Source organism: Myxocyprinus asiaticus, chromosome 16 (genome assembly GCF_019703515.2).
Source record: "Myxocyprinus asiaticus isolate MX2 ecotype Aquarium Trade chromosome 16, UBuf_Myxa_2, whole genome shotgun sequence".
Lineage (NCBI taxonomy): Eukaryota > Metazoa > Chordata > Actinopteri > Cypriniformes > Catostomidae > Myxocyprinus > Myxocyprinus asiaticus.
The window spans coordinates 29,401,796-29,462,743 of NC_059359.1; the positions used below are offsets into that span (position 1 = coordinate 29,401,796).

The 60,948-nt window shown below is 42.2% G+C and overlaps 1 protein-coding gene across 1 annotated transcript; it reads right to left on the bottom strand.

The window, feature by feature from the left end:
* Positions 1-8,518: 8,518 nt before the first annotated feature.
* LOC127453733 (myocardin-like) lies at positions 8,519-58,023 on the bottom strand. The gene is made up of 15 exons (XM_051720370.1): positions 57,748-58,023; positions 57,000-57,218; positions 23,300-23,356; positions 22,831-22,886; positions 21,091-21,157; positions 20,515-20,640; positions 19,721-19,899; positions 19,407-19,547; positions 19,013-19,323; positions 17,300-17,438; positions 16,742-17,176; positions 13,079-13,192; positions 12,720-12,857; positions 12,522-12,576; positions 8,519-12,385 (listed from the first exon to the last, which is right to left on the bottom strand). Exons 2-15 carry the CDS (start codon positions 57,052-57,054, stop codon positions 11,958-11,960), a joined length of 2,301 nt encoding a protein of 766 aa, XP_051576330.1. The 5' UTR covers positions 57,055-57,218; positions 57,748-58,023; the 3' UTR covers positions 8,519-11,957.
* Positions 58,024-60,948: the final 2,925 nt, after the last annotated feature.

Below are 60,948 nucleotides of genomic sequence, written 5' to 3' on the forward strand. Positions count from 1 at the left end.
TGCCACTCCCCCAGACATACGGGTATAAAAGGAGCTGGTGTGCAACCACACATTCAGATTTTTTTTTTCAGAGCCGAGCGGTGTTGATGTATTCCACTGCCAATCCATTCGCCTCTGTAGAAAGCAAGCAACCTCCGCGGCTGTTGGATTTCATGGCGCATCACAGCGGTTTCTCTCCCTCTTGCACAGATAAGTGCGGAGAATGCCCCTGGGTGCTTCGACAGCGTGCGTTGAGCACTAAAAGAGTATATTTCTCCCTAAAAGAGTATATATTCCCTAAAAGAGTGGGCACTGACGGAAAGCATTTTTTCAAAGATGCCTTTCCGGTTATGTGCAGTTCCTGGTTGCGGTCGTTATCTCTCTGCTTCTGACGGTCACGATCGCTGCCTTACGTGTCTGGGCTCCAGACACGCTGAGACAGCATTCGTGGATGGTTCATGCCCGCACTGCGAGAGCATGACCATGGCCAAATTGCGATCGCAGCTTTCCTTCCTCAGAGGGAAAGCCACTCCAGCCGCTCCCCGCCCCGGTTCTTCTGCTCGCGGGCACAAGACCGTGACGGTTATCGCTGGGGGAGACTGGGGGACTTCAATGGAAGTAACTCCGCTGGGTGAATCCCCAGGGAACTCCCATTCCCCAGCACTCCCGTGCACCCCGGTTGAGTTCTGGGATGAGTCAGGCAGCCCGCCTCAGAGTGGGTTTGACCTCTCATTCAGCGCTAAGGAGGAGGATGAGCTCTCGAGAGTAGCATCGGAGAGCAAGCAGCTTCAGTCCGATGTGGAGGACTTGGCTGGCCTTCCGCCTTCGGGTGTGGTCGCCCCAATCTGAGGCTGATGCCCAGCTGACGGCGCGAGTGTCGGGCTATAGTGGAACCCTTCACCCTGCCCTGAACACTCATGGCTTGATGATTGGTTCCTGGGTTCAGAGTGCTGCTCACATCCTGTCGTTGTTACGACAGCTGTGCACCGAGCATTTGCAGCCAGGGCATTGCAGGTGTGGGTTTCCCGCCTCCACGCACATAGCAGCGACACACACACACCCACGCACAGGTGGTTGTGGCTGGCTATGAGGAAGCTCAGACTCCCTCCCGTCGCTGACCAATCCTACGTTGGGTACGCAGAGCAAGGTAAGTGCCTTAACGTCTCTCCCTATACAACGAGATCGGGAGAGTATATTTTCTGAAAGAGCTTTTTCCCCTCTAAAAGAGTATATATTTCTCTAAAAGAGTGGCACACATGGAAGGTCTTTTTAAAGACGCGTCTTTTTAAAGATGCCTTTCCGATTGTGTGTTATTCCTGGTTGCGGTCGTTATCTCTCAACTTCGGATGGTCATGATCGCTGTCTTTCGTGTCTGGGTGCGACCCACACGGAGGCAGAGTTTGTGGATGGTTCATGTTCTCACTGCGAGAACATGACCATGGCAACGTTGCGGTCGCGGCTTGCTTTCATAAGAAAGCAAGCCACCCCAGCGGCTCCCTGCCTCGGTCCTTCTACCTACGGGTATGAGGCCAGTGCGGCTAGCACTGGGGTCGATTTGGGGACCCCAATGGGATCGTCTCCGCCGGGTATCCCCCCGCGGACCTCCCATTCCCCAGCACGCTCGTCTGCCCCAATCGGGTTTCCGGATGAGTTTGCCGGCTCATCTCACGGCGAGTCTGGCTTCTTGTTCGGAGCCCGCGAAGATGATGAGCTCTTGAGCGCAGCATCGGAAAGCGGGCTTGTCCAGTCGGACGCAGAAGCCTCAGCTGGGCTTCCCCCTTCGGGGACGATTGCCCAGTCACAGGCCGATGCCGAAATGATGGACATGCTTTCCCGGGCGGCCGCGAGCATCGGGTTAGAGTGAAACCCTCCGCTCTCCCCTGAAACCTTGTGGCTTGATGATTGGTTTCTGGGCTCGCGGCGCCGCTCAAAGCAGCCACGCCCTGCTCCAGTGCCATTCTTCATGGAAGTGCACGAGGAGCTGATGAAGTTATGGGAAGCACCTTTTACTGCCCAGCCCCGATTCCGCAGTTCCCCCGCTCTCACTACCCTCGATGGCGGGACGGCCAGGGGCTATACGGCGATTCCCCCGGTGGATAAGGCGCTTGCAGTGCACCTATGTCCGCAGAGTGCCGCCACCTGGCGCGGACGCCCTAAGCTCCCGTCCAAGCCCTGTAGGCTCACGTCATCCCTGATGGCTAAAGCCTACAGCGCTGCTGGACAAGCCGCCTCTGCCCTGCATGCCATGGCTCTCCTGCAGGTCCACCAAGCCAAGGTGCTGAAAGAACTGCACGAGGGTAGTTCCACCCCAGATTTGATGCAGGAAATGCGCTCGGCAACCGACCTCGCTCTCCGAGCAACGAAGGTCACGGCGTGGTCTCTCGGGCGGACAATGGACACACTAGTGGTCCAGGAGCACCACCTTTGGCTCAACCTGGTCGAGATGGGCAAAGCCGACAAGACACGGTTCCTTGCTGCCCCCATTTCCCAGGCGGGCTTATTCAGCGACACCATCGAGGACTTTGCCCAGCAGTTCTTGGCGGTGAAGCAGCAGACGAAGGCAATCTGGCACATCCTGCCCCGGCGCAGCTCAAGATCCCACACCCCATCTGCTCGCCACCAAGGGTGTCCCCCTGTGGTGACTTCACCGGCTCTGCCGCAGCCTGCCCCTTCGGCCCGGCCCCGGCGTGGAGCCCACCGCAGGAAGCAGACACCACCCGTCTCACAGCCGGTGCTGAAGAACCCACGGAGGTACTCAAAATGGGCGACCCAGGGACGAGGGAACCCACTCACGTGGAGCTGGTAAGAAGACCACTCCATCCCCCGGTGGAGGGCCGGTTGGAAAATCTTTTGTTGCCATTTTGTTTGATTTCACCGCATGCCCAAGTGGCTTTGGTACCCAACAGTTCAGCAAAAGAGTGGCTTCCTTCCTCCCTGGGTCACATACCCGGTGTGTACGGTCGTCACCGCGACTACTGTCCATAGGTTTTTTCTTGCAGGATTGGCGCTCCAGCGGTGGCCATCACGCCGGTCTGTCACCGTCTTTTCAGCCCTTGAACCGACCTCTCGTTTCTACGAGAAGGTGTTCCTTTAGAACTGGTTTCCAGGTGCGTCGTGGTCACGACAGATGCCTCCAAAACGGGCTGGGGCGCTGTTTGCAATGGGCACGCAACTGCATTGGCACATCAACTGCCTCAAGTTGTTGAAAATTCTGCTTGCCCTGCGGAGGTTCCGGCCGTTGATCCAGGGCAAGCACGTGTTAGTTCAGACAGACAGCACGGCAACGGTAGCATATGTCAACCGCCAAGGTGGTCTGCGCTCTCGTTGTTTGTCACAACTCGCCCGCCGTCTCCTCCTCTGGAGTCAGCAGCACATCCCGGGCAACCTCAACACTACAGCGGAAGCGCTGTCACGGCAGGTTACCCTCAGGGGAGAGTGGAGACTCCACCCTCAGGTGGTCCAGCTGATTTGGAGTCGATTCAGATGGGCACAGGTGGACCTGTTCGCCTCCCAAGAATCCTCCCACTGCCCGCTCTGGTACGCCCTCACCGAGGCTCCCCTCAGCATAGACGCGCTGGCACACAGCTGGCCCCCTGGCCTATGCAAATATGCATTTACCCCAGTGAGCCTGCTTGCACAGACCCTGTGCAAGGTCAGGGAGGATGAGGAGCAGGTCGTCCTGGTAGCACCCTACTGGCCCACCCAGATGTGGTTCTCGGACCTCATGCTCCTCGTGAGAGCTCCCCCCTGGCGAATTCCCCTGAGGAAGGACCTTCTCTCTCAGGGACGGGGCACCCTCTTGCACCCGTGCCCAGACCTCTGGAATCTCCATGTCTGGCCCCTGGACGGGACGCGGAAGACCTAAGCGGTCTATCACCCGCAGTGGTAAACACGATCACTCAGGTTAGGGCCCCCTCTACGAGGCGCCTGTATGCCTTTAAGTGGCATCTGTTCGCTTAGTGGTGTTCTTCCCGACGCGAAGACCCCCAGAGATGCGCAGTCAGATCAGTGCTTTCCTTCCTGCAGGAGAGGTTGGAAGCGAGGCTGTCCCCTTCCACCTTGAAGGTGTACGTTGCCTCCATAGCAGCACACCACGACGCAGTCGACGCTAAGTCCTTAGGGAAGCATGACCTGATCATCAGGTTCCTAAGAGGCGCCAGGAGGCTGAATCCTTCCAGACCATGCCTCGTTCCATCATGGGACCTCTCTGTAGTTCTTCAGGGTCTACAGAGAGCCCCCTTTGAGCCTTTGCAATCAGCCAAGCTTAAGGCACTCTCCTTGAAGACTGCCCTCCTGACTGCGCTCACTTCCATCAAGAGGGTAGGTGACCTGCAAGTGTTCTCTGTCAGCGAAACGAGTTCGGTCCGGGTTACTCTCACGTGATCCTGAGACCCCAACCGGGCTATGTGCCCTAGGTTCCCACCACCCCTTTTTGGGACCAGGTGGTGAACCTGCAAGAGCTGCCCCAGGAGGAGGCAGACCCAGCCCTGTCGTTGCTGTGTCCAGTGCGCGCTTTACGCATCTATTTGGATCGCACGCAGAGCTTTAGAATCTCTGAGCAGCTCTTTGTCTGCTTTGGTGCACAGCGGAAAGGAAGCGCTGTCTCCAAGCATAGGATCGCCCACTGGCTCATTGATGCCATAACTATGGCATATCTCGCCCAGGACATGCCACCCCCGGTAGGGCTACAAGCCCATTCTACCAGAGGTGTAGCGGCTTCCTGGGCCCTGGCCAGAGGTGCCTCTCTAACAGACATTTGCAGAGCAGCGGGCTGGGCAACACCCAACACCTTTGCAAGGTTCTACAACCTCCAGGTGGAACCGGTTTCATCCCAGGTAGTGGCACGCAACACAAGTGGATAATCCCGGGATAGCTGGCCGGGTGTATCACTTGCACATAGTGCCTTCCACCTCTTTGGAGCTGAAGATGTGTGCCATTAATTCTCAGTAGTGTTCACAAACTTTGTTCCCTTGTTGACTTCCTCCGAGCCCTGTGGCAGTCGAGTTTTCGGAGAGACTCACTGCCGGCCCAGTACATGTGCTAACTAAGAGTCCTGTTCTGGGGTAGGTGCTCTGCATGTGGTGGTTCCCTGTAAGGCTAACCCCATGCGATATATATCTTCTGCTAGTTCGTTTCCCTGTTGGCAAACTGCATCTTCCTATGGCAGAGCCCCTCTGCCCCAGTCTTCATGTTTGTAGTAACTCCTCCCCCGTTGGGTAGGATCTACCTTGAAGACTTTCCACATGGTCGGAAAGACCATGTGACATATTCTTCCACTTAAATACCCCCCCCTCTTTGGGCGAGGTGTGGTCTCCGTGGTGTCTTCCCCTTGGGAGGGACACCCCCCGACTAGACCTGGCGGCCCAGTCGGATAATCCCCCATCTTTTTCAGGGAGTGGAAAAAGAGAAGGGGAAAAGAGGCCACGGCTGGGTTAAGCCTGTCTCTATCATTTGGGTAGTCGACTTGTCCCCAAAGGGCCGTTCGACACTCATAACTATGTTGGGGGAGGTTACGTGTCGACCTGGTGTGCTGGCTATGAGGCACACAGTAGTCTGCCCGCCACACACCGCCAGTTCACGTAACACAGTTCAGCCAATTGTGGCGTTTCGTATAGGGACCCCTAGTGTCACTACATCGACACAACGTTGAATGAGTGACATATATGGAACATCATGGTTACTTGTGTAACCTCCATTCCCTGATGGAGGTAATGAGACGTTGTGTCCCTCCTGCCACAACGCTGAACTACCCGCTGAAATGGCCGGACTTTATATCGGCTCCTTAGCATAAAACCTGAATGAGTGGTTGCATACCAGCTCCAATTTTCATTGGCCTTTTATCAAAGACCAGAGGTGTCTCGGGCTCCCAAGAGTGACCCCTAGTGTCACTACATCGACACAACCTCTCGTTCCCTCCATCAGGGAATGGAGGTTTCACAAGTATCCATAACATTTCCTTAAGTACATGTAAACGGGGTCATTGTCGGCTCCAGAGAGCATGGTAGGAGAAACCAAATGTCAAATGAATAACAAGCCAACAACTTTTGGAGATAAGGTAGAAGTTCAGCATTAGTTTCACATCTTTGGACCTGCAAGCTCCAGTTCTACTTAATGTGGATTATACAATACGTGCTGGTGTCAATGTAAGTTTAAGTTAAGTTACTTTTATAGCACAATTTCCCATTTTATTATCACAAAACCCAATCTGGATCTGATTTTCTGCCTTATTGAATGTACCTGAGCCCAAATCATTAGATATCGCTCTTACTTGGCAAGCATTCATTATAAATTTTTTATTTTTTTTATGTGTATCTGTTGGGTTTTAATTTCCAGAACAACATACAGTACACACTTATAATGAAGTATTTTTTCCCCATTGTCTTTAATATTTTGCTCTGTACAATGCAGAAACAAGACAAATGTAGTGCAACAAGTTTGGCAAAACAAACAATGAAGCGAACTCGGTATGCACAAAAGTGTCCAGACTGTTTAATTCTGACATTTTTTTAAATGTTGCCTCGAGCATATGGCTGAACTCCAAACTATGCATCAAGTCCCCTTTTTGCTGGTCAGAGTGGATTGGGAGGGGGTTACTACACTCGGTGACCTATATGAGAATGGAGTGTTGAGATCCTTTCAAAATTTGGTTCAACTTTTTGGGATTCCTAGATCTCAGTTCTATAAGTATTTACAGCTGCGCCACCTGCTCTGTACTGTTTTTGGGAGTGGTTTACACCCTCCTAAAGCGGCAGATACTCTCGGAGTGGTGATTTACTGCTTTTGGAAAAGGTCATGAGGCATCGGTGTATTACTCCCTACTAATTCAGAGTCTGGGAGACGGAACTTCAACTTCTCTTAAGAGATTATGGGAGAAAGATCTAAATTTGGTATTGGAGAAGGGAGAGTGGGCTGAGATTCTAAAAAATGTCAAATTTGCATCCAGAGACGCAAGGGTTTGCCTCATGCAATTTAAGATTTTACATAGAGTCTATTCGACCCCCTCTAGACTGCATAGGCTTGGTCTTAAAGACACACCCACCTGCTGGCGATGTCAATCAGAAGATGGAGACACAACCCATGTCTTTTGGGGATGTGTTAAGATGCAAGAATTTTGGATGAGGATTCAGAGTTTTATGTGCAAGTTTGCGAGGTTGTTTTATTTTATTTTTTATTTTTTTTATTAATTAATTAATTTATTTATTTTTGTTGTGTGTCTATGGTTGTGTGACCACTGGGGTGTTGTTGGGGGTCAGGTGGGGGATGTATATTGATTCTGTATATGTGTGTTCTGCTATTTATATTTAATGGTTGAATCAATAAAAAATGTTAATCGGAAAAAAACAAAAAAAAACAATGAAGGGACTGAATGAAACAATGAAAAAGCAGACAGAAACAGATGTATAGAAGCAGGTATGAAGAAACAGCAGCTAGCTTTATACAGGGCCACGCCGCACCTGCAATTGCAAATGTATTATGAATACACCTAAAAACATAAAATTGGAACCCTTTATAAACACCCCACTAAAGCCCAGATAAAATGCCTTACCTTCAGTGAGAAAGGCTTTTATGCACTAAGCTCACCACATCAATGCACTTCAATCTAATAATATATACAGATTAATATTGGTACTGTTTGGTACAGGTCCAAGAATAAAAAGAAAACACACACCTCACCGGGAGAGAGAGAACAAATCTTCAGAGTTGATCCTGCTGCTTCTCTTGCAAACAAAATGCAAGAGAAGCACTAAATAGTTTACAGGGAAGATAACAAACACAACGTCCTCTTTATGAACACCATTTATCAATCAAATACTTTACGTGCGGTGCACCAATCAGAAGAGAGAGGCAACTGTGTGTTCAATAATGAGAATTTATTAATATTAGCAACAGCATTCACTAATAAGAGGAACACACCAAGTGCGTTCAATGCACGTAGACACAGACAGACATAATAATGATTAAAAAAAACATTTTATTGGTCATTTATAATAACGATGCATGCAACTTTTTTAAACTAATAGTAATTGAGATAGATACATGCATTTAAACATTCACTTGTTACACTGGACCATTTAAAATGAACTTGTGGATTTAAAAATGTGCTTAAAAATTCTTAAAAGATTCTTAAAGGAAATAGTGACCATTTACAGGTCCTGTACATAATGATTATAGCCTACTGATTAAATTCTAACCTAAATTCTTGATGTAGCCAACCATTACCCAAGAATTTTACTGCATTTGTCACTCTAAAGAACAGCATGGCAACATGGCTTAAAGTTTGTGGGTAAAACCAGAATGTTATTGACTAATTGAAACATTTGTCATGAGCCTGTTTGTGTATATATTTTAAAAGTTAATTTTCATTCAAATTTGGTGAATCTTTGCTTGTCTTTAAAAAACTGCATGTCCGCAAATATTAAAAAAGCAAATTGTTTTATATGTGTACAGGGGACATTTAAGGTATAATAGAGTTGTCCCCCTACAAGCACACCCAGCCCCACCCTGGCCCCCCCAGTCAAAATGGTCTAGAACCGCCCCTGTCCAAAATACCAGTTTGGTGTTAGTTTACTGAACCCTGAGTTTGAAACTCAGAGTTTATGCGCGTTCATGGTGAACTCAGAAAGGCATTTTCAGCAGAGCACCAAATCAGGGAGTCAGCCATTTCTAGAGCTGTCTCAATCACAAAATCTTTTCAGAGCACTGAAACGTTTACCCCCTAAAAAATCCCAGAATGCACCATAAAAACCAGGGAGCATCGTTGCTTACTATGTTCCCTTTCCAGAAATGTTGTGTCTTCTGAGGTATATAAAATCATTAGAAGATGTGCACAAGTGTAAATCTATTCAATCAAGGCCTTGTTTTCTCTTTAAAAGAGTTGTTGTTTGTAATGTCTTTCATCTACAGTGACCATGAAAAGGAAACAATCTTTCAAATATTAGAGTTATAAAAAGGCAAAAAATATACTCCTTCATATTTTTATTTCTTGATGTTATTTATCTTTCATAATAACACTGTATGTTTAAATATCTACAACGAATGTAGGACAGTGTCACTAATATAAGGATATTGCTGATTTATACCAGCTGTTTTTAAAGGGATAGTTCACCCAAAAATGTAAACTCTCTCATTTACTCACCCTCATGCCATCCCAGATGTGTATGGCTTTCTTCTGCTGAATACAAAGGTTTTTAGAAGAATATCTTAGCTCTGTTGGTCCATACATTGCAAGTAAATGGTGATCAGACCTTTCAAGCTCCAAAAATCAAATAAAGGCAGCATAAAAGTCTCCAGTGGTTTAATTTATGTTTCTGGAGTGATCCAGTCGGTTTTGGGTGAGAACAGACAAAAATGTAACTCCTTTTTCACTATAAATTAGCAGTCTCCTTAGTGATCATGATTTCAAACTCGATTACATGTCCTAGCACCATCTAGTGCTCTGCACATACATATGAAAACATTACTCTGCTTTAAACTTCAGTTGATTACAAAGATTATATAAAACTATAAAATAAAAAAATATATTTGCAGTAATGCAGAGTAATGCAAACTAAAACGCTATCAGTAACACATAAACAACAATATTCATGAATCTTATCAAAACAGGATGCATGTTATCATAATATTATTTCAGAGTCCTTTATAAGCTGCCACCAATGTGACATATTCTTTGATCTCGATGTATACTGACTTTGTCATGTTGTGTAAGTGAGCTCACACCCTGTGTCAAACATTTTGAGCTATCCAATTAACACATTCAAGTAATTAAACCACAAAGAAACTGAAACTGCTTTGCAAAAGGTAACATTTATGAATAATGCATGGTTTTGTAACTGAATAGTTAGTTTGTGTGAATTAGTATCATTGTGTGGAGTGTTTCAATTCTGAAAGCAGATCTTTTCACAAGTGGTCACTTGCCTGATCCATATTTTTCACATCACATCCACCTTTTATTTTGAGCAGGTGCCTGAGTCTTCAAAGGCCTCCCATGTTCATATGATGTACAATTCAATTTAACACTCATGTAGATAGAGCAGCAATCAAGCTCCCACTAAATTCTAACCATCTACAAATGTAGACTTTCTTGGAAATTAAATTAACTTAACAGAAAGGTAAACAATCGCTCAGCTCGTTTACAGCAGGAGCAAGTTACTACTGTAGATACTGAAAATGGGTAAGAAAGAGAAGACTGACAAAACAAAATAGGAACCGTTTACATTTACATTTCCTGTAAGAAGAAAGCTCAGTGATCACCATGACCACCTTGACATATTACTCTCTACTCAAGATATACTTACTTTACTCTCAACATTCCCATTCTGATACATCTTTCTTATAAATTGTGGCAAATGTTTAATTGATAATTGATGACTTCATCAGAGGATGAAGTTCAACGTATCTACTATTGAAAATCAATTAAGACTTTAATTTTACAGTTTTACATTTACAATATCATTTTAACTAGGATAGTTTAAATAAATTATTCAATAAATATATCAATTAATATATTTGATCAAACACTTAAAAAGGTTTGCTTTTTGGTTGGTAGGTTGGTCATTGATTTATTCTGACACAACATTTGGCTTAAAAGCAACCTTAGTTGTAGGTGTCATGGGATTACAGAAAAAAAGTCCAACTCATTTGAGAACCATCAAGGTCCAGCTGCACAAATGCTGTGATTCTCCAGCAACTTTGTGCACACAGAACTTTGGACAATATCTTTGATTATCAAACACATTGTCCTATTCACACATTAACTTTCACATATAAGACTGGGAAAGAATAAAAGAGTTCATGTTTTCACAACTTTCTTCGGATATTTAAATGGATTGTATCCCTGTACCCTTTCTTGGAAGCATATTGCACGAATAATGCTATTTCCTAAGCATTGCATAACAGCAACGGGCAATGCGAAAGGTCAGATTTATGTAAACAGCCATGGTAGATGATGTTGTATGGGTCCCATTAAGAAACTTTAAACAGTAAAGGTTAAAAGATCACTCATTAATTTGTACACATTGTTTGGCTGATAAATGGAGGGTCAAGACCTTAAGATTTTCCAAGTAAATTACATCTGGCTTCTTTAAAAGCCCGGTTTCCCCCGAAGTCCATACCTAATTTGAGGTTGCAGTCCAGCTAAAGGAACATACTGGCCTTTAAACCAGCATTGTTTTGCACTATATTGCTGCCAAAAAGTAGCAAAAGTTATTCTACCCTTAAATATTTAGAAGGTGCCTTTTTGAGCTGATGCTTTTGAGTTAACACTAGCCCCATGATATTACTATTCCAGAAAAAGCAGAACATAACTTGAAATGAACAGTGTGTAACACTACAAGAAATGGAAAAAAATGTACACCAGATATATGTCTGTATAAACAGAAAAAAAGTGCAAATGTGTGCTTATGCACCTCATTTACGGTGTAGATACAGAACATGCTGGCAAGTGGGTATGAGCTAACACAAACACACACACAGTTAAAGCAGCCAAGGGAAGCATACTAATGCATACAGGGAGCGCATACACTTCCCTGCAAAAACACACAGATTGTTTGATGCTCCCGCTGGTCCACACGGTTGCCACATGCCGACAGTTAGTCTGGCACTGAAGCAAGAGGCGAATCAACGAGGAAACCCGCTTTCTTGTATAATATATTCATTTTTCACTCAATGAAAGTGTAGTGTATGTGCACATGCTCAAAGATTTGTGGATTGTTCCATACAAGTTACCAAAGCATATCTCTTTTTTTCCCCCCTTTCTGTCTCTTTCTCTCGACATTGCGTGGAGTAGAGCTTAGCAGTCAACGACAGTTAGATTTGTTTGGTCACATCAGTTGACAGAGATGGATGGATACAAAAATGGAAGAATGAATAAGAGGATAAGGGGGTCACCTCTCTAGGGACCACAATTTGACAGGTGGTTAATTTCCAATCATGCATTCAATTAGACATACGCACATACAGATGCACACTTTGCCCTTTTCTCACCATTGCTCCACCATCAGTTCGAGGACTCTGTTGACATTCAGGTCTGAGTCAAGGCCAAAGTCACTTTCTAGAAATGGGGCAGCACAAGGTGTGAGTGGATGTACACCAGAGGTCAAGGACTCCAGCCAGTCAGCAGGGTCAAAAGCAGGAACCTCTGACCTTCTTTTTCTGGACAGCGAGCTGGATGGTGGAGTGGTGCAGATAGGAGGAGGGGTAAGTGGAGCTGGGGTAGAACCAAGGGGCGGAGCATTGTTAGGAGATGGAGGAAGCTCCAAAAGAAGCGAAGAGCACAGAGGAGAGGACAGGAAGTTGTCATCTTTTTGGCGCTTGGAGGACTGTGATTGTTCAGGCTGTGAGGCAGGGGAGGAGCCTGACAGGACAGTAGTGGCTGATTGTTGGAGATCTGTGATGGGAGAAGTGTTATCTGAAAGATAAGTAAATTATTTCATAATGAAAATCCTGGTCTTTGAAATGTTAGTTAAATGTTGAGTGACCTATTTACCAACAATGACCAGCATGTCAGATGTTGTTCATGAGCCATCAGTACAAGTTGCACTCACCTGAACAACCAATAGTCTCCTTTAAAATGTCATCTATGGATTGAGTCGGGTCCATCTAACATGGTGAAAGAAAAAGACAGGAAGTCGAACACAGTTCGAAGTCACTTCTAGTTGATGTACAGCAATCAATACATCAATAGTTGCGTACTTTAGTAAATTGTCAGACAGCAGACAGCACATGAACACAAATACACTTACCTGCACTCTTTGAATAGCCTCCTGTATCTCCTCCTCTAAACTGCGGACAGCTGGTGAGGCTTGTGTTGGACTGGCTGTAATTTGCATAGGCAAATCAAAATCTTGACCAATCACATCACAAAGCTGACAACAGTTCACCTGATATTAGGAATAAATAAGAAAAATACTATTAATTTCAATGGTGAAGTATGCATCTGTGCATGTTTTTTTTTAATGTTTTTATTTAGGCTAATATTGCCCAAAACCTCTTGTGCTAAGGAGTATGCAAATGAATAATGTGGTATTAAGATGCAATGTTATGCTGTAATAGTATGTCCCATTACTGTTGTACTCTCTCACTAAATACTTAAACTACATACTTTCCCATCACCAGTGCAGCATGTAAAGAGTGCTTCCTGTCCAGCTGTGTCCGGTTTCCCTCTGGAGCATCCTGAGTCCTGTTGCAGGAACGAATGAAGGGAACCTCCACAAAGCTGCAGAAAACAAAAGGAATCTATATAAAATATTTAAAGTACATATCATAAGACTTTTTCACATTTTTTGCACAGATTTTGAGGAGAAAACTGCTGAATTTGTTGAAGTGATTTAAACAGAGTAAAATGTGTTAAATGGAGCTGAGAGTGCTACACCAGTATTGGTAGCTGAAAGTATACGTACATTTGCCAGAATATGCAGGGGATGGGGGATATGTAGATCTTTGTAAATCACAGATGACCATGTAGATTCATCATAAATAAAGAGTCTAACAGAGTGCCAATATCACATACAAGGAAAATGCAACAAATGAAAGGAAAATTTCGGGTTTGATACAAGTTAAGATCAATCGACAGCATTTGGGGTATAATATTGATTACCACAAACATTTATTTTGACCTGCCCCTTCTTTTCTTTTAAAAAAGCAAAAATCGGGCCTGGGTAGCTCAGCGAGTATTGACACTGACTACCACCTCTGGAGTCGTGAGTTCGAATCCAGGTCATGCTGAGTGACTCCAGCCAGGTCTCCTAAGCAACCAAATTGGCCCAGTTGCTAGGGAGGGTAGAGTCACATGGGGTAACCTCCTTGTGGTCGTGATTAGTGGTTCTCCCTCTCAATGTGGTGGGTGGTGAGTTGTGCGTGGTTAGCGGAGAACAGCATGAGCCTCCACATGCGGAGTCTCCGCGGTGTCATGCACAACGAGCCACGTGAAAAGATGCGTGGATTGACTGTCTCAGAAGCGGAGGGAACTGAGACTTGTCCTCCGCCACCTGGATTGAGGTGAGTAACCGTGCCACCACGAGGACCTACTAAGTAGTGGGAATTGAGCATTCCAAATTGGGAGAAAAAGGGGATAAAAAAAAAAAAGCAAAAATCGAGGTTACAGTGAGGAACTTACTACAGGGTTGCTGCAGAGTTTCTAAAATCTAATTTAAGACTTCTTAAGACCTGAACAAAAAAGATTTATACCGTACAAAACAAACCAACACAATCTCAAAATAAATAATGTATCACAGACTCTTACTTAAACAGGCAGGGGCACATATTCAACATGGCCTTAACATTGCTTATCAGTAAAACAGGGTAGGATATATGCAAGCTCAAAATACTTAAGAAATGTTTTCCACATATATATCACATTAAAATTGGTTTATGTACCAGTATTTAAATTAATACAAATAAGAGGTCGACCAATTTCACTGATATGATAATGTGTTGAAAGAAAGGCAATTAATCTGCCAATAGTTTTTAAAATGGGTTATTAAATGTTCTTAGTCTTTCCTTCCTGTGATGGGGAGGGCCAGACAGAGGCTACAAGAGTCCAAACTGAATTAAATTCCAGATGCAGTTTGTATATATATATATATATATATATATATATATATATATATATATATATATATATATATATATATATATATACCAAATCATAACCAATAATAACCAAGAAAAAAATGTATAATAAAATAAATTAAAAAGATTTGATTCATAGCGAGGAACTTTTCACTTTAAAGGCTTAAATACACCGGGGACTCTTATTTTGAAATGTATGTGCTTCACTGCTTCCTGCTGCTCACTCAAACAAATAAGGGAAATAAAATGTATATTCCTACAATAATCTACAACATATTACAATGTAAACAATTAAAAGTAAACATTGTCATATTGCATCAACACTATATCATCATCAACAGCTGATAATTAGCAATCGTTTGTCATACATTTCCAACATGGCCTTATGATTGCGAACTGCTCTGCAACAGCTGGAAAAACTCACAAGCCCCCTAGTGCTTGGAGAAAATACAACAGTGTCACATTTTCACTGAAGGACAGCACATTCATTTATTTAATTAAATCGTATTCTTCTGAAGTTTGATAATACTGTGTAACAAAGTTTTTTATTTTTTTTGTTTTATTTATTTTTTTTTCTGGGTAGAAAGTGTTATTTCCTAATTGCTTATGCCTCAAAAGTATAGAAAATGGCAATTATTCCCCACAAACTTTGCTTTTGTGACCAGGACAGTGATATTTAGAAATGTACCTATTTGCAATGAGAAAACGGGCGAATTTGTGTCTTTTCATTCACATAAAGTCAGAAAAAACAACATATGAATCCAAATTAACATGTATTTATACTAAAGTAATATTCAAAGCCGTGCTGGTCCATAATGGTAATAAGTACCGTGTCTTCCCCTGGCTCACTCGGTGCACCTCAAAGAGGATTACAACAAGACCTTGCTGGACGCCTTGAAGTATGATGAGTACGGCTGGGAGGTCATAGGAGACTTCAAAATGGTGGCATTCCTGATGGGTCTCCAAGGCTGTTTTACCAAGTTTCCCTGCTATCTTTGCCTTTGGGACAGCAGGGACACCAAGGCGCACTACCACATGCGGGATGGCCACAGCGGACCGAGTTCTCTGTGGGGAGGAACAACGTCAAGTGGGAGCCACTGGTGGACCCCAGGAAGGTGCTGATGCCACCACGGCACAACAAATTGGGCCTTATGAAACAATTTGTCAGAGCTCTAGATAAAGATTCGGCAGCCTTCAAGTACCTTCAAGACTTCTTCCCTAAGCTGTCTGAGGCAAAGGTCAAAGCCGGTGTCTTCGCTGGACCACAGATAAAGAAGGACTTTGGATTCATATGTTGATGTTTTTTTTACTTTATGTGAACGAAAAGACACAAATTCGCCCATTTTCTCACTGGAAATAGGTAAATTTCAAAATATCACTGTCCTGGTCACAAAAGCAAAGTTTGTGGGGAATAATTGCCATTTTCAATACTTTTGAGGCATAAGCAATTAGGAAATAACACACTACCCAGGAACAAAAATTGTGTTACATTGTGTAATCACATTAGGTCATATCAGGATTGCTGTCTTTCCACATACAAATTTAAGACATCTTTAAATGATAATTTAGACTTTTGTTGTATCATTTAAGATATTTAAGATATTTTTATGACCTTAAATTTTGGAAAACTGAATTGAAGACATTTTAAGACTTTTTAAGGATCCGCAGGAACCCTGTACTATGGAAGTGAATGGGGCCAATCCGTAAACATTAAAATACTCACTTTTTCAAAAGTATAGACTCAAGACATAAACAATTTGCATGTAAACATGATTTTAGTGTGATAAAATTGCTAAGTAACATTTTCTGTGTAAAGTTATAGCCAATTTTACAACTTTGTGAATCATTGCTATGTTGACGTCGAAATGTCAACAAACCCTAAAACCCTAAAATGACTTTAAAAAATAACATTTAAACAACTTTACAGCTCAAACAATACATGATTTTTAACAGAGGAATTAATTTAAGTACTTTTATAAACTTCACAATTCTGCCTTTAAACCCTCAATTAATTGTCACTTGCTTTAATGCAATTGTTTATGCAGTGTTTTATACATATTGCATTAAGATTGGCAATTACAATTAACAGGCGAAAACAATTCAATTGCTAAATAATTCAGATCACATTATTAATCAAAGACAAGTTTAACCAGGTTATTGATCCCCCACACAACAGTCAAGTATTTATCCTCACCTGAGTGTCTTTTGCTTCTTCTCTTGGTCTGCTCCTCAACCACTCTCTCATTTCAAGCTCCATGCTAAGCTCATCTACTGCCTGGCTTGGCCTCCACATGGCACCAGAGGGCATTGAAGGTGAGTGAGTATGTATGCTGGGGCTGGAGCCAGCAGAAGAAGAAGTGAAATAACTATCACCAGCCAAGCTTTGCTCTGCTAAACCCGGGGTATGGATGTAAATCTGAGCTGGATTGGTAGAGGTGTCAATGCTGGTGGTGATTTGGTTGAGGCCAGCAGGATGAGTGGGTTCTATTGTGGACCTTAGCTGGCAAAGTGGAGCAGGGGTTACCGGGGGGCGAGGCACCTGGAAAGGGCGAAGTCTCTCCAGCAGTGCAGGCTTGGTGCCCGAAACAGGGAGTCCACGTTTCCGTAACTGCTGACGAAGCACTGACACCTGAGAAAGAGGAAAAACTGAATATATTCAAAATTCTCTTCAAAGATTGTTAATACAAATATTTTATAAAGATTTATTTTATAAACTATTTGGGAATGCCATCTTAACTAATACGGATCTTACTGTTAGGTCATCTAGGTTTGAAGGAAGTAACTCTGCCTGCTGCATGGGACTCGTATCATCAGTGAAGGGGCTTGCTGATGGTGTTCCAGACTGAGGGGAGCTTTGAGGTGTGGTTCCAGAAATCTTCAGTTGGTGTTCACTGTTGTTTGGAGGTGTAATATAGACATTCATTATTAGTCTTTACTGATAACACTATATTTAAGAAAAGTTTTACCATTTAGAACATAGCATATGTTCGAAGCCTCAAGGATACAGTATGCAGACAGTCAGTACATTGACAAGTTCAGTTTTAGTTGGACTATCGACTGAAATTGTTCCTCACAATGCAAGTGAATGTGTACCAAAATTTTGAAGCTCCAAAATGCACATAAAGGCAGAATAAAAGTAATCCTCAAGACTCCAGTGGTTAAATCTATATCTTCAGAAGAAAATATGATAGTTGTGGGTGAGAAACATGCTATAAATTCTCCTTCTTGCCCAGTAGGTGGCAATATGCACAAAGAATGCAAATTGCCCAAAACAAAAGGAGAAGAATATGAAAGTGAAAGTGGAGATTGGTAGTAAAAAAGATATAAATATTTATCTGTTTTTCACCCACACCTATCATATCGCTTCTGAAGACATGGATTTAACCACTGGAGTCATATGGATTACTTTTATGCTGACTTTATGTCCTTTTGGCATTTTAATATTTTGGTACCCATTCACATGCATTGCATGGACCTACAGAGTTTATATATTCTTCTAAAAATCTTTGTTTTTATTCTGCTGAATAAAGAAAGGCATACATGGGGTAAGTGGCATGAGGGTAAGTGATGATAGAATTTTCATTTTTGGGTGAACTATCCCTTAAATAGTTTTAAACAAGTTACCGTTACACAGTAAACCAAATTAAACATTACTTGAAATGCCACGTTTTGGAATTGAGTTATAAATATATTTAATAACTCAAAATGATTACGTACAAAATTGAGGCTGTTGGGATTTCCCATAGGCCCTTGTGCTTGAATAAATTATGTGTATTTGGTCAAGACAAGGGAACTTATATTGAAATATAATAATAATTGTAATTAAAAATGTATATAGTTTTAGCTCTTTTGACTATTGTTATTTTGTTGTAGCTGGTTAGTAGTTGCGTTTGTGTGAAGTCACCATTAGGGTGATTAGCCTTTCTTCTGGTGAACTTAGACCTTATACAAAACATTCTACTCTACACATATGTTAGTATTTTTCAAAACTGCAGTTAATTGTGCATTGAGAAATATTAGGGGACAAACAATGTGCTCTTTGACGAATGCAGTGCCCAGTCATAATTTTTCTTCCTTACACCACGTGTCGTAACTATATAATGAAAAGGTAAAACTATGCTGCTTTAATCACAGAAATGAGTCAAGTCTAGTTAACTTTACTTAAATCGTTAAGTAGTACTCTTAAAGAAGACAACATTAGGTGAACTTGAAGACAAAATTACTTTTCTGGAGAACCACATGCAATTTCTAGTTCACTTTACTTGAGCCAAATAAGTATGTTTACTTCAGATAGCATGCTTTTTTTAAGTCAACTAATTTGATTTTACAGAATATACTTGGACAGAGAGATGAAGGCTGTAGCTCGACTATGCAAAAACTCACTGTAGCTGATGGGCATCTCTTTTTCTTGTGGTTAATAACCCACATTTTCATAGTTTTTCTTATGGATACTTTGGTGTTTTACCTGTTTGTCACAGTGAGCTGTTGTTGCTGGTTAACAATCTGTAGTTGTAAGAACACCTGCTGTTGCTCCAAGAAATGCGAGTAGGAGGAATCAGTGGGCGGAGTCTGGATGTTGTTATTCTTTTGTGAAGTGTTCCCAGCTCCATTCCCAGTCCCAGCCCTTTGATCTGGGGGAATGTACTGATGGTATTTCAGCTTCCTCATTTTGGGTTTAGAATCGCGAGGCTTCCGTGGCCGTGGAGGGCGGGATGAAGTTAAGGACCCACCCAGAATGGAATGAGAAGGTGGAGCTGAAGGCTTGGAAGGCTTATGCTTGGAGGCATACAAAGATGACAGAAATTAGTGAGTGGATGAGAGATGAAATGGGGCGAGGAAATCTCTGTGTGAATGTGTACCTTTGGCAGCAGCGGAAGTGTCTGGGAGGGCATGTACATCCCTTTGGGTCTCCCAGTCGTTGAAATAGAGTTTGACCCTGTTACTGTCATGGTCATTGGCTGGCTGATGCACTCGGTTGCCGGGAGCAACGCCAATCTGCACTGTTTATAAAAGATGGATTGACAATGGTGAAAATGTGGAACGACCATCATTTTTTTTCCAGCTATTGTAACCTGAACTTAAATTAAACTGAAGAAGGCAGGAAAAAGGTACTATGTCAACAAAAATAGTGGCATACTGTGTCTTTGTTTTCTGCCCCTTAAAACATCTTTACCTGTACACTGTTTGGGCTGATGGGCATAGCAACAGGTGACGCATCACTCAGCGACTGGTCACTGCCTAGCACAGGTGATGATGAGAAGCCAGGAGATTGGTGCATCCCGAGTTGCTCAGGAGATGCAGAGAGGGAAGAAGAATTGTCATCTTCAAAGGCATCTGATGGCAATGAAGGAGCTGAAGCAAAGGGGATGAGAAGGAAAACAGATGTGAGCTTTTCTGCAGCAATTCTGGAAATAAGTTTAATATAATGAGAAATATGTGCTACGCAAGTGTTTTATTAAAAAGATGTATGGATTTTGTTACACACTTAGTAATTTTATCCCAATAAAATCACATAAATAAATGAACAGTACATATATGCTTTAAATAATGTACACTCATGTGTGATAAAGATTCATGTGCTACACTCACATCAGTAGCCTAATAAAAGCTGCTTTATTTAACATGGAGTGGGTCGCCTCATGGGGGCCGACATTTTAAGATCCAACACAACTTGATTGTGAATAGCACATTTTTCCAATGATATTGGTAACTGATCAGTTTAGCTTTTTTTGAAAAATTGGGCACATTTAATGATAAAAAGCTCTATCACTTTGCTGAGGTGGTGTAATAAGATAAAAGTATAATTACAATTTGAAAGTATTATATGTACAATATTATATGCAATAAAATGTATTATTACAATGTGTAGTGTGCATTTTATAGTGAGTTTATGTACAGTATATTAAGGAGCTTAATGTTTGAGTTTATATTAAGTTTATTAGGCTTCATTTCAGTTAAATGACTCACTGTTCTCTAGAGGCAGAATATTCCTCTGCAGGAGATCAAGTGGTCCAGGCTGTCTCTGGATTTTCTCACTCAGATCCTCCGCCAGACGAGCCTTCTTCTGCCTGTGAGCACCACCATATCCCCTCTCTGTGTGAAAGAGACATAAATAGAGAGTGAGAGAATCAGTGAAAGAACAAAATGAATAGTGAGAGAAAATGGGGAATGTGAATAGCGGATCAATTGCTCTGTTTTATAATAAGAGAAGATAAAAAGGGAAAACATTTTCATGACCGATATTAAAGCCACTATGAACGATTTTTTTACAAAATTTGTTGTTGGGTAATCCAATTCAGTCATTCAGAAAACTGCTAATAATAAGTGCAATACTGAAGGACTTTCAGCTGAATGACTTGCAAACACAAAGAGCTGTTTGATGAATGGAGACTCAATGAATGGATGTATGAATAACTAATGGACAAACCGCTCATTCCGGCTTTAAGGTTAGGGCTTTGTTCAATACAGGTATTGGGATATTCTTCTATGACTGAAGGTGAGGAAATATTGTAAAACTCTCAATGGCCACGGCTGATGCATCACCTGGTGCAGTTTGAGCAGTCAGACCACTAGGGGGAGACTTCTGAATGGTGCCATCCTCTGTCTGATGCTGCATTGAGAAATAGCCCAGTCATCATCAGTGAATGTCAACACAAACTGTAAACATGTATTACCAATAGTATTTCTGAAAGAAAGTACAAAGGTGAAGTGACCCCAGCAGAATTGTTCACTTTGGTTTGTGACTAGGGTTGCCACCTTGGCCCTGTAAAATGTCTGGACACCTGATCAATGAACAAAAAACATGTTGCTTGCCATCATACAAGAAATAAAACTTATTATTCATGATTGTTTACTCCTTGTTTGATATGGTTGTTCAATCAATAAAAAATTTAAAAATTAGCTTATTTTTAGCATTTCAATTTCAAAAATATTTAGTTATTTTATTTTGTTAAAGATTACTCAATTTAATTTTATGAAATTTTGTTACGAAATTGAAATGTGTTTTGTGTGTGTGTGTGTGTGTGTGTGTGTGTGTGTGTGTATGTGTGTGTGTGTGTGTGTGTGTGTGTGTGTGTGTACAGATTTAACATATTATTTACTTATTCTGGCCCTAAGCCGTTTTCTTGGGTTTATGGTTCACACTGAACATTTAAATGTTTTAAAATGCATAAATATGTATGTATAAAGTATAAAGCTGTGTATAAAATTTAAAAAACAAAAACAAACAAAAAAAAAAAATATTTGTACATTTAAACCAAAGGAAATCAAACAAATGTACATAAACATTTGCTCATATATATATATATATATATATATATATATATATATATATATATATATATATATATAAAATGTGTGGGGGGGAGGGGCATCATGAACATTAGAGATCTTACAGTAAAAGGAAGGACACATGTTTTTTCAGAACATTTAATCATAAGTAGACTAAGAGTAAAGGATTGTTCACACAAAAGTGAAAAATCTCAGTCTCAGTCATCCGAACAACAAGTTAACTAAAATGAATCAGACATTTTAACGATTCATATGAGAATGTGTTTGACTCTTCTCCTTGCATAGTGTGCTTATAAACAAGGGTTCATATGTGTGAATGCATCGGGAGATATTGAAATTCCGGGACATTTTTCATCCTGGAATGGAATAGAATTTTTCAGGACAGATGGCCAAAAACCGGGACGATCTGAAAAATTCTGGTCGGGTGGCAACCCTATTGGTCACATCCCCCTATAAGCTTCTGAGATTTCTCAAGTTTTTTTCTCCTGACAGTAATTATGCTGAAACATCTGCTGTTTACTGTCTTACTACAACATAATTAGCTGTGTTAACAGTGTTTCACAATTAAAACTAATAGTTTGTGACAGTAACTAGACATGAAATTACAAACATTAAATTATGCTAAAGAGGTTGAAGACCAACTCAGTTCTCAGATAATTCTGGCGTCTGTGAGTATTTTGCTTATTATCTACATTGGCTCCCCGTTTTAGCAGTTTCAAAATAAACAATGGCATTCAAAACTGCTGGTGTCATAACAACAACTCAAATGAGGAAGCCATTTGATCCAACCATTGAATGTTTTAGTATGGAATGTCTCCCTCAAATGAAGTTAAAGTTCTTTAAGTTGATAACATTTTAGTCAGGCAGTGTAAGTGATTTTGCTAATCACCTATCTGGGATGATAGAGAAAAGGTGCAGTATCTCTGTAGGACAGCTACTGTACAATGTAATTATAGCTTTCCCTACTTTACACAGAGATAATAAATGGCTCACCAAGCCATTGCTGACTTCTTTCTCTCCAGTTTTATCAGGGACATATGTCTTTGTACCTACAGAGGGGAAAGAGAGAATGAACAAAATAAGGTGGAGACAAGAAGCTGCTAATTGTTTAAAAAGTTTGAATCAAAGATATTCTAATTTCCCTGCCCTATAGGAGGGAAATTTAATGATGACTTATTATTGCCAAACCAGTGCAGTTTCAAAAATGGGAAACATTTTCATCCCACTCCACCAAACTTTCATCGCACTTCACCAAAACGTCACTCTTATGACATTTTCATAAACCCATTCCATCAAAGCCTCAATTCTGACTCAATTCAGAATCACCAGAGTGATTTTTAAATGTCCTTTAAATAAGGTACAAAAGTGGCATTTTGGTGGTGCAGGATAAGTTGGTAAAAGTTATGAGAGTGTCTTGGTCAAGCAAACTGATCAGAATTCAAAAATAAACACACAAACTCACCAGACTCTGCATTGAGTTCATTTTGCTGTCTGCGGTTCTGTATTCTTAACTGCAGAACTGAAAAAATATATATTTGCAATAAAAACAATATATATATATATATATATATATATATATATATATATATATATATATATATATATATATATATATATATATATACATTCAAATTGACATGATTTGAAATACACAGGGCCCTATTTTTATCGTGCAGGCGCGTAATCGCAGCGCAATGCTTTAACCCGTACGTACAAAGTCAGTGGGCATGGTCATGAAGTATTGGTATTTTCATGCAAGCGTGCGCTAAGTCTAGGCACAAGTGGGTTTGACAAAATCACGCACACAAGGCGCTAATCGGATCAATGGAGGTTCTTCCCCGGCACTGTCTCTGTCCTTTTATACAGTCCATTCCTTGTCAAGCACCAGTGATATAAACAAAAGAAGGTAGTACAAATGGACTGTACGCAATTAAGTGGAATTATCGGTCGACACTGATTTTGAAAAATGTTATTCCTTTATGGAAACACGAACAAATTAAACCAGATATATTTTTAAATTCAAAGTACACTTCAAACGTAACAAAAATATAATAAAAATAACAAAGTGGTAAAAAAAAAATCGTACCAAATCCTAACATTTTACTCTCTCCTTCTTCCACTGGCCCCTTTTGCAGTGACTTAAACAACAATAAAAATAATAATAGTAAATGAAAAAATATAGCTGCAAGCAGCGATGATGGGCCCAAGCACCATGGGTCCATTTCCACCCGGTGGCTTTCAGAAAACAATGCAAGGTGGACACATGCATTTGGCATTTGACATTATTCTAAACAATTTTGGTAAATATTAGGGGACTATTTTAAAGTTTGTTGTAAGAGTCACACTTTATGCTACCAGGTGGTGGCACTATGACCATGACCCAAAATAGTTACATCCATGTGATTAGCCACCAAGACTAAACATACATCTCAATTTTGATCTAAATCACACATTGCACACAGAGGATATGAGACACTTTCTGTTTCCAATTTTTCGCCATTAATTTAATGCCTCGCCATGGCAAAACCATTTGATATATTTTCACAATTTAGCATCTTCAATGTCTTGGCATAATATTGTCTAAATGTGGTCACAGTCTCATGAACCCCTAGGAGGAGTATTTAAAAGTTCAGAGACTGCAATAATAAAAAAAATCCCTGTTGGGCAGAGCTAATAACTATAATTATGAAAGTTGTCCACTTGATGTGAACTATATATGTACCAATTTTGGTTATTGTAGGTAGAAATGGAGGTGCTACAGAGCCTTAAAAACGTCATGGTTTCTTGTGTAACCTCCGTTCCCTGATGGAGGGAACGAGACATTGTGTTGATGTAGTGACATTGGGGTCACTCTTGGGAGCCCGAGACACCTCTGGTCTTTGATAAAAGGCCAATGAAAATTGGCGAGTGGTATTTGCATGCCACTCCCCCGGACATACAGGTATAAAAGGAGCTGGTATGCAACCACTCATTCAGGTTTTATGCTGAGGAGCCGAGACAAGGTCCGGCCATTTCAGCGAGTTGTTCAGCATTGTGGCAGGAGGGACACAAGTTCTCGTTCCCTCCATCAGGGAACGGAGGTTACACAAGTAACCATGATGTTCCCTATCTGTCAATCACTCGATGTTGTGTCGATGTAGTGACACTAGGGGTCCCTATATGAAACTCCACAACTGGCTGAACTGTGTTACGTGAACTGGCAGTGTGTGGTAGGCAGACTACTGTGTGCCTCATAGCCAGCACACCAGGTCGACATGTAACCTACCCCAACATAGTTATGAGTGTCGAATGCCCCTTTGGGGACAAGTCAACTACCCAAAAGATAGAGACAGGCTAATCCAGTCATGGCCTCTTTTCCCCTTCTCTTTTTCCACTCCCAAAAAAGAAGGGGGATTATCTGACTGGGCTGCCAGGTCTAGTCGGGGGGCGTCCCTCCCAAGGGGAAGACACCATAGAGACCGCACCTCGCCCAAAGAGAGGGGGGGACATTTAAGTGGAAGAATATGTCACATGGTCTTTCCGACCATGTGGAGAGTCTTCAAGGTAGATCCTACCCAACGGGGAGGAGTTATTACAAACATGGAGACTGGGGCAGAGGCGCTCTGCCCAAGGAAAACGCAGTTTGCCAACAGGGAAACAAATTACCAGAAGACATATATCGCATGGGGTTAGCCTTACAGGGAACCACCACATGCGGAGCACCTACCCCAGAACAGGACTCTTAGTTAGCACGTGTACTGGGCCGGCAGCGAGTCTCTCCGAAAACTCGACTGCCACAGAACTCGGAGAAAGTCAGCCAGGGAACAAAGCTTGTGAACACTACTGGGAATTAATGGCGCACGTCTTCATCTCAAAAGGAGGTGGAAGGCGCTATATGCAAGCGATACACCCGGTCGGCTATCCCGGGCTTATCTGCTTGTATTGCGTGCCACTACCTGGGACGAAACCGGTTCCACCCGGAGGTTGTAGAACCTTGCAAAGGTGTTGGATGTTGCCCAGCCTGCTGCTCTGCAAATGTCTGTTAGAGAGGCACCCCTGGCCAGGGCCCAGGAAGCCGCTACACCACTGGTAGAATGGGCTTGTAGCCCTACCAGGGGCGGCATGTCCTGGGCGTGATATGCCATAGTTATGGCATAAATGAGCCAGTGGGCGATCCTCTGCTTGGAGACAGCGCTTCCTTTCCGCTGTGCACCAAAGCAGACAAAGAGCTGCTCAGAGATCCTAAAGCTCTGCGTGCGATCCAAATAGATGCATAAAGCGCACACCGGACACAGCAACGACAGGGCTGGGTCTGCCTCCTCCTGGGGCAGCACTTGCAGGTTCACCACCTGGTCTCTAAAAGGGGTTGTGGGAACCTTGGGCACATAGCCCGGTCGGGGTCTCAAGATCACGTGAGAGTAGCCCGGACCGAACTCCAGGCATGTTTTGCTGACTGAGAACACTTGCAGGTCTCCTACCCTCTTGATGGAAGTGAGTGCGGTCAGGAGGGCAGTTTTCAAGGAGAGTGCCTTAAGCTCAGCTGACTGCTAAGGCTCAAAGTGGGCTCTCTGCAGACCCTGAAGAACTACAGAGAGGTCCCATGAGGGAACGAGGCGCGGTCTGGAGGGATTCAGCCTCCTGGTGCCTCTTAGGAACCTGATGATCAGGTCGTGCTTCCCTAAGGACTTACCGTCGACTGCATCGTGGTGTGCTGCTATGGCAGCAACGTACACCTTCAAGTTGGAAGGGGACAGCCTCCCTTCCAACCTCTCCTGCAGGAAGGAAAGCACTGATCCGACTGCGCATCTCTGGGGGTCTTCCCGTCAGGAGAAACACCACTTAGCGAACAGACGCCACTTAAAGGTATACAGGCGCCTCGTAGAGGGGGCCCTAGCCTGAGTGATCATGTCTACCACTGCAGGTGGTAGACTGCTTAGGTCTTCCGCGTCTCGTCCAGGGGCCAGACATGGAGATTCCAGAGGTCTGGTCGTGGGTGCCAGATGGTGCCCCTTCCCTGAGAAAGAAGGTCCCTCCTCAGGGGAATTCGCCGGGGGGGCTGTCACGAGGAGCGTGAGGTCTGAGAACCACGTCTGGGTGGGCCAGTAGGGTGCTACCAGGACGACCTGCTCCTTGTCTCCTTACAAAAGCAAGCCGCAACCACAACATTGCCATGGTCATGTTCTCGCAATGAGAACATGAACCATCCACAAACGCTGCCTCTGTGTGGGTCGCACCCAGACACGAAAGACAGCGATCATGACCATCCGAAGTTGAGAGATAACGACCGCAACCAGGAATAACACACAATCAGAAAGGCATCTTTGAAAAGACGCATCTTTAAAAAGACGTTCCGTGTGTGCCACTCTTTTAGAGAAATGTACACTTTTGGAGGAAAAGGCACTATCAGAAAATATGCTAAAAAATAAAAAAAAATTCTGCTGAAGCGCCCAGGGGCGTTCTCTGCAGTGCATCAGAAAGCCGCTGAAATGCACCGTCAGATCCAGCAGAGGTGAATGAACAGTAGAATTCAGCTCAGTGAGCATGACCGTTCGGCTCCGAAGAGAAAATCTGAATGAATGGTTGCATACCAGCTCCTTTTAGACCCGAATGTCCGGGGGAGTGGCATGCAAATAACACTCGCCAATTTTCACTGGCCTTTTATCAAAGACCAGAGGTGTCTCGGGCTCCCAAGAGTGACCCCTAGAGTCACTACATCAACACAACGTCGAGTGAGTGACAGATAGGGAACTTAAATCAAATACATTTCTAAATTCAAATTGCACTCCCAACGAAATGAAAAAGTAATTAAAATAATGAAGAGATCAAAAAAATATATATATATATATATATATATAAATAACCACCTTTTCATTTACTGTCAGGCAAGTATCTGTCTAAACATGCAGGTGGAACATTATTTTCACAAATGGAGACATAAAAACAATTATAAATGTAAAAATAATAATTATAATGATGATAATCACTGAAATATAAATCATGGTTCGAGGTGAACGTGTTTTTGTATTATTTTATGTTTTAATCACAGATGTATAGGCTGCAGACTTGTGGTCACAATGAACTGCTCTGTGAAAATAAAGCGAACTGAACTCAAAGCACCTCCTGAGCTGAGATGTTGCAACAAAAAAAAAATTCAGAAGACAGAAACAAAGAAAGAGTGAGAACCTTATACATGCGCATGTTCCACGAGATTGCATGCCTCCGTACAAACAGCGCGTCATACTTGCGCATAGACGGCTTTTCTGTCATCTGTTCTTAATAATATAATAAAGTGTGTTTCTTCAAGCACATGTCTGTGTGTCTACGGGCAAATTATTTGTGATTATAAAATTTTTATTGATTCACACATCAACAAATAAAAGCAAAACATATATATACACAGAATCAACATTTAACCATAACTACCACCCCTCCCAATCCCCAACCTCACCCCGATCCTCTTATACACCCCTGTGGTCACACATGAGCACATACACACACACACAAAAAATAAAAAATGTATATATATATATATATATATATATATATATATATATATATATATATATATATATATACACACTACCTGTCAAAAGTTTTGAAACACTTACTCATTCTTTATTATATATTTTTTTTTTTCACATTTTAGAATAATACTAAAATCATCAAAATTATGAAATAACATAAATGGAACTATGGGAATTATGTTGTGACTAAACAAAATCCAAAATAAATCAAAACTGTATTATATTTTAGCATCTTCAAAGTAGTCACCCTTTGCCTAGAATTTGCAGACATGTACTCTTGACATTTTCTCAACCAACTTCTTGAGGTATCACACTGGGATGCTTTTTAAACAGTATTGAAGGAGTTCCCATCTATGTTGGGCACTTACTGGCTGCTTTTCTTTATTATTTGGTCCAAGTCATCCATTTCAAAAACTTTTTTTTTTTTATTAAAGTTTGTTTTATAATGAAATACATTAATATGTTGGCACAATTATATTTTTGCCTACAAAACTAATTTCAAACTAAGATCAAAAGATTTTTAAGATCATGAGAAACATTTCAGTCAAGTGTTTCAAAACTTTTGACTGGTAGTATATATATATATATATATATATATAATATAATCCATCAAAAGATTAAAGTCTCCTCCCAATATTATATCATGAGGGGTGCCAGCAGCTTGCAACATTCCTTCAAGATCTATAAAAAAGCCCTGATCATCAACGTTAGGTGCGTAAATATTAGACAAAATAAGTCTTTGCCCCTGAATTTCTGCTAAAACAATAATGACTCTTCTTAATTTATCTTTAATCTGTTTGAGACATTTTAATTGTAGACACTTATCAGTGTAATGACTCCCCTGCTCTTACTTGAGCCAGCAATAAAGAAAACATGTCCACTCCATATCTTCCCAAGTTTTTCAGCTTCCTGTGTGGAAAGATGTGTTTCTTGAAGAAACACTATATCATTTTTCTTACGCTTAAGAAGAGAAATAACCTTCCTTCTTTTTATGGGGTGCCCCAACCCCTTCACATTCCACGTGGAGAGAGACAATCCACTCATATTAACATTTGACATTTTGACAAAATAGAAAAAATATATTGTGTGTCAAAAACAAAATTATAAAGACCACATTCCAACATTAGTGCAAAAATCAAACCCCAAACTTCCCCCAAACCAAACAAACAGAAAAAATAAAAATGTGTGCATTAACCCCACGCATGACAGCGCCAACTGGCGTCCATCCCTCTAAACTCAAACAGTCCAAATATGCCTACGAGAGCTCCCGTGACAACTTTGCCATCGGATTGCTCAAGTCCAGTGTTTCTATACAGATTTTGTGAGACAGAATTACACAACAAAAGATAATCTCTAAAATAAACTCCAGCCAATAGGTGGAATAAACACAAAGAACATGCAGATTCATCAACATAACTGTCCCGAAGGTGTGTTCCTCCACAAAACAAACTCCAGCCACTAGGCGGAACCAGCAAAAAAACAAAAACAAAATTGCACTCAGTTTCCTCGGACAGTCAAACGAATTTTCAGTGAGCCGGCCCATTCAGCTGCTACATGAGTGCAACAAATGACCTATTCACTCCAATGACTTGCAAGAAATACTCCACAAAACAAACTCCAGCCAATAGGAGGCAAAAGCACAAAGAATGTGCAGATTCACCCACAAAACTGTCCTGAAGGAGACAATATGGAACCAGCACAAAAAGAAACAAAAAAGGCGCTCAGTTTCCTCGGACAGTCAAGTGAATGTTCAGTGAGTCGGTCCACCCGGCTGAAACGTAAGTACCACAAAATAACTTACTCCATTGACTTTATGAAGGACATCGCTTTCTGGGGACATGTGAATTTATTACGGCTATCCTTAGCATCTATTCTCAGTTTGGCCAGGAACATCATTGCAAAAGCGACCTTCCGCTGATGTAAGAGTTTCTTGCATTCCCTGAATCGATCACGTTTCTCTCTTGTCGAATTCGTAAAGTCTGGGAACAAGAAAATGTTGTGGTTCTTCCAAGAAAGCCTTCCTTTATTCCTCGCCTTGTGTAACACGAGATCTTTATCGGATGATCTAAGAAATTTGGCCGGAATTGATCGGGCCTGTCTCCCTCAGCGGATCGCCAAGCTGGAACCCTGTGAGCTTGCTCGATTTCCAGCTTATGGCCTGTTATGTCAAGCAGACCTGGAAAGAGCCCATCCAGGAATTTCACCTAAGCCTCTTCGGCCTCTTCGGCCTCAGGAATTCCAACAATTCGGACGTTATTCCGCCGGCTATGATTCTCCAAGTCCTCCAACTTCTCCCAGACATGCTCCAAATCCACCTTGGTCACGAGCAGATTAGCAGATAATTCCCTCTCCGATGACTCCAGATAATCAGTCCATTTCTCAACATCCCTACTCTTGTAACCACCTCAGTGAATTTCATCTCCATGGCAGTGATCGATTGACGTATTACAGCAAGATCTTCCAAGTCAGCAACGACCTTCATCAGCATTGCCGACATGTTCAACATTTCTCGCCTAATTTCCCTCAATTCTCCGACCAAATCGACTCCCGGGCTCGGGGACTCCAGGAGGGTGTCAGCTTGAGCACATAAATGTCTTTTAATGTCTCCAGAGCCCAAGGATTTTGAATTCTTTAACATATTGTCCTCCTAGAACAGTTATGGAACAGAGTATATCGAATCTCACTGTTTTATGACATTAATAGTGTTAAAACTAGCAAAGTGCGCAGAGCTCGCCATTCACACGTCTGAACCTCGCATAGCGTCACGTGCAAATTATTTGTAATATTAATTTGATAATAATAATAGACTAATAATAATAATAATTTAATACATTAATGGGAAAAAGAACCAAATATCATCTTGACATTGTCAAAGGCATCGGCTATTGATGATTACTCTGACCATCGTCGATCCCCTAGATCATCGTCTGTCGGCACAACCCTAATGTGCATTTCTCTCTATGAATTAACAAAATGTTCAGACAGTCTCCTTGCTGGTTTTTCCAACACATTCAGAATCATTACCACTTTTGCTGGTGTCGCTGCGGCTCGCTTCATGTGTGCGCTTGTAAAATGTATATTTTAAATGCTCATTATTATGGTTTAGTATTTCTCTGTAATGTAGAACAGTGTTAGCAATGTTACTTATTCTTTCTCAGCCCTGGAACTCAAACCATTTTCTGATGCCCCCCAAAAATATATATTTAAGTAATTAAATTAATATCATAAACATGTGACAACTAGTCAACTAATGGCTTAAACTAATGACTACTAGTCGACTAGGAAAATCTTTTGTCGGGAGCAGCCCTAGTCTTAGCACAATGACATATTTCTCAGGAAAATAGTAAATTGTGCTTTGCGGCACTTCATTAACATACAATACACCCATAGTTTGCGCGCCTACACCCACACTTGCACTTTGTGCTGGCACGAAAATTGCACTTCGAATTAGAGCTCTCATGAAAATTGGATAAGACGTTGCGCACGGTCGTAGCACATAGCACTGCCTGTTGCGCACTCACGAAAATAGAGCCCACATTCTTTAAGCCTGATGTTCTCACAATAAAGAATGTGCAATGTTATACTGTACTGAAATGTAGATCATATAGCTTTTATGACTGTAAGCCCAGCACAAGACAAGTACACTGCACCACTTGGTGCCTTTGGATGATCATACATTTATGACAAAAATTAGCCACTGGGAACATTCAAACACTACTGACTATAGTCTGATATGCTTACGCCATTTACAACTTATATCATCCACAAACATGCAGTCACTAATTGTGGAATTTCTAAAAGCACATCTACACACACAAACAAACAAATGTTTGAGGCAGCAAGTGAATTATGGCTTAGTCAGAGGTGGGAGGAGTCATGAGGTATGGTGGCTTTCCCCCTGATGCACCTCTATACTGAGTTTTGATATCTGAGAGTGGACATGAGAGTAAGGGGGTAACTATTTATCTCTTTGAATGTCTATTTCTGTCACCCTCCCATCCCCCATCCAGCTGTCCCTCCCTCTTTCTTTCTCTCCCTCCCTTGCTGTCATTTGCACTAAGTAAATTCTTCCTCTTTTTACTTTACTCATGAAGAGAATGACATGTTGAGTGACATCAGGCCAAATTAGATTGGAATACAAGAATTAAAAATTCACAGAATGCCATGCCATAGCAACTTCTAGTAATGACGATTGGTGGCTCTGATCAAATAGGGGCACAGATACATAATGACAGTTCAAGGTTTGTGACATTCTGCTCATCTGTAATGCCACCTGTTAAGATCACTGTTAAGAATGCTAGAACATCAGTACATATTAAAAGCACCCAAAATGCTTCCTTATGCAATGTAAGACAAGAGTTAGAATTAAATTAGTTTTGTTTCCTGACTTTAGAGCAAAATATGAATATGACAATAAATATGTAAACATGACACTGAGCCAATTCTCTCATTTTACTGAATCACAAATCCTACAATTAAAATTTGTTCTCTATAAAATAGTTTTATTAAATGCAACATTTTATGCAAAATTTATAAAAGGTATACTTCACTTAAAATCTACTGATCCTCCTGTTGTTCCAAACTCATATGACTTGAGCAGAACAAAAAAAAAAAAAAAAAGAATATTCTGGTCTTGTCAATACAATGGCAGGGGACTCACTTTAAAGCATAAAAAAGGACCCAAAAGTATCATAAAAGTAGTCCATGTGACTCGTGCTTCATATTTCAAGTCTACTGAAGGCATCCGTTTTTTTTGTTTTTTGTTTTTTTTTTGGTTATTGGTTGAGATTGGTTGGTTTTTAGTTTTGGGTGAGAAAGAACCCAAAATTTAATTGGGTGAAAATACATTTTTCAGCAAAAATCTTGATGTCCATTGCACGTTCAGAGCGAGAAGCTTGTTCACAGTAATCGCATGTTCACAGTTGCTGCTTGTTCAATTTACTAACTAAAATAAACTAAAGCAACACAATTCTAGTAAATTTTGTCTCCAAACTCTATTTTAAATATTTTATTTATTTTTTATTTTATCCCTTTTTCGCCCAATTTGGAATGCCCAATTCCCACTACTTAGTAGTTCCTTGTGGTGGCGCAGTTACTCACCTCAATCAAAGTGGCGGGGGACAAGTCTCACTTGCCTCCATTTCTGAGACCATCAATCTGCGCATCTTATCACATGGCTTGCTATGCATGACACCGCGGAGACTCAGAGCACGTGGAGGCTCATGCTACTCTCTGCGATCCACACACAACTTACCACATGCCCCACTGAGAGCAAGAACCCCTAATCACAACCATGAGGAGGTTATCCCATGTGACTCTACCCTGCCTAGCAACTGGGCCAATTTGGTTGCTTAAGAGACCTGGCTGGATTCACTTAGCATGCACTGGATTCGAACTCGTGACTCCAGGGGTGGTAGTCAGCATCAATACTAGCTACCCAGGCCCCCTATTTTAAACATTATTAACCCTTTGTTTACACTATGGATCAGGATTTGCCAGAGATGCAGCCTTTTGCACAAGTGTGAACTCACAGCTGATTCAAGGGACAGTATAGCAGTATACAAGTTCAGGATGAGATTTTACATAACATTACATTCACCTACTAATTATTTTTATGCTTTAAGAATTCTGGGTCTGGGGGGTCTGGGTAGCTCAGCGAGTAAAGATTTTGACTACCACACCTGGAGTCACAAGTTCGAATCCAGGGCATACTGAGTGACTCCAGCTAGGTCTCCTAAGCAACCAAATTGGCCCGGTTGCTAGGGAGGGTAGAGTCACATGGGGTAACCTCCTCGTGGTTGCTATAATGTGGTTCACTTGGTGGGGCACGTGAGTTGTGCGTGGATGCCACGGAGAATTGTGTGAAGCCTCCACACGTGCTATGTCTCCGTGGTAATGCGTTCAACAAGCCACGTGATAAGATGCACGGATTGACGGTCTCAGACGCGGAGGCAACTGAGATTCATCCTCTGCCACCCAGATTGAGGCGAGTCACTATGCCACCAGGAGGACTTAGAATGCACTGGGAATTGGGCATCCCAAATTGGGGAGAAAAAGAATAAAAATAAAATAAATAAAAAAGTGTTTCTTCAATGCAGTTTTGACTGCAGAGAATTGTTATTACCAAAGAGTGTGGCTGGACATTTGTCTGAGGAGCTTGCTAGCTGGATGTTTCTAGGGAACCCAAGAAGAGAGGTCACTCCTTTTGAAGGGGTTCTAACCACAGATGGGAACCAACAATGGCAATCTGTCCACTGTCTACGTGTCCTACAGCGAGGACGGTACTGCTGGCCACGTACAATAAGGGGGAAGCAAGTGAAAATGTGGAACTTCACGAAGACAGATTGACCAGTAATACTTGAAGGTCCACATTATATATTTTGATTATTAAAGATGCACAACAGGCAATTTGAGTTTAGTACCATTTCTACACAATCTAGAGTTGTTAAACTTCTTATTCTTATTGAATCTTATTGAAAGCTCAGATTTTACTTGGAGAACTTGGTTACATACTGTAGATTATTTCCTGATGCACATGAACACAATCAGATTAAAAGTTTTAGTTTTATTAAACTTTATCTGGGGAATTTTATAACAAACACACATACTGACCTGTTCTTAAGACATACTGTTGTTCACCAAAAAATGAAAATTCATCATTTACTTACCCTCATGGTGTTCCAAACTCATATGTTTTTCTTCCATGGAACACAAAAAGAGAAGTTAGACTGAACATTAGGGACAGCCGCAGTGATCATTCACTTTAATTTTTGCCTCTTTTTTTTTCATACAATAAAATGATGGTGACTGAGGCTTACATTCTGCTTTTGTGTTCCTTCCATAGAGAGAAGAAAGTCATATGAGATTGGAACATCATAAGGGGTAGTACGGTAAATGACACAATCAAAAAAATTTTTACACTCTATGTTTTGAAAAAAATATAATGACTCTATCCACCTTTTTCCTATTCCCTGTGATGCTTTGTGCGAAATATGTGCATTACTTCCGTTAGAATGTAAACAACACAGTTGCAAATGCATCATATGTCCATTCATTCTTTCATTACAGTATTGGATATTCATTCATACATATACAGGTGCATCTCAATAAATTAGAATGTCATGGAAAAGTTCATTTATTTCAGTAATTCAACTCAAATTGTGAAACTTGTGTATTAAATAAATTCAATGCACACAGACTGAAGTAGTTTAAGTCTTTGGTTCTTTTAATTGTGATGATTTTGGCTCACATTTAACAAAAACCCACCAATTCACTGTCTCAACAAATTAGAATACATCATAAGACCAATAAAAAAAACATTTTTAGTGAATTGTTGGCCTTCTGGAAAGTATGTTCATTTACTGTATATGTACTCAATACTTGGTAGGGGCTCCTTTTGCTTTAATTACTGCCTCAATTCAGCGTGGCATGGAGGTGATCAGTTTGTGGCACTGCTGAGGTGGTATGGAAGCCCAGGTTTCTTTGACAGTGGCCTTCAGCTCATCTGCATTTTTTGGTCTCTTGTTTCTCATTTTCCTCTTGACAATACCCCATAGATTCTCTATGGGGTTCAGGTCTGGTGAGTTTGCTGGCCAGTCAAGCACACCAACACCATGGTCATTTAACCAACTTTTGGTGCTTTTGGCAGTGTGGGCAGGTGCCAAATCCTGCTGGAAAATGAAATCAGCATCTTTAAAAAGCTGGTCAGCAGAAGAAAGCATGAAGTGCTCCAAAATTTCTTGGTAAACGGGTGCAGTGACTTTGGTTTTCAAAAAACACAATGGACCAACACCAGCAGATGACATTGCACCCCAAATCATCACAGACTGTGGAAACTTAACACTGGACTTCAAGCAACTTGGGCTATGAGCTTCTCCACCCTTCCTCCAGACTCTAGGACCTTGGTTTCCAAATGAAATACAAAACTTGCTCTCATCTGAAAAGAGGACTTTAGCCCAGGTAAGACGCCTCTGACGTTGTCTGTGGTTCAGGAGTGGCTTAACAAGAGGAATACGACAACTGTAGCCAAATTCCTTGACATGTCTGTGTGTGGTGGCTCTTGATGCCTTGACCCCAGCCTCAGTCCATTCCTTGTGAAGTTCACCCAAATTCTTGAATCGATTTTGCTTGACAATCCTCATAAGGCTGCGGTTCTCTCGGTTGGTTGTGCATCTTTTTCTTCCACGCTTTTTCCTTCCACTCAACTTTCTGTTAACATGCTTGGATACAGCACTCTGTGAACAGCCAGCTTCTTTGGCAATGAATGTTTGTGGCTTACCCTCCTTGTGAAGGGTGTCAATGATTGTCTTCTGGACAACTGTCAGATCAGCAGTCTTCCCCATGATTGTGTAGCCTAGTGAACCAAACTGAGAGACCATTTTGAAGGCTCAGGAAACCTTTGCAGGTGTTTTGAGTTGATAAGCTCATTGGCATGTCACCATATTCTAATTTGTTGAGATAGTGAATTGGTGGGTTTTTGTTAAATGTGAGCCAAAATCATCACAATTAAAAGAACCAAAGACTTAAACTACTTCAGTCTGTGTGCATTGAATTTATTTAATACACGAGTTTCACAATTTGAGTTGAATTACTGAAATAAATGAACTTTTCCACGACATTCTAATTTATTGAGATGCACCTGTAGATGTAGGAGCACAGCCTGGCCGAACTTAAAGGTGCAGTATGTAAGATTCAGAAACCCTTGTTATTAATGACACCTGTGGCCGTTAAGTGAACTGCAGCCAGCTACCTGTTGCTCGTGCTCATGCACACACTCCATAGGGACGCAAGTCAGCAAGCATCGACCAAAACAATGATGTAATTTACAAAGCGGCTGAATGTGATTTACCGGCATCATGCTGACAAATGAGGTAGCATGATTAAAATTACACAGTTATGATTGTTTTACTACAAACTTTGAGACTATACTAAAACTGCTTATCAGCTAACATAGCATACTGATACACACATACAGCTACACACTACCGAACTATACCAGACAGTTTACTGTTGCACTGCAGTTATGTTGCACTATTGTATGTTTTGTATGTCATGTATTGTACTACGAATAAGAAACCAGCATATTTGCTTAAATTTATCCTGTATACCTGACTTTTTGTATAAAGAAAAGATCGTTGAAATCGTTGTTATTTGAAAGTTACGAAGCAAGGTAGCTTGCAATTCGTCAGCGTTAGCAGGCAAGATCAAGTTAGCTAAAATTACACAGATCAATCCTTATGGCACTATATTTCTCATGCTTGCAGTTACAGTTGTGCTCAAAAGTTTGCATACCCTGGCAGAAATTGTGAAATTTTGGCATTGATTTTGAAAATATGTCTGATCGTGCAAAAAAAAACAAACTTTTATTTAAGGATAGTGATCATATGAAGCCATTTATTATCACATAGTTGTATGGCTCCTTTTTAAATCATAATGATAACAGAAATCACCCAAATGGCCCTGATCAAAAGTTTACATACCCTTGAATGTTTGGCCTTGTTACAGACACACAAGGTAACACACACAGGTTTAAATGGCAATTAAAGGTTAATTTCCCACACCTGTGTCTTTTTAAATTGCAATTAGTGTCTGTGTGTAAATAGTCAATGAGTTTGTTAACTCTCACATGGATGCACTGAGCAGGCTAGATACTGAGCCATGGGGAGCAGAAAATAACTGTCAAAAGACCTGCGTAACAAGGTAATGGAACTTTATAAAGATGGGAAAGTATATAAAAAGATATCCAAAGCCTTGAAAATGCCAGCCAGTACTGTTCAATCACTTATTAAGAAGTGGAAAATTTGGGGTTCCCTATCTGTCACTCACTCTACGTTGTGTCGATGTAGTGACACTAGGGGTCACACTTGGGAGCCCAAAACACCTCTGGTCTTTGAAAAAAGGCCAATGGGAATTGGCGAGTGGTATTTGCATACCACTCCCTCGAACATACGGGTATAAAAGGAGCTGGTATGTAACCACTCATTCAGATTTTCTCTTCGGAGCCGAACGGTCGATGCTCACTGAGCTGAATTCTCACGGCTGTTCATTCACCTCTGCTGGATCTGACGGCGCATTTCAGCGGCTTCTCCCCCTGTGCACTGGTACACTGCAGAGAACACCCCTGGGCGCTTCGGCAGAAATAAAAGAGTATATTCTTAAAAAGAGTATATTTCTCTAAAAGAGCGGCACACACAGAACGTCTTTTTAAAGATGCCATCCATATGTGTGTTATTCCTGGTTGCGGTCATTATCTCTTGCCTTCTGACGGTCACGATCGCTGTCTTTCGTGTCTGGGCACTACCCACATGGAGACAGCGTTCGTGGATGGGTCATGTACTCATTGCGAGAACATGACCATGGCAACGTTGCGTTCGCGGCATGCTTTCGTAAGAAAGCAAGCCACCACAGCGGCTCCCCGCCTCGGTCCTTCTACCTACGGGTATGAGGCCAGTGCAGCTAGCACTGGGGCGCGATTTGGGTCCCATCCCTCAATGGGACCACCTCCGCTGGTATATCCCCCCACGGACCTCCCATTCCCCAGCACACTCGTCTGCCCTGATCGGGCTTCCGGATGAGTCAGCTGGCTCGTCTCACGGCGAGTTCGACCTCTTGTTCGGAGCCCGCAAAGGTGAGCTCTCGAACGCAGCTTCGGAGAGCGGGCTCGTCCAGTGGGACGCGGAAGCCTCAGCTGGGCTTCCCCCCTCGGGTACGGTCGCCCAGTCACAGGCTGACACGGAGATGACAGACATGCTTTCCCGGGCAGCCGCGAGCGTCGGGCAACCCTCCGCTCTCCCCTGAACCCTCGCGGCTCGATGATAGGTTCCTGGGCCCGCGGCACCGCTCACAGGCACACCCTGCCCCAGTTCCTTTCTTCCCGGAAGTGCACGAGGAGCTGACAAGGTCATGGGAGGCACCTTTTACTGCCCGGTACCGATCTTTCAGCTCCCCCGCCCTCACTACCCTCGATGGTGGGGCGGCCAAGGGGTATTCGGTGATCCACCCGGTGGATAAGGCGCTCGCGGTGCACTTATGTCCGTGGAGCGCCACCACCTGGCACGGGCGCCTGAAGCTCCCGTCCAGGGCCTGTAGGTTTACATCGTCCCTGACGGCCAAGGCCTACGGTGCCACTGGACAAGCCGCCTCCGCCCTACACACCATGGCTCTCCTGCAAGTCCCCTAAGCCAAGGCGCTAAAGGAGCTGCACGAGGGTAGTTCCGCCCCGGGATTGATGCAGGAACTGTGCTCGGCAACTGACCATCCCAGGCTGTTCTGGGGGTGGTCACAAGGAGCCAGGTAAGTGTTTCAATGTCCCTGAACTCAGCATGGCCACGGCACGACGTGGCACCTCAGGTTCTGCCCCACTGCGAGGCTCCACCCGCCGGTACGTCTGACGAGATTGTCCCCTTGGTCCCCCGGAGCTTGGACGCATGGCTTGCACTTTCCAACCCGTCGCGATGGCTGGTCTGGACCGTCCGACTCGGCAACGCGATTCAGTTCACCAGGCCTCCGCCCAGGTTCAACAGCATCCACTTCAGCTCGGTGATGGGCGAGAACGCCGCTACCTTGCGCGCGGAAATCGCTACCCTCCTACGGAAGGGTGCGATAGAGCCTGTCCCTCCGGCCAAGATGAAGAAGGGGTTTTACAGCCCCTACTTCATTGTACTGAAGAAAGGCAGTGGGTTGCGGCCAATCTTGGACCTGCGAGTACTGATCCGGCCTTTACACAGACTCCTGTTCAAGATGCTGATGCAAAAACGCATTCTAGCAAGCGTCCATCATCAAGATTGGTTTGTGGTGGTAGACCTGAAGGATGCGTACTTCCACATCTCGATTCTACCTTGACACAGACCCTTCCTGCGGTATGCATTCGAGGGTCGGGCGTATCAGTACAAGGTCCTCCCTTTCGGCCTGTCCTTGTCCCCTCTTATCTTCACGAAGGTCGCAGAGGCAGCCCTTGCCCCATTAAGGGAAGTGGGCATTCGCATCCTCAACTATCTTGATGACTGGCTAATCCTAGCTCACTCTCGGGATGTGTTGTGTGCGCACAGGGACCTGGTGCTCTCGCACCTCAGCTGACTAGGGCTTCGGGTCAACTGGGAAAAGAGCAAGCTCCTCCCGGTTCAGAGCATCTCTTTTCTTGGCTTGGAGTTGGACTCAGTCTCGATGACGGCACGCCTCACGAATGAGCGCACACAGTCGTGCTGACCTGTTTGAAGGCATTCAGACAGAAGACAGCGGTTCCACTGAAACTGTTTCAGAGGCTCCTGGGGCATATGGCATCCTCAGCGGTGGCCACTCTACTCGGGTTGATGCATATGAGACCGCTTCAGCACTGGCTCCAGACTCGAGTCCCGAGATGGGCATGGTGTCGCTGGACACATTTCGTGGCCATCTTGCCGGTCTATCGCTGCCTCTTCAGCCCTTGGACCGACCTCATATTTCTACGGGCAGGCATTCCCCTGGAGCAGGTCTTCAGGCGTGTCGTGGTTAAGACAGACGCCTCCAAGACGGTCTGGGGCACTGTATGCAATGGGCACGCAGCCGCTGGCTCCTGGATGGGACTGTGGCTATGTTGGCACATTAACTGCCTCGAGTTGTTGGTAATACTGCTCGCCCTGCGGGGGTTTCGGCCGTTGATCCAGGGCAAGCATGTGTTAGTTCGGACAGACAACACAGCAACGGTGGCATACATCAACTGTCAAGGTGGTTTATGCTCCCATTGTATGTCACAACTCACCCACCATCTCCTCCTCTGGAGTCAGCAGCACCTCAAGTCGCTGCGAGCCACTCACATCCCGGTCGACCTCAACACTGCAGCGGATGCGCTATCACAACAGCTTACCCTCAGGGGAGAGTGGAGACTCCACCTTCAGGCTGTCTAGCTGATTTGGAGTCGATTCAGGCAGGCACAGGTAGACCTGTTCGCTTCCCGAGAATCCTCCCACTGCCCGCTCTGGTATGCCCTAACCGAGGCACCTCTCGGTATAGACGTGCTGGCACACAGCTGGCCCTCTGGACTACGCAAATATGCATTTCCTCCAGTGAGCCTACTTGCACAGACCCTGTGCAAGGTCAGGGAGGATGAGGAGCAGGTTGTCCTAGTAGCACCCTACTGGCCAACCAGACGTGGTTCTCGGACCTCACGCTCCTCGCGACAGCCCCCCCCCCCCCGGCGAATTCCACTGAGGAAGGACCTTCTTTCTCAAGGACGGGGCACCATCTGGCACCCATGACCAGACCTCTGGAATCTCCATGTCTGGCCCCTGGACAGGACGTGGAAGACTTAAGTGGCCTACCATCCGAAGTAGACATGATCACTCAGGCTAGGGCTCCCTCTACGAGGCACCTGTATGCCTTGAAGTGGCATCTGTTCGCTAAGTGGTGTTCTTCCCGACGCGAAGACCCCCAGAGATGCGCAGTCGGATCAGTGCTTTCCTTCCTGCAGAAGAGGTTGGAGGGGCGGCTGTCCCCCTCCACCTTCAAGGTGTATGTAGCCGCTATAGTGGCACACCATGACACAGTGGACGGTAAGTCCTTAGGGAAGCACAACCTGATCATCAGGTTCCTGAGAGGCACCAGGAGGTTGAATCCCTCCAGACCGCACCTTATTCCCTCACGGGACCTCTCTGTAGTTCCTCAGGGTCTACGGGGAGCCCCCTTTGAGCCCCTGAAGTCAGCTGAGCTTAAGGCACTTTCTTTAAAGACTCACTTCCATCAAAAGGGTAGGAGACCTGCAAGTGAAACGTGCCTGGGGTTCGGTCTGGGCTACTCTCACGTGATCCTGAGACCCCGACCGGGCTATGTGCCCAAGGTTCCCACGACCCCATTTAGGGATCAGGTGGTGAACCTGCAAGCGCTGCCCCAGGAGGAGCAGACCCAGCCCTGACGTTGCTGTGTCCGGTACGCGCTTTGCGCATCTATTTGGATTGCACGCAGAGCTTTAGAGTCTCTGAGCAGCTCTTTGTCTGCTTTGGTGGACAGCGGTAAGGAAGCGCTGTCTCCAAGCAGAGGATCGCCCACTGGGTCATTGACACCATAGCAATAACATATCATGCTCAGGACGTGCCGCCCCCTGCAGGGCTACGAGCCCATTCTACCAGGAGTGTTGTGGCCTCCTGGGCCTTGAACAGTGGTGCCTCTCTAACAGACATTTGCAGAGCAGCGGGCTGGGCTACACCCAACACCATTGTGAGGTTCTACAATCTCCGGGTTGAGCCGGTTTCATCCCGTGAAGTGGCAGGCACAAGCAGGTAAGTCCGGGACAGCTGGCCGGGTGTATCGCTTGTGCGTAGCGCCTTTCCCCTCCCCTGAGCTGAAGACGTGTGCTGTTGACTCCCAGCAGTGTTCACAAAGGGTTCCCTGGATGACTTCCTCCGAGCCCTGTGGCAGACGAGTTTGCCCAGTACATGTGCTAACTAAGCCCTGTACTAGGGTGGGTGCTCCGCATGTGTTGGTTCCCCATAGGTGACCCCAATGCGATGTATATCTTCCACTAAATCATTTCCCTGTTGGTAAACTGCATCTTCCTTAGGCAGAGGCCCCTCTGCCCCAGTCACCATGTTTGTAGAAACTCCTCCCCCGTTGGGTAGGACCTACCATGAGACTTCTCCACATGACATACTTCCGACAAGGCTCAGCAAGACCATGTCACATATTTCCACTCAAAATACCCCCCTCTGGATGGGGTGTGGTCTCTGCGGTGTCTTCCCTTGGGAGTGACACCCCCCCCCCCCCGACGTAGGCAGTGGTGGCCCCAGTCAGTTAAAAATGTCACTCTTTTTTGGGGAGATAAAAAAGAGGATAAGAGGCCACAACTGGGCTAGACTGTCCCTATCTTTTGGGCAGTCGACTTGTCCCTGAAGGGCCGTTCGACCCTCATAACAGCATTGGGGGAGGTTACGTGTCGGCCTGGTGCGCTGGCTACGAGGCACACAGTGGTCTGCTCGTCTCGCACCGCCAGTTCACGTAACACAGTTCAGCTAGTTGTGGCATTTCGTGTAGGGACCCCTAGTGTCACTACATTGACACAACATCGAGTGAGTGACAGATAGGGAATGTCCTGGTTACTTTCGTAACCTCCGTTCCCTGATGGAGGGAACAAGACGTTGTGTCCCTCCTGCCACAATGCTGGACTACCCGCTGAAATGGCCGGGACCTTGTCTCAGCTCCTCAGCACAAACCTGAATGAATGGTTGCATACCAGCTCCTTTTATACCCGTATGTTCGGGGGAGTGGTATGCAAATACCACTCGCCAATTCCCATTGGCCTATTTTCAAAGACCAGAGGTGTTTCAGGCTCCCAAGAGTGACCCCTAGTGTCACTACATCGACACAACATCTCGTTCCCTCCATCAGGGAACGGAGGTTACGAAAGTAACCAGGACGATCTCGTGATACCAAGCCAAGGTCAGGTAGACCAAGAAAGATCTGCCACAACTGCCAGAAGAATTGTTCGGGATACAAAGAAAAACCCACAGGTATCCTCAGGAGAAATACAGGCTGCTCTGGAAAAAGACGGTGTGGTTGTTTCAAGGAGCACAATATGACGATACTTGAACAAAAATGAGCGCATGGTGGAGTTGCCCGAAAGAAGCCTTTACTGCGCCAATGCCACAAAAAAGCCCAGTTACAATATCCCTGACAACACCTTGACACGCCTCACAGCTTCTGGCTCACTGTAATTTGGAGTGACGAGACCAAAAAAGAGCTTTATGGTCACAACCATAAGCGCTATATTTGGAGAGGGGTCAACAAGGCCTATAGTGAGAAGAATACCATCCCCACTGTGAAGCATGGTGGTGGCTCACTGATGTTTTGGGGGTGTGCTCTAAAGTCACGGGGAATCTTGTGAAAATTGATGGCAAGATGAATGCAGCATGTTTTCAGAAAATACCGGCAGACAATTTGCATTCTTCTGCACGAAAGCTGCACATGGGACGCACGTGGACTTTCCAGCATGACAATGACCCTAAGCACAAGGCCAAGTTGACCCTCCAGTGGTTACAGCAGAAAAAGGTGAAGGTTCTGGAGTGGCCATCACAGTCTCCTGACCTTAATATCATCGAGCCACTCTGGGGAGATCTTAAACGTGCGGTTCATTCAAGACAACCAAAGACTTCGCATGACCTGGAGGCATTTTGCCAAGACGAATGGGCAGCTATACCACCTGCAAGAATTTGGGGCCTCATAGACAACTATTATTAAAGACTGCATACTGTCATTGATGCTAAAGGGGGCAATACACAGTATTAAGAACTAAGGGTATGCAGACTTTTGAACAGGGGTCATTTCATTTTTTTCTTTGTTGCCATGTTTTGTTTTATGATTGTGCCATTCTGTTATAACCTACAGTTGAATATGAATCCCATAAGAAATAAAATAAATGTGCCTGCTCACTCATGTATTCTTTAAAAATGGTACATATATTACCAATTCTCCAAGGGTATGCAAACTTTTGAGCACAACTGTATGTAAGCTTACCTGTCCAATAAGAAGAACGCCAATTCAAGGTCGGGTTTGATCCCCAAAACCGAACTTAGGTCCCTCCAGGAATCAAATGCCCTGCCGATGTTCACTCTAGTTTTCTCTCGACCATGATCACGTTTCCATTTAGCCAGATGGGATTCAGTAGATAAATGTTTTTCTTTTTTTTTTTTGGCTTACCCGGAGTATGTGTAGGAGTCAGTGTTGTGCTGGGAGCTGGACATTTGCCGGATTCTATCTCTAAGATAACGTTACTTAGTGTTGCAGTTTGTTGTCACTGTTGAATAGCACAAGAGAAGCTATTACTCTTTGAGGCAAGGCCCTCGGGAGCGCACATAAATATCACATCCTTTGGATTTTCCTGGCAAAAGCGACCCGCTCCCATCGCATGAAAATCAGTCTACAGGCTTTAATAGGCAGCCTAGGAAATCCGGGAAGGGCTCATTTTTTAAGTTGCGTTACAAGCCGTTCACACATTGGCAAAAAAAAAAAAAGGCAAATACTACATGAAAATTGTTACATATTGCACCTTTAATAAGGACGATATGGATATCCGTTTCTTTATTAGAGGGTAGAGAGGACGATTTAAAGAAGTGATCTCAGGTTGTATGTAGCCACGAACCGCACATGTTGGCCCTGAGCTCCGTAAGGACACTGTAACATGTTCCAGCCTAAACAACTTGAACAAAGCATAATGCATGTTCACACCTTGTATTTAGATGTGTCTCGGGTGAACCAGTCACATATGTTCAGGCAAGACACATCGCTGTTTAAACCTGATCACTCAAATGCATCTCCTGTGACCACTTGTGTTCGGATTTGGAGGTGGAGGGTCTCTGATTTCATGATGACAAAATGCAAATTATAATAAAATGCAAAAAAAAAAAATAATAACGAGCAGAAAAAACAACAATGGCACACTGTTTCTCCCAGATGTGGTTGAAATTTAATCTAAGCACAAACTCAATATTAATAGCAGATTTCTCTGTTACTTTAGTGGAGTACCTGTGTCATCTGAGCCTCGAGTGTGTGCTTGTCATCTGTGTCTCTGCATTTTGATATCAGACACAGTGAAGAAGATCCATGTTCTCATACGTGTATATAAGGGGTGTAAAAAAAAATCGTATTGTATTGTACGATACGACGCTCACGATTTGATTTCATATGTATCATACAATACATAAATAAATACATAAGTGTGATTAAAACCAAGCAATGCAACACTGAGAGCTGCGAAACAGTCTCCTTCCTGGAGAGGCGGCACTGAGTGCTGACAGGAAAACAGAGCAACTAGTCTACATAGGCGAATTGAGAGCTCGAAGACCGAAGGCAAGTAGATTGTAGCATTCAGCTTGTTGAATTTGCCAAACAATGGTGTCATGTCCCGGTGCTACAGTACATCAAACATGTTGTTTTATTTACAGCGACATCATTGTGCAAATCTGTGGATCTGCGAGGCAGAAACAGCAGCAGCAAGTTGCAATTAAAAGTCAGCCTCTCCCAGCCAACACTGAGCGTGATTACAAGCACAGCAAGATGCTCATAACTAGTGACCGATATGTGTTTTTTTAATGGCCAATGCCGATATCCAGAGAGCAGGGTGGCCGATATACTGATACAATGCCGATATATCACACAATTTAATATAGTAAATAACAAACATAAAATTACTAAAAATATATATAAACTCTTATTTAGCACAATATTTACTCAATTTCACACAAAACTAAAAAATAATATTGTTTTTTAAATGGTAGATAGCAGTTTCTTCAGATTTCTGTTTAGTCATCACATTTTTGTAATTTATTTGCACATGAAGAAATTGTTAATATATTAGGAAGAAGGAAATAACAGTACACACAGTAGTCCAGCAACCATGGATGGCATGAGCGCATTAACAATCACATTTACTCCAAAAATACCAAATCAAACCAATTGTACATACAGTGCATAGTGAATAAGACATTTACTTACAGCACACGTGAAGCGCTTTTAACTTGGGCTGCATCCAAAAATGTAGGCAGCTGACTTGCTACATTGCTGTCTAATCAGTTAATGGCTTAACTGACAGCTGTTTTGAATGAATGGAACTCTTAAGGAAACTGGTCTCCGAACAGCTTGAAAAGCACCTTATTTTCATCCTACCTCCGTATACAGCCTCCGGAGGCAGCATTTTCCTGGTATCTGATGCAGCCTTGAATTTGCACTCACATGCTCGTGCGGATCCAGCACGAGCCTCAATCTCCTGACAGTTTAAACGGCCTGAATTGCCTACTAGAATTGACATGGACTGACCAGCATGATTTGTGAATCAGAGGAACTTTTGATCCTGATCCTGAAGTTTTGGATTCTGGCTGATAGAATATGCACATCAGAGGAAGATATTAGATTAGCACTCGACAGGAAGAAGATGCTGGATTTTCATGAGGTTTGTGAATTACATCTGTTTAAATGAGATATCTGCATATTTGCAAATGGTATAAAATACAAGTTTTATTGATATTTGCCTTTTATCATTAGAAAAGAAAGTTAAAGGTGATATGGAACAGTTGAGGAAAGACTGTTAGAATACATGCTTCAGAGGAAGATTTATGAGCATTCCACAGGATGCTGGATCTGCTGAAGTTTTGTGAGGTTGGTTTATTACATCTGTTTAAATGAGATATGCGCATATTTGCAGACGGTATATGATATTAGTTTTATTCATATTTGCCTTTTTATCATTAGACAAGATAGTAAAAGTTACAGAGAACTGTTGAGGAGAGTGAGGGAGAATGAAACTATCGAGCACTTTAACATTATGAGCTCAAACGTGTCTGCCGCGGCTCTGATATCCAGACCGTTTAAATGAGACTGTGTTGCACACTGGTCTATTGTTGTAGTAACACGATGGCACGTAACAACAAAACAAATCGTGACTGGTCATTTACATGTCTCACTCGCTTCACATGCAAGCAGGCCATTCTCAGCCCCCTCAAGAAACAAATCGGGCAAATGGGAAAATGTATTGGCCGATGAGTTAATTAAAAAAGTCAGAATATCGGCCGATTTATCAGCCTCTGCGATATATCGGTCGACCACTACTCATAACTATCAAAAACCAGCTTATTAAAAAAAAAACACAACATAAGAAACCTGTGATTACTTGAGACTTATTATTCTCCACTTTTGATGTCGAAATGTAAACGGTTATGAGCACAAGACTTACGTGCATTGGATAAGCCGGTAAGACTTCTTAAGTGAAAACAAAGAGGGCAAAAAAATTACGTGTGCCGATCGTTTTATGCTAAAACCACAAAGTAATATTGTATTATGTACATACACTGTATATCGAAAAGCCAGAGGTCAGGTTCCTCTCAACGTTTTTTTTTTTTTCTCCACTAACTATTGAAAGGAGTTTTTTTATTTGCCACGGTCAATTTTAGCTTACTCACTGGGGGCTTTAAGACTTTAAGGCGTGATTTTCTACAAAACTGCTTTGAAAAAATGTGCATTATGAAAAGTGCTATTCAAATAAAATTACTTGAATGTAGAAGTGGAAACATTTTGTATCGTATCTTATTATCAGGTTTGGGGAGTAGCAGAATACATGTAATGGGATTACGTATTTAAAATAAAAAATATTAGTAATTGTATTCCATCGTAGGTAATCAGAATACAGTTACATTCTAAAAGTATTTTGATTATTGAAGAGATTACTTTGCATTGTATTCATTTGTATTATTTTATATTTTGGCTATTCAGTTGGAAAACATTTATCCATATAAATGATGCAATCCAAAGAGTGTTTGAACAGCAGTGAAACACTTTCTTAAGATGTGTAACATTCTTACGAGCAGACAGAGAAGTAAGTTTGGAGCAGCAGAAATATAAATAAACCTTGTGTAAATTGTCATGGGAACATTTAGCTTTATGCTAAGCTAAAATGCTATTTCTAGCCATTTTACATGCACCTGTTACCAGGCACGATCATATCAAGAAAATCCACTTTACATTATAATTTTTTTTTCTAGTAAGACCTTTGATATTAGGGCAAAAATCTTATTCTTGATGAGAATTTTTTTATTGATTTTCTGTAAAAATATCTAAAAATATCTAATATAAATATCAAATGCAGACTTATGCTAAAATGCTTTAAATTATTATTTTTTTCACATCAATCTACACTCTATACCCCATAATGATAAAGAAAAAAACAGATTTTTGAACTGAAATATCACATTGACATAAGTATTCAGACCCTTTGCTATGACATTTGAAATTTAGCTCAGGTGCATCCCATTTCTCTGGATCATCTTTGAGATGTTTCTACACTTTGATTGAAGTCCACCTGTGGCAAATTCAAATGATTGGACATGATTTGGAAAGGCACACACCTGTCTAAATAAGGTCTCACAGCTGAAAATACATATTAGAGCAAAAACCAAGTCATGAAATCAAAGGAACTGCAGAGCTCAGAGACAGGATTGTGTCGAGGCACAGATCTGGGGAAGGCTACACATTTTTTTCGACTACACTGAAGGTTCCAAGGAGCACAGTGGCCTCTTCCTAGAGCTGGCCACCAGCCAAACTGAGCAATCAGGGAAGAAGGGCTTTGGTAAGAGAGATGAACAAGAACCCGATGGTCACTCTGGTTGAGCTCCAGAGGCATCATGTGTGGAGATGGGAGAAACTTGCTGGACAACCATCACTGCAACACTCCACCGATCTGAGTGGAGCCTCTCCTCAGTGCAAGAAAGCAAAAAGCACCTAATGGACTCTCAGACTGTGAGAAACAAGATTCTCTGGTCTGATGAAATGAAGATAGAACTGTTTGGCCTCAATTCCAAGCATCATGTCTGGAGGAAACCTGGCACCGCTCATCACCTTCACAATACCATACCAACGGTGAAGCATGGTGGTGGTAGCATCATGCCGTGGGTTTTTTTTTTTTTTCAGCAGCAGGGACTGGGGGACTGGTCAGGGTTGAAGAAAAGCTGAACGCAGCAAAATACAGAGATATCTTAATGAAAACCTGGTCCAGAGCACTCAGGACCTCAGACTGGGCCGAAGGTTCACCTTCCAACAGGACAATTACCCTAAGCACACAGCCAAGACAACGCAAGAGTGGCTTAGGGACAACTCTGTGAATGTCCTTGAGTGACCCAGCCAGAGCCTGGACATGAACCCAATCAAACATCTCTGGAGAAACCTGAAAATGGCTGTCCACCGACAGTTTCCATCCAACCTGACAGAGCTTGAGAGGATCTGCAGAGAAGAATGGCATAAAAAGCCTGTAGCATCATACCCAAAAAGACTTGAGGCTATAATCACTGCCGAAGGTACTGAGTTAAGGGTCTGAATACTTATGTCAATGTGATATTTTAGATTTTCTTTTTAATCAATTTGCAAAGTTATAAAAATCTGGTTTTTGCTTTGTCATTATGGGGTATGGAGTGTAAAAAAAATTTAAACCATTTTAGTATAAGGCTGCAACATAACAAAATGTTGCCACTGAAAGGTGCCCGGCTGAAAAACCGTTACTGGGCAGTACGCTGTCAGAGCCAAAGCTTCGGATTTAGACCAATTGACTCTGTATCCTGAGAACTTAGAAAAGGAATTAATAATTCTGTGGAGGCAAGGCATAGATCTAGTGGAGTTGGAGAAAAATAATAAAATATAATCTGCGTAAAGCAAAAGCTTATGCGCAATACCTCCCGCCACCACTCCTGCAAAATCATCTTCCTTCCGCGGCTGCTAATGGTTCCAGGGCAAGACAGAACAATAATGGGGAAAGAGGGCAACCCTGCCGGGTGCCCCTGTCCAGAGTAAAATAATCTGAAATTAATCAATTTGTTTGTACCGCCGCTACCAGGTGTCTATAAAGTAACTTAATCCATCCAATAAAAGTATTCCCGAACCCGTACATTTCCAAAATCTTAAAAAGATAATCCCATTCTATCATATCAAACGCCTTTTCGGCGTCAAGTGAGATGGCAGCGACCGGAGTCTGATCATTCGCCACTGACCACATGATATTGATGAAACGCCTAATGTGATCTGAAGAGCTACGGCCCCGAATAAACCCCATCTGATCTATATGTATAAGAGATGTCATAACTTTACTTAATCGGTTAGCCAAAATTTTTGACAATATTTTTACATCTAGCTGGATCAGGGAAATTGGACGGTAACTCTTACACTCACTTGGATCTTTGTCCTTTTTAAGAATCAGACTGATCCAGGCTTGTGTCATGGTTGGTGGAAGCTTTCCATTCTTTAATGACTCCGTATAAACTTCTAACAAAAGTGAAGCCAGTTCTGTAGCATAAGATCTAAAAAATTAAGCGGCAAAGCCATCTGGCCCCAGAGCCTTGCCTGTAGGCAAGGCCTTAATTACCTCGTCAAGCTTATCTCAGAATCAAGAGAATTTTTTTGCTCAGTCATCAGTTTAGGGAGTTCTAATGGTTCCACAAAATTTCTAATATCTTCATCAGTAGACGAAGACATGGAACTATAGAGATCAAGATAGAATTCTTTAAAAGCATTATTAATATCAATGGCCAAGGTAAATATTTTACCACCAGCAGATTTCACTGAGGGAATGGTAGAAAAAGACTCTCTCTGCTTTATATATCTAGCCAAAAGCTTCCCTGCTTTATCCCCTGACTCAAAGTATGACTGTCTTGCCCTGAATAGCCAAAACTCCACCTTCCGCGACAAAATAGTATTATATCTGTATTTCAATCAGGTCAATTCTCTGAGGCCATCAGATGACATTCGGCACTTCAGCTCTGCCTCAGCACTTTTAATATTCCCTTCCAACTCCACAAGTTCTCATGCTTTGGATTTTTTGATGAATGAGGCATACTGTATGATCCGGCCCCTAAGAATCACTTTAAGTGCATCCCAAGCCACACCCACAGAGGATACTGAGGACCAGTTGATCTCCATATAAACATTGATTTCAGCCTTTAACATTTGTTGGAATTCAGGATTTTGCAAAAGGGATACATTAAAGCACCAACTACATGATTTCTCTTTCTCCGTATGTGGCAACACCTCTAAACTCACCAGGGCATGATCTGAGACTAAGATGTTTCCAATTGAGCAATTCACAACAGATGAAATGAGGGACTTAGATATATATATATATATATATATATATATAAAAATCTATTCTAGAATAAATCTTATTGACTGATGAAAAAAATTTATAGTCCCATCCAGATGGGTTCAAAAGTCTCCAAATATCTGTAAGACCAAGATTTTTACACATCCTGTGAAGCGTCAATATTGCTCTAGGGGGCTTACACACTTTTACTTATACACACAAAGATTAAAGTCTCCTCCCAATATTATATCTTGAGGGGTGCCAGCGGCTTGAAATATCCCTTCAAAATCTATAAAAAAGCCCTGATCATCAGCGTTAGGTGCATAAATATTAGCCAAAATCAACCTTTGCCCCTGAATTTCTGCTAAAACAATAATGACTCTTCCTGATTTATCTTTAATCTGTTTGAGACATTTGAATTGTAGATGTTTATTTATCAACTTAATGACTCCCCTGCTCTTACTTGAGCCATTACTAAAGAAAACATGTCCACCCCATATCTTCCCAAATTTTTCAATTCCTTCCTGAACACTATATAATATTTCTTACGCTTAAGAAGAGAAATAACCTACCTTCTTTTCATGGGGTGCCCCAACCTATTCCCATTCCACATGGAGAGAGACAATCCACTCATATTAACATCTGACATTTTGACATATTAGAAAAAATAGATTGTGTGTCAAAAATAAAATTATAAAGACCACATTCCTCATTAGTGTAACAAACAACCCCTGAACTTCCCCCAGAACCAAAAAAAAAAAAAAAACAGAAAAAATGAAAACGTGCGCATCAACCCCGCATACGACAGCGCCAAGCGGTGTCCATCCCTCTAAGCTCACACAGTCCATGTACGCCTACGAGAGCCCCCGTGACAACTTTGCCATCGGATTCCTCAAGTCTGGTGCTTCTGTACAAATTTTGTGAGACAGAATTACACAACAGAAAATAATCTATAAAACAAACTCCAGCCAGTAGGAGACATAACTCCATTCCATTGAGTGGAACAGATGCCCTAATCACTCTAATGATTTGCAAGAAATATTCCACAAAACAAACTCCATCCAATATGAGGCATAAGTACAAAGAACGTGCAGATACCTCCACAAACTATCCCGAAGGAGTGTTATTCCACAAAACAAACTCCAGCCGTTAGGCGGAACCAACACAAAAAGAACAAAGAAGGCGCCCAGCTTCCTCGGATGGTCAGGTGAATGTTCAGTGAGTCAGGTCCACTCGACTGTATCAAGAGCATCACACAATAACTTACTCAGTCATTGACTTCATGAAGTTCTCAAGGTCTTCAAATTTTTCCAAACACGTTGCAAATCCACCTTGGTCGCTAGCGGGTTAGCAGCTAATTCCCTCTCCAATGACTCCAGATAATCGATTCGTTTCTCGACATCCCACATTCTTTTAACCAACTCAGAGAATTTAGTCTCCATGGCAGTGATCGATCGACGTATAACAGCAAGATCCTCCAAGTCTGCAATGACCTTCGCCAGCATTGCTGAAATGCTCAACAGTTGACACTGAATCACTCCCGCTGCACCGTCCAAACTGAGTCCCTGGTCTGCGGCCTTGTCAGGGGTGTCAGCTTGAGCACGTAAGTGTCTTTTAATGCCTCCAGAGCCCGAGGATTTTTAATTCTTTGACATATTGTCTTCATAGAACAGTTATAGATCAGGGTGTATCGAAACTCACCAGTTTATGACACAAAAAGTATTAAAAACTAGCAAAGTGCGCAGAGCTCGTCATTCACACATCCGACACTCGCATGGCGCCACGCAAATTTTTGATCAAATCTTGACAGGCCTCATTTCCAACAGCCATCACTCCAACACCTTATCCTTGAGTAATCATGCTAAATTGCTAATTTGGTACTAGAAAATCACTTGCCATTTTATCAAACACAGTTGAAAGCTATTTGGTTCGTTAAATGAAGCTTAACATTGTCTTTGTGTTTGTTTTTGAGTTGCCACAGTATGCAATATACTGGCATGTCTTAAGGTCAATATTAGGTCAAAAATGGCACACAAAAAAAGAAACAGCTTTCTCTAGAAACTCATCAGTCAATCATTGTTTTGAGGAATGAAGACTATACAATACTTGAAATTGCCAAAAAAAAAAAAAAACTGAAGATTTCATACAAAAGTGTACACTAGACAAAGGACAACTGGCTCTAACAAGGACAGAAAGAGATGTGGAAGGTCCAGATGTACAACTAAACAAGAGGATAAGTACATCAGAGTCTCTAGTTTGAGAAATAGATGCCTCACATGTCCTCAGCTGACAGCTTCACTGAATTCTACCCGCTCAACACCAGTTTCATGTACAACAGTAAAGAGAAGACTCAGGGGTGCAGGCCTTATGGGAAGAATTGCAAAGAAAAAGCCACTTTTGAAAAAGAAAAACAAAAAGAAAAGGTTAGAGTGGGCAAAGAAACACAGACATTGGACAACAGATAATTTGAAAAGAGTGTTATGGATCTTAACCCCATTGAGCTTTTGTGGGATCAGCTAGACTGTAAGATGCGTGAGAAGTGCCCGACAAGACAGCCACATCTATGGTAAGTGCTACAGGAGGTACTGGGGTAAAATGTCACCTGAGTATCTGGACAAACTGACAGCTAGAATACCAAGGATCTGCAAAGCTGTCATTGCTGCACGTGGAGGATTTTTTGATGAGAACACTTTGAAGTAGTTTAAGAAATTCTGGAAGAAAAAAATCTAATTGTAATAGTAATTTTTCATGTTATGAATGTCCTGACTATAGATTGTGATCAGCTGAATGCCACTTTGGTGAATAAAAGTACCAATTTCTTTCCATAAGAGCAAAATCTGTTAGTCCAAACTTTTGGCCGCCAGTGTATATATATTAATAACATTCTGTTAGAGGGAATAAAACATATACTTTCACCTATAATTTGCCTTGTCTCCTCCCATGTATCCTCCCATTAGTATTTATTTATTGTCCCTTTTTCATTTTAGATATTATTTACATGGGCTAAATATACCATTAATGTAATCTTGTTTTATTACGTAGCCTATCATATTTTAATGGGGATATAATTTATTACAGCTGACAGTTACGTGAGCAAACAAGGTTTGAACATCAACCGGAACAAGATCAAGCTGAAATTCATAGCTTTTTAACTCTTCTGTGTACAAATTTGAAGGCTGCTTACCGATTTAGCATGTGTTCTGAGTATAAATGTAAATCATTGTAAAAAAGAAAATGTTGTGCATGTAAACAATAAGCATGTAACTAATACATATGCAAAATAATAAATGCAGTTTAAAGACATTTAGAATGAATTTGACAATTTTTCATAGATAAAATGCAACCAATATTATGAAGATCTGCCAAAATGTAATTTGTAAAATAAATATTTTCAAATTGTACCTAGAAGGGTTATCTAGAAGGTTAGAAGTTCCCTTCATAATTGACAGCATGAGCTAAGAAATCATTTTAAGTTAAATGGACACTAATCAAAATATGCTTGTATGAATCCATATAGAATAAAATCAAAATCAGAATCGAATCGAGAGCTTGTGAATCAGAATCAAATTGAATCTGGAAATCTGTAACAATACCCAGGCCTAATTTTAAGTTAATTTTGGACCCTGTGTAAATTTTATTTAGTAAACAGAAATGTATCAGGATAGGCTGAACAACCTGGCACTCTTCTCATTTCAGAAATGTTATGGTGACTTTGCAAACAAGAAAACTCATACATTTATACATGTATAATTTATTTTGTCAGTAGGTTATGTTTGCTTGATTCAAATCATTTAAAAATAATAAGTTGTGAAGTACTTATGAATTAGCACTGTTAAATGTCCATCTAAATTTTGTACTGGATATTATCTCCACCACAAACCCAAATTGTTAAGGGTGCCCTAAAATAGTTCTGTGCCAGGGGCCAGGGCGGACTGGCCATAGGGAGAACTGGGACTTTTCCCGGTAGACCAGCTGCGAAATGGGGCCTAACGGGTGGCAATAAGCTGAAAGGGGCTACCGCGTTATGCCGAATGGGCCACAACTGGCTGAAGAGAGCAGCTAAACAGCGCCGCGATATGCTGAAGGGGGCCGCGATATGAAGAAAAGGACAGCGATGAAATTGAAAAGTTTTCCATTTTGTCACAGAAAAGTATAAGAGAATGTGGAAGGTCACAAAGACAGAGGTCATCTAGCTATTGATTTTACCCTAAATATACAGGCAAGTCCACCCTTAACATATGCCAACCACCTGAAAGACCAGCTACATTCACCTCCACACCATGATTTTCAAAGCTAAACAAGAGCTCCACCCAGACTACTCTGGTTCCTGACCAGGTAAGCCACTTGGGGTTGCACGACTACTGATTTTTAATAGTCGACTAGTCGAGCCTATTAGTCAAGTCGAATTCGACTAGTCGTGGCGTCACAGGATCTAGTGTGCAGTATGGGGATGCATTCAGTCATGTCATCGTACTCCAGCTTGAAACACTTTTCTAACTGTCGCTGAATTGTGTTCTTGAAGGAGTGAACAGCAACCAGGGCAGATGTCCAAACACACAAAGTTGTGCTTATCATGTTGAAAATCACTAACTAGCGCCAGCAGGTGCCTTTTTAAATGATATTGCATAGAACTAGTATCTCTGTTATATTTGAAGTCCACTTTGCATATATTGGACGTTACTGTAGCATCTGTGTCATCTGTATTATAGTAAATTTGAGCCACTTAAAAAGCAATAGCTGACTGGGCCATTCAGTAATATTAATTAGGAAAGCGTTACCCTGATTTGGTCAGAGAAACAATAACCCAATCCCTAAATCTAACCCTAACAAATCAGTTAGAGCTTTACTCATTACTATGAATGAATCTTCCCTTGCCATTCTACATTTCGGAAATCCGCCACCAGCTGTATTTCCTATAGACACGTTTTGTAAATAACGTGGAAAGCGACTAGTCAACTTAAGGATGACAGTGTCCACTCCATTAGTTCTTGTCACTAGTCTATGCAACCCCTATAATCCACTAGAAGCATCGTCAGAACTAACCAGAGCACACAGATGGCTACAAGTCCTTCCCATGGCCTTACCTGAGCGGAACTTATTGCGGATGATCATTGACCTCTCAGACGCCAGCAAGGTCATAATGTAGAGATTATGGAGGAAGAAGTTATGGAGCGTTTAAAGATGTCTTCCCCCTGCAGGGCAGGTATTTAGGATGATTTGTTATGCTCCTTCCTCACCCTTAAGACAGAAAGCAAAGGAAGAGAGGCACAGGAGGGATGAGGGATACGTGGCCTGAACTTATCCTAGTCGAGACAGAGAAGGAAAAACAGAGGAATAGAAGAGAAAAGTGACTGGTGAATAGAAGAGTAACTGGTGTAGTTTGTGTATGGCTGACAGAGACAGGAGGAATCAGAAGCTAACTGCTACTTCAAACATGATCACAGAGAGACAATAAACAGCATTGCTTGAGATAACAGAAAAGATTTCCAAAGCATTCTAAATTTTAAAGTATCGTAATGGGAGTGATTTTTGGCCAAACAGCTAGGATAAAATTGACAGTTTAGATCTGAGTGAATGCATGCACAGAGGCTTGAGTAACAGAACTAATTAGTTTTATTAATGTTGCCAAGAGTTGAATTTCAATTACTTTACTGTACATCTCTATTCGATATTAATCAGAACTGCACTATCCACAAAATATTGTATACTTAAGCAACAAATTGGCCAAAAACTTCTGCAGTGTTGGACAGAGTCTTCACAGGAGCACAAAGGAACACATATTCACACATAAAATTTATAAATTCAATAGGATGACTAGATGGGAATACTTACAGAATCAGGCTGTGCTCCCCCGAGGGTTGGCACAGTGGCGTTTAACAGAGATTAAAGTGGAGAGAGAGAAAGAGATTCTTGCGGTTCAGGTGGAGAACGAAAGCAGATCTTGAGGCGTGTTCAATTGCGGTATGACAAGGTTGTTCCTTATGTACCTTCTGTTTTGCCTGTTTGTTCATTCCCTTCCACAGGCGAATCTAGGGAAAAAAAGGGCCCTGTGTTTCTTCCTCTTTTCGTTCACACAGAATTCACCCTGTGTACCTCGTTCTCTCTCTCTCTCTTTCTCTTTCTCGCTCTCTCTCTCTCTCTCTCTCTCACCCCATACCGAGGGGATGAGCCAACTGTGTAGGGCTATCAAAAGAGCACCCTGACATCCTCCCCCTGCCTACCCCCTCAGAATCCTCACGTCAGACTCACACATACACATCTGCTGACAGATTTATTGGACGGTGTCTCTGGGTGTGTAACTTATGGTGTTCCCTTCCCTGGAGGAGCTTGTAAAAACTGGTGACCTTCAGCGACCAATTAAATACTGTATGAAAGCCACAAACAGACATAGGCCATAGCTGGATCAAACTTGATAGGGATGCTGCATTACATTTTTCTTTGTAATGACAAAGTCAACATACTGTTATACTACAGACTTGGTTTAGGGTTTTTCCAAAATCCCTTAACCAAGACCAAACTTCTCCTACAGCTTTCAAGCTACATACACCAAACTTGGCACAGACCTTCAGACTGTTCTGACTCATGTTGCTATGACTTTTTTTTAACTGATCGGAATAATGGTTTTCGCACATCGGATGATCAAAAATCTGAAAAATCCCATAGATTAATGGTGCGTTCACATCATGTTGGAATTGGCAATATGGCAAAAGAACCAATATGGCTGCGATCTCAACAGTAAAGGTAGTGAACACATGTTTCTGTATGATATGCCATTTTATTATAGCATTTTTACTTAGAGCATTTTCTTTGCTCCTAAACATTTTGCGACAACATATAGAGGTGAATTAATGTAGTGATAATTATTTTGCTGTTATTAGCAACAAAGCTGTTTTGGCATTATCAGTGTTACCATAGAAACAAATAACTAAAAAGGCCCCAGGATGTGAACAGCTCAGAGTACAGTCTATATATATGACAGTTTGTCTGACTAGCTATATGGCTGTTTGTCATTCTGTCTTGACAAACTTCACCTATCTAGTTTTGGTTTGTTATCAGGAAGTCTGACACTGTGAACTGTGTTTGGAATGCTCTCTTTTAATAAAAGTTTCATCGCCATTGTTTAAATAAGTTTGTGGTATGGTAGACATTAGCACAAACCAGACAATATTTCCAATGCAAACATGAAAAAGTTTGATAATACTGGTGACATGAGGCCTAAAATAATAACTCCATAGATAGTTCTGTATATGCAGGCATACATAGAGATACATAAAATATGAAACACACCATAATTACACCACTATCCAATAAATTCATCCCATTAAAATCCAAAAACGGGTGTATGTTTGTCTATGTGTGTGGTTGTGAGAGGGAGAGATGTGGAGAACGAGGAGGGGGTTGGAAAGGGAGATAATTACTGCACCACCTGTTTGGTGGCTTTGACAGACAGGTTGGTGTGTGCAGCTATATCAGCAGGTCAGATAGAGACAGACAGCGAGTGAGTCTGGGGTGAGGGGGTGTGGGCGGTATACAAAAGAGAAAGAAAAGGCAAAAAGAGTATATGAGAGACTGACAAAAAGAGAATGAGTCAGGACAGTAAAAGAAGATGCAGGAAGATTCTGATCATTTCATATAGACAGCTAATATGGAAGCAATGAGCAGCTGGTAAAGTCACAATGTGCAGTGTGTCTGTGATGATAATATTAGCCATTTTAATAAGAGATATTTTCACAACCTTGAAATTGAATATAAATAAACGGACCATTATGAGCATGAAGGGTGATGATATATAGCATTGACAGAATTTGTCCTGTCATTGGGCCTCATTCATGGCACATGAGAAGATGAATTTCTATGTAAATCATTCATAAATCCATTTATAATTGAAGTGAATGTGATCATTTACATACATATAGATTTATGAAGTATTAACACAGAAATGAGTTCTGCTTATGTTTTCTGAACAAGGCCCATTGTGTGTTTCTGTGTGACACACAAACAATTTATGCCACTACGTACTAATAGATTAAAAAACGATGTAATCATCCTGCCTTCCATCAACCTTCCCAGCCCCCCTTTCGGGAATCCCTCTGTGATTAGCACCTGTTACTGTCCATCTTAGTCTCTTGTCATCCCTCTCTGCTAACCTCCATTAGGTTGTCATTTTGTGCAGCAGCTTGCTCAGCTTGACTTGAAACAACACATTCTATAGATTCTAATCCAATCTAGTTTCTCATTGGTTTTTAGAGATGCAAGAATGTTTCATGTACACACAGAGAAAAAAACTCTACTTATATCAAGGCAATATTTAATTATATGAAAGGTTATGGTTAGAATTGATTGGAATAATTGTGTCGAAAATATGATCATAAAAGGCCATATTTCAATTTACTTCAGTCAACAAATGATTATTTACTAGAACCCTGAAAGGAATATTGCAAAAATATTCAACTCTGTACAGCTTTAACATCCTAAGACTTGAGCGTGACTACTGTGTGCATTTTCCATTTCCCTTTTTGGTTTGTAAATAGTAGCGCCTAATAAACAAGCAACAACAAAAAATCTAGCACAAATAGTTTTCCAAAAAATTGATGGCAACATATGTGTGTGTGTGTGTGTGTGTGTGTGTGTGTGTGTGTGTGTGTGTGTTCTTGTTATTATAAGATTTAATAAAAAATGTTAATTATAACAACAACAAAAATTATGCTTCAAGGAGTGTTGGTTATTCATGTTTTTGAGACATTACAGACATTACATCAGAAATTAGGATAATTAATTCTGATTCAAAGCAATGGCCAGCATCATCCAAACACTGCTAAAATGATACATTATACTGTAAATTCTGAATCTATGTACTCATTACCATTGTCCCATGTCTCCCAAACATGTTGAGTTGTCCAAACATAATCTGCAGCCTAAAACTGAACTTTTGGTTGGATTTTAGGATTGAATGCACTTAGCTGCATAGAGAGATATAGGATGCTCCCTTGCTCCCTATTTAGTGAATGACTTAACCTCCAGTGTGCTGTCTGT

What these genes read in the sequence shown, in the direction of transcription:
- LOC127453733 (XM_051720370.1), bottom strand. Translation starts at nt 57,054, where the DNA reads ATGACCTTGCTGGCGTCTGAGAGGTCAATGATCATCCGCAATAAGTTC. An exon ending in GACTGCTCAAACTGCACCAG is followed by an intron (nt 20,641 to 21,090) that starts GTGATGCATCAG and finishes TCTTTCACACAG; the next exon opens with AGAGGGGATATGGTGGTGCT. An exon ending in CACTTCCGCTGCTGCCAAAG is followed by an intron (nt 19,324 to 19,406) that starts GTACACATTCAC and finishes TATGCCTCCAAG; the next exon opens with CATAAGCCTTCCAAGCCTTC.